Source organism: Peromyscus eremicus, chromosome 18, assembly GCF_949786415.1.
Source record: "Peromyscus eremicus chromosome 18, PerEre_H2_v1, whole genome shotgun sequence".
In the NCBI taxonomy this organism is placed as follows: Eukaryota; Metazoa; Chordata; class Mammalia; order Rodentia; family Cricetidae; genus Peromyscus; species Peromyscus eremicus.
Window position 1 is genome coordinate 43,090,846 of NC_081434.1, and position 72,089 is coordinate 43,162,934.

The 72,089-nt window shown below is 39.4% G+C and overlaps 1 protein-coding gene and 1 long non-coding RNA gene across 2 annotated transcripts; one reads left to right on the forward strand and one right to left on the reverse strand.

Annotated features, from left to right (window-relative positions):
* Positions 1 to 10,969: 10,969 nt before the first annotated feature.
* LOC131895176 (uncharacterized) lies at positions 10,970 to 20,897 on the forward strand. Its single transcript, XR_009375116.1, has 4 exons — positions 10,970 to 11,266; positions 13,876 to 14,038; positions 16,689 to 16,870; positions 20,376 to 20,897. It is a non-coding gene; the product is annotated as an uncharacterized LOC131895176 (long non-coding RNA).
* Positions 20,898 to 29,584: 8,687 nt separating this feature from the next.
* Positions 29,585 to 54,182, reverse strand: LOC131895025 (zinc finger protein 431-like). Its single transcript, XM_059245406.1, has 4 exons — positions 54,093 to 54,182; positions 32,463 to 32,589; positions 32,202 to 32,259; positions 29,585 to 31,067 (listed from the first exon to the last, which is right to left on the reverse strand). Exons 1-4 carry the CDS (start codon positions 54,180 to 54,182, stop codon positions 29,585 to 29,587), a joined length of 1,758 nt encoding a protein of 585 aa, XP_059101389.1.
* Positions 54,183 to 72,089: the final 17,907 nt, after the last annotated feature.

Here is a 72,089-nt window from a genome sequence, read left to right on the forward strand (position 1 = left end):
ATGTAAAACAAACTTTATTGTGTTATGTCTGGTTATTAAAATATCATACAGTAGTTAAAAGTAACAAACTGGTGTAAAACTGATGTTCTGGGTGTTTATTAACCATTCTTGGAGGCTATTCTAATGTGGTTAGATGGACAGAAAGGGAAAATATTTCTGCCCTTTCCATACAAGCTCAGCAAGTTCCCTGGGAACAAAAGCCATTGATCATTTGTTGTGTTGTTCGTGGAGTCCATGGAGACACCACTCCACGAATTTGAAACCTTATCAAGTCTACAAACAGAGGGTCAATGTGGGAAGGAGTTCCTCAAGGCTTCCAAGGAAGCCACAGTACATAAAGAAAACCCTTTGATTTATCCTCACATTGATGGACAACTGGTAAAAGACAGACTAGAAGACTCTGAGGATACTTTCACATCCAAGTGACCCCTGAGGACTAGTTGCTTAACTGGCTTTGATAGGACATAAAGAAAGACTAATTTTGGCCACCCACATGGTCTTCAGCACTAGGAAGAGAGATTAACCAAAGGTTAAAAAAATTGGTAACAACCCAAGAGATCACACTCCACAGCCATTAGATGTAAGTCCATATGAAATATTATTTAGACAACAAGCCTCACTAATATTTTCTTCTTGATAAATGATGTTGCCAAGATGTGACAGTTCAGACCTTGGCTCCCTGAGCACTGGCTCATATCAAGGAAGACAGGCTAATGATTATTTTAACTTACTAATTGATGCTAAATACATTTTCTCTCCCTATCCAGAAGCAACTGGGAAGGGCTTCTTTGTGACTTTTGGCTAATGAAACAGCTATGAAATGGTGTGAAAGCTGGTTGTGGGTTCATGACTCTGGAAACAAAACTGTAGAGTATAAAAGGAAATGTCTAATAGATGGAGGCTATTGCAAGCCCATCTAGAATGTCTTATACATTTTGGACATTTTAGTTCTTCCCAGACACCAGTAAAGCAATTCCTTTCCTGTCTACAATGGAGAGTTTTGTCTTGACAAGCGGCCCTCTGGAAGGGTATCCTAACACTTCCATCTGATAACTCAAATTCAGATGGAAGAAGACAGATCTGTCACTGCCCCCATCCCATAATGGCAGTTAGGGTTAAACCTTCAGATGGAGGAGGGATAAGAACTGGAGGTAGAAATCAACCAGAAAATTTAGGGTAAAAAGAAACCACAAAGAAAAGTAAGCAGTTGCTTTCTTAACTAACAGCCAGAAGTGTCACTGGGACTCTGAGAAGTTTCATCCTTGACAGAAGCCAAGTATGCCAAAAGCATTTTGGGAGCTCAAATCTCTGAGGACGAGTGATTCTTGGTGCCTTAGGAAGGAGGAAAGTTAAAAGTAGTTATGAAGGCCTGTTAAAAGGGCCCATGGACAGGAGAATAGAATCTCTGTTCTGGGTGTAGATGTAAGTTTGAATAGGGATAGGTCAATCACTTGGCCAAGGAACCTAGTCTCAGAGCCCAAGAAAAGGCCACTCAGGACATTTAACAATCACCTATAATTGATTAATTGATTGCACATTGGAAACCCAAACTGCAGAAAAAAAATGGAAAATTTTATGGCTCCTTCCCACCACTTCTTTTCTGTACTGTGACCATTACTGGTTGTAATAGGTGGACAATGAATTTCCATTCTTATACAAGTACCTCTACAACGCCACTCCACATTAAAAACCCTGCCCTGAACTAGAAAATTCATTGCCCTGTTTCTTTTGCCTTTTCACTGAGCAGGCAAGGTCCAGCCTGAAATGCATGACATACTTGTGCTTAGAGGCAGGAAATAAATGGTGGAGATGATGTAATGATAGTCCCCAAAATTACATTAAGAAATTAAAATAGCCTTTATGGCCATGTGCTCCAGAGACTAGAAATTTGTATTAGAGCACAAGGACTACTCACAGCTTTTCTCTCAGGCTAAACATCTTAAACTTGGAAATAACAGTCTTTTATTCAGGATCACACCATTATATTCAGATCTTCTATTTTGGTTCAACTAGAGTGAACTACAGTAATTTGGTTTCAAAAAGTTCAGTTATTTAACTAGATTCTTGATTGTTTGGTCTTGGGCAGTCAGTATGCTTAGTGATCATCTAACATTGATTACTTCAGTATTCATTGGTAATGTCATCTTCTGTCACAGCAAGAAAGGTTTCCCCAACTTTCTTGATCATCTCTTTCTTTACTGTGTCTAAACCTGATTGAAGTTGGTCTTTTAACTCGATTATTGAACAGTCCCTTTTCACTTGTAAGTTCCCAATAAATGCCAGAGAGTTTGGAGGTTACTCATTCACTGGTCTATTTTTCTTTATCACTGACCAGTTCAGACCCAGATTAGGAGTGACAGAGTGTCTTTCCAGCCCTCAACAGCACAGTCGCGATTAAATAATCAAAGCAATTCTCAATTACTTTGTGTGAAGAAAGCCTGAGCTATAGAAGGTTGTTCTCTAAATAGAAAAAAAAATAACCAACACCTGAGAAAAATGCAAAGAAATCCTTGATGTCTGGAAATACATGGAATAAAACAAATGAGATTAGAGCAGTCATACAATTAAAGAGAATCAAATTATAAAGTAAAACTAATAACACATTTTATATATATATATATATATATATATATATATATATATATATGTAATTGAAAAACACATAGCTATCCTGACTTTGAATAGGAGCAGGCCGTTCGCTGGTAGAGGACTGGCATTAAAAACAACTGTTAGACCTTGCCACTATGTCATATGTTAGCTGCTGAGCTTTGTAACCTGATACAAACATCTACAGTCAATGACCTGTGTCTGACTTAACAGTGCTAAACAGGATTAAATATATCTGCAAAGGAGAGCCCACTAGTTGGAAATTCAGTATTCATTGGATCAAAAGAACCTTCCCAAATTGTATTTCCACTAATCAGGCCTGCCTTCATTCACATGATATAAAATAATACATGATGGGAAACTACAAATCACTAACCCTGCCAAAATCAAGTCCTATTTCATAACGGTAAATCCAGCAGTTTATTACCTATCTTCTTTCCCCCTGCAGTGTGCATAAGAAACTATTCTTCCTATTCTGTTCTAAAGGCAGAAGCCATGCTTCACATATAAATCTTTTACCAGCTACTGCAATAGACAGTTGACTACATGACTCAAATGGGTAATTTTAAAACTCACTGGTGGTAGAGCCTTTTAAGAATTTAGTTTGTTTAATCTGGACAGTAAAGACATTGCCCTGAGAAGCAACAGACTGAGATCAAGGTCACCACAATTAACATAAGAGGACTTGTCTTAGAAACATTTTCTTAATGGCTGGAGATACACCCGTTCTACAATTAATGTCTTTCTAGAAATAAATCACTCCATATAGTTAATTGATTAATAAACAAAAATTTATTTACTAACAGCGTGCATCCATCTCAGGCTAATGCTACAAGAGGAGACAGACTAGAACACATTTTGCATTCTATATATGATATCATCCTTATATCTCTTTTAGGATCAGATCCCAAGTGATACTTTGAACAATTTAAATAGGGTCAGAAGACTGCAAGTGTAGCTACTTAGGCAAATGAAGATATATAAATATCTATCTTTTAGATAATAAATTATACTCTACATTTAAAATATGTATGTATCAATATATTAAAAAGATGTATCATTGTCTTTAATTTTCACACATACAAAGAGCAGAGAACACAAATACAAAAAAATCAAGGAAAAGTAAACTATCAGTACTGTGGATGCTCTTTTTAGATGAACTGTACTAGTGAGATATTCAAACCTTAGAATAAGACTTTTTGCTCTTAATATGCTGCCTCAGAGGGAGCACAGAGTTACTTCCATGCAGGAACAGAAGACATTAATTTTAACTAACCTTGACTGCTGTCTGTCTCAGGGCTGTGATATCACTGTAGAGAATTCTTTAATTTTAATTTTAATTTTATGAATATGGCTGTTTGACTGCAAGAGTCTGTGTGCAGTACCTTCAGGGGCCAAAAGAGGGCACCAGGGTCCTTGGAAGTGGTGTTACAAGAGATAGTTAGCTACTAGGTGTTTTCTTGGAATAGAACCTTTGTCCTCTGTAAAAGCACCCAGTGCTCTCAACTTGTAAGCCATCATTCTAGCTGCTTTTAAAAATATATATTTTCATACATTTTAATTAAAGTGTATTACATCATTTTTCTCACTTCCTTTGTCCTCTGTTTACTACTTCACAAATTCTTCCTTTCTAATTTCTTCCTTGTTAAGCATGTGTGATTAAGTAAGCACAAATATATGAATAAAACCTGCTGAGTCCATTTCTGCTGGTTGTGTGTATATGGTTTCAGAGCTGAATACACAGCATTGGATAAGCAGTTAGGGAGCTTATCCTTACCTGAGGTCAATTCTATCACCTGATGGAATATTCTCCTTTTTAATGAGCATCATAAATCTGCCCCAAGTGACCTAGGCTGCCTTAGTCAGGAAACTTTACCAAGAATAGAAAACCTGGGGTATCAATACTTCAGCTAACACTTATTGGAGCTATGGCCCTGTAGCTCTGGAGCTTCAGGGAAAATTATGGACATGACGATGAACCAGTCACAGACTCCTTTGGTACTAAGGGCCTTTCCCCAACCCAACTGACCATGTTCACCTTAGATGACTTTGAAATCATGAAATTTCTGCCTCCAATTTCTAAATACCACAATTAGAGGTCTATGCCACAAAACCTGTCCCAGGCAGCTTCAACTTCATTTCACGAGTCATTAGAATGACAGGAGGAGTGAGATGAGCAGTTATACTTAACCATATTCAAAATCAAATATTTCTTTGAACCTGGGTTTCATCATCTGAAAAGTAAGGACAGAACCCTATCCTACTCCCTTGATTAGTTATAACAGAATGAATGATAAATTAACACAATATTATTCATAGTTGGAAGAGTGGACTTTAAAGCAGGAGGGCCAAATTTGAAGGGAGACTACTTCTGCTACTGAAGTTAGGGCTAGAGCCTGTACCCTTGCTATGGTAACCAGCCAGGCTCAGCCACTCATCTTTATTAAGCCATATAAGGAAACCAAGTAATCCAATTGTGATGTGTCCACATATAATGTAGGCATTCTGGAAGCAAGCTGGGCAGATCTCTCTGATGTCCTAGGACAGTTAAATCTATACAGTGATTCCCAGAGGAGACAAGGGTTTATGCTAATACTATTCTTTAAAACAGAAAGAGGAAATAAAGAAAGAAAGAAAGAAAGGAAGGAAGGAAGAAAAAAGAATCAAAAAGAAAGATCACATTATTAATGAACAATGATAACATGATAGTTATTCAGTTTCACTAATTTGGCAATGAAGATTTAGGAAACAAATCCATGCTCGAGGTCTTAAATGGTTTAGATAGAAGACAAAAAATAAACAAAAAGGAGTAACCTAATGAAGTCATATAATGAATTTTCCCATCTCTAAAGACTTCCCCCAATTTCAGGTCCTGTCTCTGCAGCCATGTGGTCAGATAAGGAGTCAATAAATGTTTGTTCAGTAGAGACATTTTCATCCTGAGGATTCAGTCTTTTCCCATAATGAGATTCCCAGACAAATTAAAAGTTCATGGGGTTCACTGTTCTACTAGTTGTTAGTCAAAGAAAGTGATATAAATGACTCTTAAGAATGTGCTTATTCCTGCCATGCATATAGATTACAGGGATGTCAGGGTGGGAACTGAGGCACATTAAGGTCCAAGAAGGGATGCAAAGTGGGGGCTCCAGGGTATTGTCACGGGCAGGTACATGTAGTTGTAAAAAAAAAAGAAAGAATAGAAGATCTGGAGGTGGCTAACCCACCACAGATGTGTGGATAAAGACAGCACAGTAGGAGCCAACTTGTCCTCAGTTACACTGCATTGCCCTCTGAGCACTTGATCTTTTGGCTTTTACACCCAAACGTCCCTCCCTAACAATCTCTCCATACTTCACAGCTCTTTATAAATGCCTGAATGCCCTACTCTTAGAGTGACTTCTGTGTAGGTCTCAGGATCTCCTGACAACCTTGTTGTCATCTGAAGTCACAACAAAAAAAGGTTCCTAACTGAAGGTTTTGTGGACATCAGGGAAGCAGATTATGATGTCCTTCAGACAGATCAGTTTTCATGCCTGCAAGTTCTTTTTGTCTCCATACATGAGGTATAAAGTCCAGGAAGAGAACACATGACATATACCCTTGTCAGCTTGCATTGCTGCTCATTTCTGACATTGGCAATAAACTCAGTCTTATGGCTTTGGTCAAGTGTTCATCCACTTTTTAAAGACTGGTAATGTCAGTTCCACTCCTGATTATTTTGTACTCTTCCCTTATTTTGTGGATATTTAGTCTTGGAAAGTTACTTAAGCATGCAGTCTAGAGGAATTAATGATGCTATCAGCTTATGTCTCATCTGGATCATTAGGGCTGAGGTAAGGATGAATTCAAGATCATCCATTCACTTCTTACTGCTGTAATGAAATGTTCATGTGGCTGAATAGATCACTCAACACCAATGAGCATTGGCTGCTCATTCATAAGAGCCTGACTTTGATTCCCAACAACCAAGAGACAGCTCACAACTGACTGTAACTATAGGCACTGGGAAACTAAAACTCTTGTGAATGCTACTAGTACTTGACATGAAATTGATATACATACTGGCAAAACTTATCACTGAAATTAAATTTAATCCATTTTAAGGATAACATATACATGAAGAAAACATTTTTTAAAAATATGGACTCACATATATATCTGTCTTTTCAACATTTACATATCTGGATATCTAGAAGGCCAGAAGATTGCATTAGCTCTCCTGGACCTGGAAATACAAGTAGTTCTTAGTCATCTGATATAGGTGTTAGGAACCATACTTGGGAAGCTAAGAAAAACAGTAATATTGAGCAAACTCTCCAGTTCCCAAATATGTCATTAACATGCCAATGATGAAAATGCACCATTATTTCTTCTGTCTTCTATCACTTGAAGGTGATAAAAATCCCTACTAGATGTTTTCAAAGGATTCAATGGCTTTCTATATTTCTGTAAAGGGACTCTCCACATTGTGTCATATTTTCATTGTCAACAATGTTCCCTTAATATGAGTAAAAAAAGTTAACAAAAGTGTTGGTTGAAACCAATCAGAGTCTAGTCAGACTATATTAGGATAAGTTCCATAACTTGAGAATACTTTTTGTTTGTGGAATTTTTTGGAGATGTGATATCTCTACATATCCCTTGTTGTCCTGGAATTCACTATGTGGACCAAGCTGACCTCAAAATAAGAGAGTGGCATGCTACTATCTTCCAGATGCTGGGATTACAGGCATGCAAATCTAAGACCAACTGAGATTTGTTTTTAAAATGACCTATCTTTGAATCAGAGAATTAAATCTTAAATAAGATTAAAAATGGAATCAGTAATGCTTTGATGAACCATAATAATTCTTGAAATTCTATAATAATAATTTAAACTAGAAAATCATTTCATATGTCCTCAATAATTGGGTTAACTTCTTTGCTTTTTTGATTTCATCAATTTAAAAATGTTTGAACTGTGTTTATGTGTATATTCTTTTTCCATGATGTGTATGTGGCAGTGAGAGGACAGCTTATACATGTCTGTTATCTACTTATCCTGTGAAAGTTCTAGAGATGAAATCCAGGGAATGATTTGGATGCTAGTGACCTCAATGGCAATTGATTGGGTATTAAAATTATTTATGTATGTGCTGGTATGTGAGTGTGCATATGCCATACCACTAGTGTTGAAATAGGAGAAAAATTTGTAGTAGTGACATGGGTTTCCTAGAGATTGAACTCAGGACATCAGGATTAACAGCAACCATGTTTACTCACAAAAACTATTCTTTAACATTCATTTGTTGTTCTGAGAAAGTGTTATGAACAAATGTTAAGTCTTGATAATAAACTAACTCACTTCACCTGCAATAAAAACAAAAACAAAAACAAAGACAACAGTATATCATTTTCATATGCAAATAAGATTTATTATTCAATTTCTCCTATATTCTATTATATTTCAAAGAAAACCTATTTACAACATGAAAAGACAATATTTTACTGATTTAATGTATCAGCTGATCTTATTTGAGCATCAATGAGACTGTTCTGTTAGAAATGTCTGTGTTGTGCAAAGTTTTGACCTAATCTTGATCACCATATGAAGATGGACAAAAGTAGACCCCATAAAATTGTCTTCTATTCTCCACATTTCCAACATGGCTTACATTACACACACACACACACACACACACACACACACACACACACACACACACGCAAGCATGAACACACACCAGAAAAAATTTTAATGTAAATCTTACTGCTATTACATTATGTGGCATCACTGGATAATTCCCTTAGAAGACAATACTTCAAGATGAAGTGCCAAATGGATAAAAGATGAGGACATGAAGATGCATGCAACTTCAAATTATATATATTCAAAGTACATCAAATTATATTGTGAAATATATAGTTGATTTCTGATTAACTTAAATTATTACATCTGTTTCAAATTGATGAAAATGTTTCTTTGGATATGTACATGAAGTATTTAATGTTTTTTTATATTCTCTATTAAGTATTTTAACAATGTCATTAAAATGTTTTCACAAAAAAGTCATCATTGGAAGTATATCATCTACCCCGGGACTTGTACTCAGGAGATTGATATACAAGGATCATAAATTCAAATGTATCCATGATTAATTACTGACATTCAAGCAGGCTGGATAACAAACAACATTCTAAGTGCATTTGTGAAAAAAATATATGAAAAATAAAACCAGGAACAAAAATCCACCACCCTTTCACAGACTCACTTACTGGAAAAATATAATCACATACTGCCTGAGAGTTAAATAAAAATGGACCATTTATGTGATGACCATTCAGATAAATACCTCTCATTAAGTGAAAGCACAAAAGAAGATGAACAAACGCCACAGAAGGAATATAAGGACCACAAAATAAACATCACAAATTGGATTTGCCACACATATCCCACACTTCAATATCTACCTCAAATGTTGCAAATTAAAAGCCACAAAGTGGTCTTCACATTAGTCTTTAGTGAACTAAGTTAATAATTTACTTACTTCAGGGCTACAATAAAAAATTCTTGAATCAATTTTTCCTTGAAACTGAAAACAACTCTGATGAATAATGTGTTAGCCAAATTGTTTATATAAATAGGGTTTTTCTTTTGTATGATCTCCTCCCTATTTCCTGATGTAAATATATTTAAAAAGCTTTAGAATATTAACAGGGATAGAAACATGGCCAAGACTATCTCAACCTATTATTTCCAAAGCTAAAAATTTGTTTCAGATTTTTAATGCTATTGAACTGCAAACTTTTAAGTAATACAGTTTTAAAATTCTTTGAGAATTTTATACGTACATATTGTATTTTGATCATATTCCCCTTCATTTCTCCCAGATGGTTCCTGATCCACTCTCTCAATTCCAGCATTACTAAATCCATGCCTTTTGTTTTGTTTTAAATCATCTATCTGAGGCAACATTGCATGCCCATATGCTCATGTGTTACAGCCATCACTAATTTTGCTCAAACTACCTGGCATCAGCACTCTAAAGTAAACTGTCTCTTCCTCCTCCAAAAGCCACCAACTGCCACCAGCTTCTCAGTTAGGGGTTTGGGACAGTGAGCTCCTTTCTCTTCCATACTAGAATGTTGATGGCTTGACCTCAGAATTCATGAGTGCAGTAGGCCTATCATGCCCAGAAGGTACTGTTTTATTTCAAGCTTTGTACTATGCTAAAAGCATTTCAGAAATATTAAACTTGACATAAAATATGATTGTGTTGAGAGGAATTCTGAAGAAAATGTTAATGTTCTTAATTTGACTGATTATAGTCACACATGAGTTATAATTAAATGAATCAAGACAGTACTTTATCATGAATTTAACTGTTGTTTTGTATATTTGAAAATGTTTGAGGTAATTTCTTCTCTCTACATAATTTCTAAAATGCAGAGCAAGAAGCTGAATGTAAAAAAAGATCACTGGAAACTGAACTGAGCCTACATCCATACTCTTGATATTTTACAGAGGAACTTTGGGTGACTCTCCAGGCAGCCAGCTGTTTCTGTAATTCTAGATTTTTGGAAGTTGCTTACAATGCATTTCCTATTTACTTAGATAATATTGTATCCTTCTGAGGTCTTTGATGTAGTTGAAGACTAGATAGTTATAGTTATAATTTTTCTTGGTTATAATAAAAGATAAATTAGATATGAAACCTTAGACTCACAAATATAGGATAAGTAGAATATTTTCTTTGAATTTACCAAATATAGATTAGATATTGCAACTGTTATTCTTCCTTGATAATTGTTCTACTATATGTAATTTTACTATGTTAAAGTTAAAAATTTTCTTTTTATTTAGACAGAAAAGGGGAAAAGCTGTAGGATAATGCTTTTGTACACTAGTTTAATAAAACACTGATTGGTCATAGTCAGGCAGGAATTATAAGTGAGGCAACAAACTAAAGGAATTCTGGGAAAGGTCAGGAGTCACCAGCCACACAAAAGAAGCAAGATGTGAAGGTAGAACAGAGAAAAGTTACCAAGACATGTGACTGAAGATAAATAAAAATTATGGGTTGATTTAAGTGTAATAGCTAGTCAGTAATAAGTCTGACCTGATGGGCAAGCAGTTTTAATTAATATAAGCCTCTGTGCATTTACTTGGGTTTGAGCGGTTGCTGAACCTCCAGACCGTGGGAACCTGGTAGGACCAGGAAAATTTCACCTATACCTAAAGGCTTCCATTGTGACCCCAGAGGCTCCTGGAAATGTCAACTTGGTTTCAAGACACTTTTGGGTGAGGTATGAGACAGGGATGTAACAGCTATACCATGTGACATCAGCACATGAACATTCTACTGTATCCTGGAGAGCCCTGGCATTCTATGTGATGTCACCACTGTTGTGGCAACACCAACTGTCATTGGGGCTTTTGTGCAGTGTCTAGTACTTCAACTACAGACATGCTGACTAGACTGAACAGGATTCTTGGGAGACAGGATGGCGAGCACAGGGAGACCAAAGGGAGGCAGAAGGAAGATGGCCTTCAGTCTCCATGTCACACATCAAGAAATAAATGGTTCTGGGGAAAGCGCAGTGAGTCCTGGGAAAGGGATGAGGAGCTTCCTGAAGGAGGAAGGCTTCAGCTGATGCTTTCAGAAGTGGGGCTCAGAAGGTAAGAGTTTCTGAGAAGCAATGGGCCTATCCAGGTCCTCTGAGTTCTTCAAGAGCAGAACAGAGTTGAGGATTTTTCATGGCTAGTTTGGCAGGGAGCCAGGGATGGTCAAAGCTGCAGCTGCTCTGTTGAGGTGCCTCTGCAGCTAGAGAGTTTTCTCTCCGGGTCCCGGGAAGCCCCAGCAGTCCGACAGCCCACTTATAAAATAAACACACAGACGCTTATATTATTTAGACTGTTTGGCCTAATGGCTCAGACTTCTTGCTAGCTGTTCTTATATCTTAAATTAACCCATTTCTATTAGTCTATAATTTGCCATGTGGCTCGTGGCTTACTGGTACCTTACATCTCACTTGTCATGGCGGTTGCTGGCAGGTCTCTCCCCTCAGCCCTCTGCTTCAACCAATTCTCTTCCCTTTGTCCCGCCTATACTTCCTGACTGGATATTGGCCAATCAGTGTTTTATTTATTACCCAATCAAGTAACACACGTAACATACAGAGAATCCCACAGCACTTCCCCTTTTCTTTTTTTCTAAAAGGAAGGTTTTAACTTTTGCATAGTAAAGTTTTAACTTTTGCATAGTAAAATTACAGATAACAAAACAATTATCAAGCAAGAATTATAGTTATAATATCTAGTCTATTTATAATAACTAGTTTATTTGGCTAAATTAAAGAAGATATCCTATCTATCTTATATTTGTGAGTCTAAGGTTTATATCTAACTTATCTTTTATTATAACTAAGGAAAATTGTAACTACCTACCTTCAACTACATCAAAGACCTCAGAAGGATATAATATTACCTGAGAAATGAGAGAAGAATGCAAGCAACTTTCAGAAGTCTTGCAGGGTAGACAGAGACAGCTGGCAGCCTGGACAGTCACCTAATGTTCCTTTGTAAAGTTGGGCCATCTAACTTCAGCCCACAGGGCTAGACTCTCGGGTCATTTTTTTCAGTGTCCTGTAGAATATCTGGCAGTTTCCTCTGTGAGGCAGGAACCTGAAGGACCATTTTGCCAAGCAAAGTTCAGTGGTCACCTTTCTATGGGTCTTGCATGTCTAGTCGATCAAGCAGTCCAGGCAAGAACAGTTTCTTGCCCAAATGGCTATCACTCTTTCTGTATTTGTTCTTCATGTCTGAGGGCTCAACTGTGGATGTCCTGTCCTTAGGTATTTTCAGTCATGCCTTTCAATAGTTGATAACTCCTTTGCTAAAATCATGATAGATAGAATGTATTCTGCTGAAGCCTTTAGCAAAAGTTTCCTCATTACCTATGTGACTTATCATTGCTCTGACAGGACCAAAGTAATCCTCCACCATCCTCATACATTGTAACTGCCCCGTGGATCTTCTCTGATGTGCTCGTTCACCTTGTGGAACTGATCTTCCATCCCCATTATCCTTAGCCAATTTCTTAGCATCTTTTATTTCTCATCTTGTTAGTTAGCGATCTTCAGGATGGGAAGAGCCATTCCTGGGCAGTGTTTGGAAAATAGGTCTTTCCACACATGGTTAACTACTGAATTAAAATGCACTAGATTCTAATGAATCAGAGAGATACCTGGATTGGAAAGAGGAGATGCTGGAGACCTTCCCCTGTTTCTCAGGGAAGGCTCTTGGAAAGGGCAGCTTGGCTTTTAGTGAATTGGGGAAGAGTTGGTTATCAGATAGGTGACGACATTGACAGTGACCCTAACAATCTCTTCTTTGGAAATTCTATTGTATCCTGGGGAGCCCTTGACATCTTTTGTGAAATCACCAGTGTTGTGGCAATGCCAACTGCCCTTAAGGCATTCATTAAGTACTTATAGGGTTCACCAATCAGCATGTTGGCAAGACTGAGCACATTGATTGGCAGAGGTAGCCCAGGTTTCTAAAAAGGAGTTGAGTCTAGAACTGGAACTTCCAGTAATAGGGTTCAGTAGCTGTGATCATCTGAAGACATGGGCCTATGATGCTTATCTGGGTTCCTAAAGAGCAGATCCAAAATGGAGGATTTCTGATGGGTAGTTGGCAGAGGGCCAGGAATGGTCAAAGATGAAGCTGCTGTGCTGGGACCTTGATCAGTTCACTCTGAGTGGCAAAGAATGCCAAAGGGGGCACAGAATCACTAATAAGGTATCAGAGTAGGATATTGCTGCACTTCATTCTCAGTGGATTTCTGTAGGTTTCATGGATATCTGACATAAATACCAGGGAAGAAAACTTCCCATTCATGTACTCAGGTCTGAGACATTCAGTTGCTTTTAGTCCTGCACACAGGTTATCGGACTGAGAGATGAAAAGCACCAGACAGTCCAGGACTTTCTTGCAACAAATCAGGTATTGGCTGACCATTCAAAACCAACATGACTGGCCTTGCTTATGCCTTTCTAGGACAGTGGGGCTGCAGTAGGGCCTGAGGCATATATCTATCCTCAGAGATTGGAGACAGACACATGACTTATGGGACCCCAGTTTAAAGATAGATGCTCTGAATTTGGGGGCTTTGTTGGGTTCCATGCATTTCCTCTTCCTCAGGACTCCTCTTGGGACTCCACATGATCTCTCTTGGCCCTATGCCATTCATCTGTACAAGTTCACTTGTGTTTATGTACCTACAGGGACTACTATGAAGGCATCATCCACACCCTTCTTCCTCACTGAGCAGGATCAGCAGCTGAACCAGGTAGAAAAACTGACTCTTCAGCTACAGATTATGACCAATGAGAGGAATGAACTGCTTGAATTCCTGGCCCTTTATAACAACAATGAGTTGAACAACAGGTACTCATCATGCCCTTTTCTCTGGTGACTTCTTGGCCCTACTGTGTCCTGAGTGCATCTGAGAGACAGAACTGCAGCCTGTAGGAGTGAGATAGGACACAGGCTGTTCTGATTCCTCCAAATGAAAAGCAGAGCCTGTGGCCTGAATCACAATCTACAGAGAGGGGCAGTGCATTTCAAGAGGCCCTGATAGGCATTGGCTTTTATGAGATTCTCAGCAGCCTGAGTTGAGTGTTTATATTTGACTAGATATTTACTTTGCTTGTTGCTTTGGGAGCATCTGTGTGTCTGGAATGCCTGGAGTTCATCCCTGTTCCTCTCTGGTCTTGTTCCTTATACTATGAGTCAATGCCACTTACCTGCATTTCTCTGACATCCTGTGTGTGGGTTTATGTGTGTGAAGTACTCTCTAAGGGGCCCAAACATTACAAACATGGCAGTGGCAGGTTTTGCCCTTTTCACTTCCCTCTCCCTTGATAAACCATTAGATTACATTCCTAAATTTAGTCCCCAAAGTTCATTCCCTTTTGTGGACACTGACTCATTCTTGAAACTAAACACCAAAGTTCAACAATCAAAATTCATTACTTGGCGACATTGGCTAACCTGTCCAATCAGATCTCAACAACTGACCCTAGCACAGATTAACCTTTTCTACTTAAAAACCCACTGCTGTAAAAAGCCTGCTGCTTGCTGTCTGGCTTTGCCTGATCCAGAGACAGGTTCCCAATTCCATGCTTGCCCTGTGGGGTAATAAATCTCTTTGTGTTGAGGATTGGGTGTCTGAGTGTGTTCTGTACTGTCTCTGAGAGGCTCCCTTACACTCTCTCTGTGTGTGTGTGTGTGTGTGTGTGTGTGTGTGTGTGTGTGTGTGTGTCCTTCCAGATCCTGTGAGTCAGAGATTGATAGTAGGCCTGAGAATATGGGCTTCTCAAAGATTTCAGGTGATATAAGTGCTGAGGCCAGGGAGCCCCACATTGAGCATCACTGCTCTCAGCTTTGTGCTCACCCTGGTGCCTCATTGGAACTCTCTTGGGAGTTTATAAAGCCATCCTCATGAAGTGCCTCCTCCATAGAAATACTGATTATGAGTTCTGGATATCCTTGTAAGGATAAGAAACTCTGTTCTCAAGACAGTGGGAACGTCATCGCAGATTTCAGATAGACCTGGATCTGTGGCACAGACTCTTGGGACCTCCTTAGAGACAGCTAGTCTACCTGTCCAGGCATACTGAGGGAGATCATGTAACTCTGTCTTCCTCCCTATTGACACCCAGCCTTTACTGGCCCTGGGGCAATGAGGCAAGTCTAATGCACATCAAGAGTTCCAGTACATAGAATTCCTGGTGTGACATCCAGTGGGCTAGTGTAGTATAAAACAGAATCTTAATTCATGTGATCCCTGAGGCCTGTGTTTATGGGGTTTTTGTTCCTTGGGCCATGCCCTACAACAAGCTGAATTCTGAGCTGGAGATGTTGAAAACACAGCATAAGAAGGAGATGTCAGATGTGAAGAAATTCCCCAAGGAGATTAGCGAGGCCTCATACAAGTGCAAGGAGCTGAGTGAGAATACCCACTCCTACTGGTGAGTGCCTAATTGAGATGGGACCCCAGAACTTGTTAAGGACTGCTTCTGTTAGTCTGAAGTTTCTCCAGTCCTGCCTGACCCAGCCGTCAAGAGGAATCTGTCCCACCCACCTCCTGCAGTCAAATGGTCCCAAATAAACACACAGAGGCTTATAGTACTTACAAACTATATGGCCAATGGCTTAAGTTTCTTGCTAGCTAGCTCTATCACCTCAAATTAACACATTTCTATTAATCTATGTTTGCCACATGGCTGCTGCATGGCCAGGCTGTTGGCATGTTGCTCCATGGGTGGTAGCTGGCATCTCCTCCACATGTGACTTTCTTCTCTGTCTCTCCTGGATTTTTCTGCCTGGCTCCATCCTGCCTTGCTATAGGCCAAAGCAGCTTACTCATTAACCAATGGGAGCAACACATATTCACAGCATACAGAAAGACATTCCACAGTAGCTTCTCCCCTTCCTCACCTTTGAACAAAGTTGGGCTATGTTTCTAGACTGTTTACCTCTTAGCAAGCAGCCTGACTTATAGCTCTTGGACTTGTGCCTCCTAAACTGAGTTCTCCTAAGAGTGAAGAGTCTGAGAGCCCTTCCGAACATTTTCCTGTGAACTTCTGGAGCTTCTAGAGAGAAAACATGGTTTGCACCATGAATGTTTTCTGTAGCTCTGGCGGAAGCTTACAGAGCTGGTTTCTATGGGACACATAGATGGAATGTATTCCCATTGGGTCTTCTGTCCCCCTCAGAGTATGATTTCCCTCTACCTGTCCATGTTTTCCCAATTCTGTGAACGGTTAAGCACCAGGGTTTGTGTTGGGGATGTAGGGGATACAGTTTTCAGAGGTACATGGATCCTGTTTGCTGTCAGGGTATTCAGAAATAGTTTAAATCTTTCTGCAATTTGGCTATTCTCTGGTTTTAGCCTGCACCTGAGTGATGCAGGCATGGCAAATGTGGGTTTCACCCCAGGGCTCTTGGGGATGGGGACATGGGACCTTGCAGGAATGGTAGTATTAGGAGTGGCAGATGGAGGTGGAGCTCATCATTTTTGGTGATATTTCAGCACCCTCTACAGTCAGTTACTAAGGGAATGGACTCAGCTGAAGGAAAATGAGCATGTTGAACGAGGACAACAGAAAGCTGCAGGGGAAGCAGATTTTACTACAAGAGTCCTGCAAGGAGGCAAAGAGGCTCTGTGAGGAGGCCCATGGGAAGATATATGACCTCTGGACAAAGCAGCAGCAGGTAGGTTGAAGCAGCAGGACCAAGATGCCCACCTGTCTAACCATACACACACATATACACACACCCATGTAACCATCTACTCACTTATGAAACTGACACATCCCATGCAATAGTTCTTTCTGTGATCATTCACAAGTCATTCTGGGGAGTTAGCCTCTTGGAAGGCATTGCATGACTGGCAAGAAAACCCTACTGCTCTGCTAGAAGCTGCAGTCCATTGATGAAGACGAGTAAATCACATGTCACTCACCAATATGTTAGTATAAAAGGAGCGGTGTTACGATTTGAGCCACATAGGGAGTAGCACAGAGATCTGAGTGAGTGGGGTCAAGGGTCTGGGTCTCATTTGCTTGGCAGAGAGGTCATATGAGATCAGAGGCAGAAACAGCATGGAAAGAGCAATGTCCATTGTAAAAACCAAATGACAGGGTCTCATGGATATCTTTATAGGTGTTATATGGCATTTTACCCTCTTGTTCCCAGACTGCCATGGTGTTGTCTTTACCTGGCCAAGCTCTTTTTTAACGTAGACAGAACCCTAAGTAACATCTTGTCAATACTGTTGGCTGTGAGTGGCATTGGCCAGGTCACCCATCCTGGATATTACGCTCAGAAGCTCACTTGATGACTAGGGATGTTTCATGAGCTTATGACAGGAGATTGTCAGGGTGGCAGATTTGAGATTTTAAGAGAATAATTTTCTCCAACTGCATCAACATAGCCTGCAGAAGCACAGCATGCTTCCCAGGCATGTTTAGTCTCAAAATGATGGAAAGCAGATTTGTAGGTCTCACTTGAAACAGCTAGTGTGAGGAGTCTAAATTCAACTGGTAATGCCATCCTCATTCAGTTGATGTCCTCCTCATTGTGTTCTGTTTACTTATGATTTGAGGTGTGTGTGTGTGTGTGTGTGTGTGTGTGTGTGTGTGTGTGTGTGGTGTATGCATGCCTGAGGATGCATACATTTGTGTGTTTTTTGGAAGGCCAGATGTTGGCCTCAAGTGTCCTCTGTTGCTTTCTCCCTTATTCCCTTCAGCCCGGGTCTCTCACTGAACCTGAAAATTTTTGTTCTGTCTAAGCTGGATAGCCACAGATCTTTGGATCTCCTGTCTCCTCACGCTAAAGCTTCTTGTTTTTTTCTGTCTCATCTCCTTGCTATATGATTCATTTGGTCAGAAAGAAAATTTACTTGTTGGATTCTCTTAATTTTTGCACATTTTGATTACATTGGAATTAATGAGTTTTGTAATAAATAAGAAAAGTCACACACTGGAGCATTTAGAAATAAAAAGTACATTTCTTTCACAGCATAGAGGTAACTTCCCAGGAAATGTCTGGTTTGTCTTACTGGCTTCACAACAATCTTAGGACAGATTCCTCCTCATACTTGTATAAAGTTCTGCATTTCAGGAAAGTGCTGTGGGTGACCTAAGTTGCCTCCTAGTGACTGACCTGGGCCGTTTTCATATAATATGCCCTGTAGTCTGGTAAAAAGTTATTGGGTAATGACAATGGGTGAATACCATTCTCTGGTGCTATCAATGTCTCATGTGGAGGAGTCTGAGCAGGTTTAGTGAGGAGACTATGATGTGTCAACTTGGATCAACTGGGGCTTTAGGTCCAGCCCTCTTCCATGGGCACTTTGTCTTGTGTGGTCAAGCTCAGGTGTGCAGAGGGTGTTATTTATCTGTATGATCAATGAGTTGGGTGGTAAAAACTTCTTTGATTGGGGATCATCTTTAAGAATGATGGAGACAGATTTAAATGAGAAGATACTGTGCCTAATCTGGTTAGTAAAACCTTGCATCAGTCAAATAACAGATGGAGCTGCCCATCATTCTGCATGTCCATAAAGCTAACAATAACAAAAGACAGAAAATTGATGCATGGTAAAAGTTTTTCAGGTATTTGTAGAGGCAGAATTATTTATCTGCAAAAAAATACTTGGGAGAAAAATAAAGTAATGGGGTACATGAAGGTGAGAAAGAGGCTACTGAGAGGCAGGAAAGGCTGCCTGAGGGTTTGTGTCCTTCTCTGCTCTGGGTGAATGGTGGCTGACCACTGATGACTTCCCTGCATCCTGTTTTGTTCTTCTCCTCATCACCTGCTGCCATTTTCCTTTCACCTTTGCCTAACCTTGGTTCAGCTAACCTTGTCCTTGGAGCTTGGAATGGACTTTATTCCCTGAGGAATTCTGAACTGCAGAGGTGCTTGTGGCTGCATCTCAGCCCAGCAGAAGTCCCACAGCTATGCTGAGGTGTGAGAAGAGGCTGTCTTAACGCACCCCTTAGGCTCATCATACTCTAAAGCACCCTCTCCATGTTGTGTCTGCAGCATTCAGAAACTGCTTTTATTCCAAACTTCTTCATACTGAGTTAAAATCTGCCTGATGGGGGGTTGGCAGAAATGAGAATTCTCAGACATTGCCAGTAGTGTAAAATGGTGCAGCCCTGTGAGAAGCTATGTACAATTATTCAGAAAGTTGAACTGCAGACTCCAGGTGGACCATTGATTCAGAATGTAAATTAGGTGTCCACAGAGAATGTTGGGGACAACAGGGTTACAGCAGGACTCATCAGAACACCCCCAGGTAGAAACTATTCAGATGCCCAACATTGATGAGGGAAAATGTACAATGTGATCCATGGAATGTTGTGAAGCATGGAATATTATATGCAATTATTTGGCCGTGAGTTAGTCAACCTTCTGTCACTCAAAGTAAACCCTGACACAATTATCTTACTTGGAGGAAAGGTTAACATAGACTCCTGATTTTAGAGATTTTCTAGTTTTCTGATTATTTGCTTTAGGCCTAAATTGAGGCAACCTGTGGTTTAGAGAGCTTCTTTAGGAGGAAGCTGCCCTCCTTGGAGGAACTGAGAAGAATTGAGAGAGAGAGCAAGGGGCTGGTCCACTGCCATCCAGTGGTCCTGTGCTGGTAAACTAAGCCTTCAATGATCAGACTGGAGAACTTCCTAGGAGAGCTTGGATTACTGGTCAGGAACCCTGGGGTTCACCTGTCTGTGTACAGGTTTACAAGGCAAGCACTACATTGACTGATCTGCCCACTGAGTTCTTCTCCCAGGTCATCAGGCATGCATGTGTTATACAGACACGCAGGCAAGCAGAACATCTGTACATATAAAGTAAAAATTAAATGAAAAATTATCAAAACAGAGTAAAAGTACACAACCTTCTCCACATCCCTGTGTTCAGAGCATCCTGTGTTTTCCTGCCTCTGGGCTAGAATAAGGGTAGAGAAGGTGTGTGTTAATGAAAGATCACTTTCTTCTCCATGGTATCCCAGGTGATCTTGTCTTACAATAGTATTATCTGGGAAACTAAACACGTAGGCAATGTGTGTGCTTGTATGTGTGCATCCATGTACATGGGTGTTCAAGTTGTGTATGTGTATGTATATGTGTGTCTGTGTGTGTGTGCATGTGGCTATATGTACAGGAGTGCAGGAAACCCTCTCCTAAAAACACAATCTTCTAATGAACAGGATCATCAAAGACTTGAGGAAAATCTTCAGTCCCTGCTGAAGCAGAAGCTGCTTACCCGGCAAAGGGACTTGGCAGTAAAGCTGCAGCATCATTTCACTGTGTCCCAGATGAGGTAGGAATCTAGGATTCCAGAAGCAGATGGGTCCAAGTGAGTCAGCTGTACATGGATATCTGTTCTCTTTGAATTTCTGTTCAATTGGCAAAGCTTCCAGCCACAGCCAAGAAGAGAACACCTCAGGGTGTCATTCATTGCTGGCTCAGTCAATAGGAACTTATGTCCAGGAAGCAATATGCTTTCTCCTTGGTCTTATGGAGATTGTGTCCTCTTCTTCCATTCTGAGTCCTCTAGTATGATTTGAGTATCTCATCTCTTAGATTAGATCTCCCCACAAATATTCCCATAGTAGCCAGAAACCTAGAGGGGATCATCAACCATGAAGGAAAGTGTGTCCTCCTTCAACTTTATTTTCCATCATGAATGTTATGTTTAGGGATAAGTGTCTACCCTTTGGCAGATTTGCATATAGCAGCCTACTGCTGATGGCAGGCTCTCTGCAGTGTTTATCAGTTTCTCAAGAGAAGATTTACTCTGGTCATAAACAGTAGGAGTTGACAAGTTAATCCCATGTAGGGTTCTGAGATGTAGGAATAATTGGAGCCTTCTCTGCATTGCTGTGTAGGCTCCACTAGAGGGCAGGCATAGAGTTTTCCAGGAGGTTCACATTCACCTGGTATCTAATCAGGACAGCTACATCATTCCTGACCTGTGCCTCAGACTTTGTCATACTGATATTTCTCCAAATTGATGTCTTTGGACTGTTGGAGAAATATGCTGCTTTTTCTAATCCAGCACAGTGTGTATTTTCCAGTTCAATGTCTAGTAGTTTTTAAAAGATGAGAAAAAATTTCTGCCCAGTAGCTCTCTGACCCTTTTCCCTTGGGGAAGCAGGGAATGAACTCAGCTGAAAGGTACTGCTTGATTGTCTAGCTGAGTAGATCTGGTGGGGGCTCAAAAGCTGACATGGCAGGTCCCCACCAGGCTTGTCTCTCAGCTGCCTTCCTTCCCTAGGTTTGAAATCCGGCAGAAACTGGAGCAGACCACAGCCCAGGATGAGAGCCTCCTGCAGATGGAGCTGCTGAAGCAGAAACACTATGTCCCAGGCAAGTCAGCCACCATTGAGCCCCATCCCCAGCAGCAGGGTATTCATGGGGTGTGTTTCCTTCCTTAACTTTTGTTTATTAGGGATGAATAGGCCCTGATTTCCTTGCCATGTGCCTAGCAAAACTGTTTTTGAATCATATTTTCTTTGATGATTTTACCTGACAGCACCTGTTAAGAAGACTGAGAAGACTGGAAGAAGCCAGAAACACCTTGAAATCATGACATTCTACACTCTAGGTTCAAGGCCTCCTCAAAAAATGCCACCTCTTTTCACCTGTGAACTAGTGAGGCAAATATCAACCTACCATCAGGTGATACAGGCGCAATCTGATCCACATCTGTTGGCTCACTATCCTTGGAGAAAAGTTTGTGTCAGAAACAAGTTTAATATACAGAGAACACAACACAAATTACTAAGAACCCTGACTCCATATGTGATGGGAAATCTGACAAGGAAGACTGTGTTAATATCACACTGCCATCCAGACAGAACACACCAAAAACAAGATTCTCTCTAGTGCAGTGCAGAAGCTGATGCCATGTCATGGGTAAGTGTTGCTGAAGATAATTCACTACAGAGAATAAGCCAGTTCCTCACCTCTTTTGCTTTTCCATAATGAAATTCCAAAGCAAACTGAAATTTCCTTCATTTTTTTGTTTTATATCTTAGGATATTTATTCTTCATTATTTTCTTCATTTTTGTTTAAGGTTGGGTTAATTTTTGTTATACTTTTCTTCTTGTCATTATTGTAATAGTTTGCTAAGGCTGTACACTGTGTATAATGACTGCTGTTTTGAAAGCCCCCATTGAGTAAAATGAATATATTTTTATGAATAAAATAAATTTCAACTTTTCACTCTAAGACTCTTCTTTAGTACATGAGGTTTCACACTCCTGTAAACCCAGAAATCACAGGCTTGGATGTATCTCAGTAAGTTCCAGGAAGCTCAGGCTGCACAAGGATTTCCAAGCCATGGGCCTCAGGGCTACACAGGGGGTGGCAACTTGGATGTTGATGGTATAGCCTACCTCATGGATACCCACTACATAATAGAAAAACTAGACATATTGTATCCTTGAGGTCATATATTTAGCTACCAGTAAAATGTGGTACAGTGTATACACATGTTCACAAAATCATCATGTAGACCAAATTAAAGGGAAACACAAGTATATTGCTCCAGGCCTCTCAGGAAATGAGAACATTCATTAAACTTGTATAAAGGAAGCAAAAAGTAATCTGCCTCTGGTTTTTTTTTTTTTTGAAATACAACATGAGTGATAACTGAACAGCAGAGTTGATTTTCTGCAAGAGAATTTAGGATAACTTTGTGGTGCTTTTCTTTATACTTATAGGTGTTTTGCTACCACATACATGCAATTCCCATGAAAGCTAGGTGAGGACAGAGTCCACCTGGAATTTAAGTTAAAGAGGTTTGTTAGCTGTCCTGTCGGTCTTCTGGGACAGCAATAAATGCTCTTAATGGATGAGCCATCTCTCCAGTCCCTGAAATTGACCTTTGTCTTCCATGGCTTATGTGTGCTGTATTAGGTGGATTGGATCATTCCCAACCAAAGACTGAAGTTTCTTGGAACCTGTAGGGACAGGCATGCTAATTGTCTTAGGCTGCCACACATCCATTCAGGGCTCTCATAGGTTCAGGATCCTGCCCCAGTCTCACTGACTGTCAGAATGGAACTGTCTGTGTCTGAGTCTGTGTGTGTGTTTGTGTATGTGTGCCAGGTCTTGGCCCACAGAAGCTAAGACATCTTGTTTTTCATTCCTCACATAAGCTAGAACCTCTCCATCTCATATAATTACTCATTTAATTAGTAACTGTGTGTTCCTTTTGAGAAATTTCAGACTTGTGTTATTTTACTTTCTTGCCCAGAAGCTATAGAAACCTTGTAGGCCAGCATCAAAGCATCACCTAAAAAACAGGTTAAGGGAATGTGACCATGTGGAATTTATAACTGAGATATGGCTGTTGTGAGGTCCAAACTTCTCTAAAAGTCATATACCTCTTTGGTGCATTGGTTAGCGTTCTTTGGGGTAACAACTTATAGAATGAATTTCTACATATACTAGAGGCTACTTTTTAGAATGACTTACAGGCTGTAGTCTAGCTAATTGAACCTTGGCTGGCTATGATGACAAAGTCCAAGAATCCAGTAGTTGCACAGTCCACTACGCTTGAAGTCTCAGCCCATCAGTAGTATAGTCTGGAATCCCAAAGTAGTTGGCTCCAATGCCAGTGAAGGAATGGACTTGCTAGCAAGGTGAGAGCAAGCAGCTAAAGAGCAAAAGCTCCCTTCTTCCATTATGTATATGGGCTTCCAGCACAAGACCTGGCTGAGATTACAGCTGGAGTTTTGGGGCTCAAGATATCTGAGTTAAAGGTGTTTTTTTTCCCTCAATATCCAGATTAAAGAATGTTTTCCTAACGCAAACATCAGGATTACTCGTGGATCTTCTCCTTTTTTTATCTTTTTATTTTTATTTTTGTTTATTTAAGAGTTCTTTTTTCACATTAGATACCAACCACAATTCCCTCTCCCCCACCACCCCCCTCCCACTGCTCCCACCCACCCTCCATCTTTCCTCCACCCAGCCTCCTATCCAGTCCTCAGGGAGGGTAAGGCCTCCCATGAGGAGTCAAGGAAGTCCACCATATCAAGGTGAGGCAGGACCAAGCCCCTCTCTGCTGCATCAAGGCTGAGCAAGGCATCCCTCCATGGGGAATGGGCTCCAAAAAGCCAGTTCATGCATGAGGGATAAATTCTGGTGCCACTGCCAGTGGCCACATAAATTGTCCAAGTCACACAACTGTCACCCACATTCAGAGGGCCTAGTTCGGTCCCATGCAGGTTCCCCAGTTGTCAGTCCAGAGTCAGTGAACTCCCATTAGCTCAGGTCTCTGTGGGTTTCCCCATCATGATCTTGTCCCTTTGCTCATATAATCTCTCCTCCTTTGCTTCAACTGGACTCTGGGAGCTCCACAAAGTGCTTAGCTGTGGATCTCTGCATCTGCTTCCATTAGTACTGGATGAAGGTTATCAGTTCCCTTGATCCTTACACATGGGGACAGGGCAACCATGGACCTCCCAGCCAGGAAACATGGTGTCAATCATATAGCTTTGGGTCTCCATGTAAACACCGAGAGGAAGTGTAGAGATTTTGGGTATGGCCAAGGATATGATATAAATATTTACAAAAATACAAATGTAAATAAATATGGTGGCATTGATCAATCAGTAGATAAATGTTTTACTACAAATGCTACTACTACTGCTTGTAGATACTCTCGAAATCTATTAAAAGTTAACTGGCTTAAAGATGTATATAAACTTCATCCAAGTTCATTTAGGAAGTATAATTAATGGATTAAGGCCCAGTGCGGGTCAAGACCTTAATCTTATATCTCACTTGATTCTTAAGACACTATCATAACAATGTGAATCCTAAATAACAAATAGTTAAAGGAGAAATGTAGAAATCGTTTGAAACACTATCAATCTTTTTATTATCTTCTCTGCTGTGTAATCCCTGGATGGATGATGATTGCCACCTTGTTTCCTGGCTGGGAGGTCCACGGTTGTCCAGTCCTCATGTGTAAGGATCAAGGGAAGTGATCCTAGGGTCTTTGGAGCACAGTGACCATTGCTCATCCCTCAGAAGGAATGGTGTCAGTCTGCTTTAAACACTGGGCCACACCCAGGATCTTCTCTCTTAAAATTAAGGAAAAATACCTACAGGCATGCCCCACCAATCTTGAGTTTTAGTTAATTCCAGATGTATTCAATTTGGCAACCAAAAATAGCTATCACAACTGTACCCATTGTCAACTTGATACACAATTGTATCTTTTTATTGTTATTTTAATTTTATAATTGAATTTAATTTTACACATTAACCACGGATTCCCATCTTCCCTTCTCCCACCCCACCCCGCGCTCCCCCCAACTCACCCCCCATTCCCATCTCTTACAGGACAAGGACTCCCCTAGGGATTCATCTCAGCTTGGTAGATTCAGTCAAAGCAGGTCCAGTCCCCTCCTCCCTTCACTCAGGCTAAGCCCTAGGCTACAAAAAGCCAGCTCATGCACTAAGGCAGGTCCTGGTCCCATTGCCTGGGGGTCTCCCAAACACTCGACTGTCTCACTTATCCAGAGGGCCTGATCCAATTGGGGGCTCCTCAGCTATTAATTCATTGTTCATGTGTTTTCACTACTTTGGCTATTTGTCCCTGTGCTTTTTCCAATCATGGTCTCAACATCTCTCGCTCATACAATCCCTCCTCTTTCTTGCCGATTGGACTCCCGGAGCTCCACCTGGGGCCTGGCCATGCTTCCATTAGTCATTGGATGAGAGTTCTACCAAAACAGTTAGGGTGTTTGGCCATCTGAGAACCAGAGTAGGTCACTTTGGGCTTTCTCTCGACCATTGCCAGTAGTCTATTGTAGAGGTATCTTTGTGGATTTCTGGGGACATCTCTAGCACTTTGCTTGTTCCTATTCCCATGGGGTCTTCATCTATCACAGTCTCTCTTTCCTTGTTCTCCCTCTCTGGTTTTGATCCAGCTGGGATCTCCCGTTCCCCAAGTTCTCTTTCCCCCAAGCCTTGGCCTTCATTTCCCTCCCTCATGTCCAGTTTGCTCATGTAGATCTCATCCATTTCTCTGCCATTGGGTGATCTCTGTGTCTTTTTTAGGGTGCTCTTTACTAGGTAGCCTCCCTGGAGTTGTAAGTAGCAGTCTAGTCATCCTTTGCTTTACATCTAGTATCCACCTATGAGTGATTACATACCATGTTTTTCTTTCTGAGTCTGGGTTACATCACTCAGGATGATTTTTTCTAGATCCATCCATGCCTGCAAAGCTCATGATGTCATTTTTTTTCTGCTGAGTAGTACACCATTGCATATATGTACAATATTTTACTTACACATTCTTCAGTAGAAGGGCATCTAGGTTGTTTCCAGGTCCTGGCTATGACAAATAATGCTGCTATGAACATAGCTGAGCATGTGGTATGATTGAGCATTCCTTAGGTATATGCCCAAGAGTAGTATAGCTGGGTCTTTGGAGAGATTGATTCCCAATTTTCTAAAACAGCACAATATTGATTTCCAAAGTGGCTGTACAAGCTTGTATTCTCACCAACAGTGGAGGAGAGGTCTCCTTGCTCCACATCCTATCCAGCATAAGGTGTCTTCAGTGTTTCTGATCTCAGCCATTCTGACAGGTGTAACATGGTATCTCAGAGTCATTTGGATTTGCATTTCCCTGATGATTAGGGATGTTGAGCAATTCCTTAAATGTCTTTCAACCATTTGAGCGTCTTCTGTTGAGAATTCTCTGTTTAGCTCTGTAGATCATTTCTTAATTGGACTGTTGGGCATTTTGATGTCTAATTTCTTGAGTTCTTTATATATTCTGGATATCAGCCCTCTCTGAGATGTGGGGTTGGTGAAGACCTTTTCCCATTCTGTACGCTGTCACTTTGTCTTTTTGACTGTATCCCTTGCTCTACAAAAGCTTCTCAGTTTCAAAAGGTCCCATTGATTGTTTCTCTCAGTGTCTATGCTACTGGTGTTATATTTAAGAAGAGATCTCCTGTGCCAATGCATTCAAAACTACTTCCTACTTTCTCTTCTATCAGGTTTAGAGTAACTGGATTTATGTTGAGGTCTTAGATCCATTTGGACTTAAGTTTTGTACATGGTGAAAGATATGGATCTATTTGCAGCCTTTTACATGTTGACATCCAGTTATGCCAGCACCATTTGTTGAAGATGCTTTCTTTTTTCCATTGTACAGTTTTGGCTTCTTTGTTAAAAATTATATGTTCATAAGTGTACGGGTTAATGTCAGGGTCTTCAATTCCATTCCATTGATCCACATGTCTGTTTTTATACCAGTACCAATCTGTTTTTTATTACTATAGCTCTATAGCAGAGCGTGAGGTCAGGAACCGTGATGCCTCCAGAGGTTGTTTTATTGTATAGGATTCTTTTGGCTATCCTGGGTTTTTTGTTTTTCCATATGAAGTTGAGTATTGTTCTTTCCAGGTCTGTGTAGAATTGTGTTGGTATTTTGATGGGGATTGCATTGAAACTGTAGATTGCCTTTCGTAAGATTGCCATTTTTACTATGTTAATCCTGCTTATCCATAAGCATGGGAGATCTTTCCATTTTCTGACATCTTCAATTTCTTTTTTCAGGGACTTAAAGTTCTTGTCATATAGGTCCTTCACTTGCTTATTTAGAGTTACCCCAAGGTATTTTATATCATTTGTGGCTATTGTAAAGGGTGGTGTATCTCTGATTTCTTTCTCAGCCTGTTTGTCAAATGTATATAGGAGGACTACTGATTTTTTTGAGTTAATCTTGTATCATACTACATTGATGAAGGTGTTTATAAGCTGTATGAGTTCCTTGGTCGAATTTTTGGGGTCACTCATGTATACTATCATGTCATCTGCAAATAGGGAAAGCTTGACTTCTTCCTTTCCAATTTGTATCCCCTTAATCTCCATATATTGTCTTATTGCTCTGGCTAGAACTTGAAGTACTATATTGAATAAGTATGGGGAAAATGGACAGCCTTGCATTATTCCTGACTTTAGTGGAATTGCTTTGAGTTTCTCTCCATTTAATTTGATGTTGATATTGGCTTGCTGAAAATTGCCTTTATTATGTTTTGGTATGTTTCCTGTATTCCTGATCTCTCCAAGACCTTTATCATGAAGGGTGTTGTATTTTGTCAAAAGCCTTTTCAGCATCCATTGAGTGGGGTGTTGAAGTCTCCCACTATTAATGTGTGGGGTTTCATATGTGATTTAAGCTTTAGTAATGTTTCTTTTACAGTTGTGGGTGTCCTTGTGTTTGGAACATAAATGTTCAGAATTGAAATTTCATCTTGGTCTATTATCTTTCCTGTGATGAGTATGTAATGCCCTTCTTGATCTCTTTTCATTGATTTTAGTTTGAAGTCTATTTTGCTGGATATTAGGATGGCTGCACCTGCTTGCTTCTTAAGACCATTTGATTGGAAAGACTTTTCCCAGCCTTTTATTCTTAGATAGTGTCTATCTTTGAATTTGAGGTGTTTCTTGTATGCAGCAGAAAGATGGGTCCTGCTTTTGTATCGATTCTGTTAGCCTGTGTCTTTCTATAGGTGAATTAAGTCCATTGATATTAAGGAATATTAATGACCAGTGCTTGTTCATTCCTGTTATTTTTTTGGTGGTAGTGTGTGTGCTTCTTTTCTTTGGGGTTTACTGCTGTGGTGTTATCTATTGCCTGTGTTTTCATGGGTTTCTCTCCAGTTTGTATAATTGCATGCCTGTGAAGTGTCATACAAAGACTTTACCACATTGATTGCATTCATAGAGTTTCTCTCCAGTATGTGTTCTTTCATGTACTTGAAGATAACTGTCTTCAGCAAAGGTTTTCCCACACTGATTACATTCATAGGGTTTTTCTCCCGTATGTGTTCTTTTATGTCTTGAAGATAACTATGACATAAAAAGGCTTTACCACAATGATTACATTCATAGGGTTTCTCTCCAGTATGTGTTCTTTTATGACTTTGAAGATAACTGTGACATAAAAAAAAGCTTAACAACACTCATTACATTCATAGGGTTTCTCTACAGTATGTGTTCTGTTATGCCTTTGAAGATCATTGTGACATAAAAAGGCTTTGCCACACTGAGTACATTCATAGGGTTTCTCTCTAGTATGTGTTCTTTCATGACTTTGAAGATGACCATATTGTGCAAAGGCTCTACCACACTGATTACATTCATAGGGTTTTTCTCCAGTATGTGTTCTTTTATGAATTTGAAGATATCTCTGACATGAGAAGGCTTTACCACACTGATTACATTCATAGGGTTTCTCTCCAGTATGTGTTCTTTTGTGCCTTTGAAGATGACTATGACGCATAAAGGCTTTACCACACTGATTACATTCATAGGGTTTCTCTCCAGTATGTGTTCTTTTATGACTTTGAAGATAACTGTGACATAAAAAAAAGCTTAACAACACTCATTACATTCATAGGGTTTCTCTCCAGTATGTGTTCTGTTATGCCTTTGAAGATCATTGTGACATAAAAAGGCTTTGCCACACTGAGTACATTCATAGGGTTTCTCTCTAGTATGTGTTCTTTCATGACTTTGAAGATGACCATATTGTGCAAAGGCACTACCACACTGATTACATTCATAGGGTTTTTCTCCAGTATGTGTTCTTTTATGAATTTGAAGATATCTCTGACATGAGAAGGCTTTACCACACTGATTACATTCATAGGGTTTCTCTCCAGTATGTGTTCTTTTATGAATTTGAAGATATCTCTGACATGAAAAGGCTTTACCACACTGATTACATTCATAGGGTTTCTCTCCAATATGTGTTCTTATATGACTTTGAAGATGACTGTATTGTGCAAAGACTTTACCACACTGATTACATTCATAGGGTTTCTCTCCAGAATGTGTTCTTTTATGCCTTTGAAGATGACCTTGATATGAAAAGGCTTTACCACACTGATTACATTCATAGGGTTTCTCTCCAGTATGTGTTCTTTCATGACTTTGAAGATAACTCTGACAGACAAAGGCTTTACCACACTGATTACATTCATAGGGTTTCTCTCCAGTATGTGTTCTTATATGACTTTGAAGATAACTCTGAAATGAAAAGGCTTTACCACACTGTTTACATTCATAGGGTTTCTCTCCAGTATGTGTTCTTTTGTGCCTTTGAAGATGACTATGACGCATAAAGGCTTTACCACACTGATTACATTCATAGGGTTTCTCTCCAGTATGTGTTCTTTTATGACTTTGAAGATAACTCTGACAGAGAAAGGCTTTACCACACTGATTACATTCATAGGGTTTCTCTCCAGTATGTGTTCTTTTATGACTTTGAAGATATCTCTGACATGAAAAGGCTTTACCACACTGATTACATTCATAGGGTTTTTCTCCAGTATGTGTTCTTATATGACTTTGAAGATAACTCTGAAATGAAAAGGCTTTACCACACTGTTTACATTCATAGGGTTTCTCTCCAGTATGTGTTCTTTTGTGCCTTTGAAGATGACTATGACGCATAAAGGCTTTACCACACTGATTACATTCATAGGGTTTCTCTCCAGTATGTGTTCTTTCATGTACTTGACGATAACTGTCTTCTGCAAAGGCTTTACCACACTGATTACATTCATAGGGTTTTTCTCCAGTATGTGTTCTTTTATTCCATTTAAGATAACTATGACATAAAAAGGCTTTACCATACTCTTTACATTCATAGGGTTTCTCTCCAGTATGTCTTCTTAACTGCCTTTGCAGATGACTGGAACATTCAAAGGCTTTAACATATTGATTACATTCATATGGTGTATGTCCAGTATGTGTTCTTTCATGCTTTAGGAGAAGACTCTGACACTCAAAGGCTTTAACACAATGAGTATATTCAGAAGGTTTCTCTGTAGTATGACTTCTTTCATACCTGAATGGAAAATTAGTGTATGTAAAAGATTTACCACATTCATTGCAATGATGAGTCTGTATATCTATATGTATTTATTTTTCAATTTGGTCTAAATGTAAAGAGGAATAAGATCTTAAGATTTTAGCTCATTATATACACTTACGTTTATCCCCTTCATTAAGAATTGTTTTGCGTATTTGAAGATTTCTGTGATGGTAACATCCTTTATTACCTGGCTCATATTGATGGCATCTGTTTTCTCTATGAGATTTCACACCATTGAAGAGAAATGGATGAATTCAGACCTTTATCTCACTTCTTCCATTAACAAATTTTCCTAAACTGTGAGTCCTGCTATATTTCCAAAGTGACCCAGGACAAACACAAGCATTTACACAATCCTGGTACTCACTGCAGTGTGGTTGTTGCTGGATTACCAATGAAGCTGAAAAATCATTTTTTGTAAACTTGCATCACATTCAACAAGTCTACTCAACATGGGGATTATTACATATATTCTGATTGTTCTGAGATGGAGAAATGTATATTGCTTCTTTCTATGTCCCTATGTTCATATTTTCAAAGTGACATATGATATACCTATTAATGGAAGAATAAGAACTAAAAGATTTCCACATTTCACTTACAGTTGGACTTTCTGTTCTTCATCAACATGTGGTATGGTTATTAAGTTTCCTCCACAACAACCACCTCTTAATGCTTTACTCTAACTACTCTTCTCACTAAATTTAGCAAAGTCAGACCAAATATATGAGTAACCATATTTTACTATGAACTGTTTGCTTATTAGAAGGTTTTGAACATAATATTATTACATATTTAATGAGCATAACTTTTGTAATATAAATAGTAGGAAACTAAATGGATAGTCAGTTCTACATCATAGCTCTGGTGGAGCTATGATTCAAATGGTGATATCTGTTAAGGCATTGACTCCTTGTCTTCATTCTTGAAAGAATGACATGAAAACACAATTCACTTGTCATTGAGGTATATGGTATTGAAATCATTTAATGATCATCAATGTACTTTAAACTGTAATTATTTATACTGATGCTATTATTTAAAAGTTACAGATACATTAAAATATCTCCAGAGGAACATTTCTACCAGATTGTACATGAAAATTACCTTCCATGTCTTCTAAAACTTTGACAGTGCTCTTCAATATTATCTTCCCACTTGTAGCCTAGAATATTATACCAGGAAATATATTAAATATTATTGGAAATTGTGCAAAATTAAAGTAACTCCCTTCAATAATCCTTAAAACCATGCTTAATATCTTCACCTCATTCTTCCTCAGACTCAATCAAATTACAGAAGAGTATCTATAACCAGGAACTAGTTGTCCCCTTATTTTAAAATGTGAAGGAAAATTTATAGTATTACCTATAACAGTGAGGTTTCTGTAAGTTTCCACCATCAGATCTTTGTAGAGATTCTTCTGGGAAGGATCCAGCAAAGCCCACTCTTCCTGAGTGAAGTTGACATGCACATCATTATAGGTCACTACATCCTAAAATTTGCCATAAATAAATATGTCATGCATATGCATACAACAAGACACATGATACTGACATCATTGTAAATGCAGGCTTCTTTAACAATATAGTCATATAATTCTGGTGTTTCAAACACTTATTCTATGATACAGACATTATAATATAGTCATTTAGCCACTTTAGAAGGAAATTGAATAGGGCACTTATCTCTATCATTTCTGAATGCTCTGAATGCAATATCACCTTGCAAGAGAATACATATTAACAGATAGAGAGACAAGATAAATCATCATCAGTACTAATTACATGTTAGAGAAACTGTATGAATAGTTACTAACTACAAAAAAAGATGAGCAAGCTGGGTGTATTGATTCATGCCTTTAATCCTAGCATGAAGATAAAAGAGGTAGGTATATCTGCCTCTGAGTTGAAAGCTAGCCTATACTATGCAATCAGTTCTAGGAGAGCAAGAAGTAAAAATTAAGAACCTATCTCCTCTGCAAAAATCAATCAAATAAACAAAAATGATAGGAAGAACTCAAAGGTTTTTTTTAATGATGTTTCTACAAAGAGTTACATAATCACTTGAGTTCTGTATTCATTTTCTAGATACCTGAATTGCTTCAGTTTAAATAGTAACCTTAATAAATCTTACCAAAAGGAACTATGCATTTAAACAGCTACAAATAGACATATGATACCAATAGCAATATAAATTTTGAACATAAATAATCAACACAGTGCAAGAGAGACAGCTCAGAAGTTAAGAGCTCTTGTTGATCTTGCATATAAGTGGGCCCAATTGCCAGTACTTACGTGTAAGAGTCTGAGGCATGTAAATCTGGATGGATATATTTAACATTCTGCCTAAAGTCATCATTCCCTTGTCCTCTGCAGCAACAAAATCACTTTTGGTGTACTACATTATGTTCTAACTTGCTTGTTTCACATTGTGATTGAATTCTCTACCCAAAAAGCACCACAGGAAATGGAATGGGTTTATTTGGCTGATTCTGCCAGGTCACAATTCATCATTTTGGGAACTTAGAATAGAAGTTCAAGCTAGCAAATAAAGACAAAAATCATTTAACTAAACCTTTGTTTAGTACCTTTCTCTGTTACTTGGACATTGTCTCATGCTCAGCTAGCTCTCTTATCCAGCCCAGGTCAACTCTCATAGGGATATTGTACCCTCACTGGAAGGGCTTTCACACATCAATCAGCAATCAACAAAATCTCTCAAAGACATAGCAAACCGCCATTCTGATGGATCACATCCTCAACTGAGGTTGCCACAGATGACTGTAGGTTCTGTCATGTTGACAGCTGGAAGTAACTAGGACAAAGAGACAATAATATATGAATGTGGGAGCCCATTCTCGGGTTCCTCGTGGCTTTACCCAGCAGGTCCACATAGAGGATGATTAGACCACGGGCCTGAGTGCAGGTGTTTGAGATGGTCTGCACTTGGCTGTCCTGGGGGAGGAGGTCTTTTGCTCCACCCCTTGGCGTCTCTATAAAAACCCTGGGGCAGAGACAGTCGGGGCCCGTTGGAATAGGTTCCAGGCCCTCTCGAGGCTATCCTTTATTTTCTATCTGTTTCTCTCCGCGATATTCTCCGCAATAAATCCTTCTATCTAATATTTCCTGCTGCTCGCACTCAAGAAAACTCTGGGGAACTGTGGGGGTGGTTGGGTAAACGCCCCACAGAATGGCGCCATGAACAGGGACTAAAGAAAAAAGAAAAAAAAAACAGGGACTAAAGAAAAAAGGACAAAAAAAGGGGGGACTAAAAAAAGGGGGACTAAAGACAAATGAACAGGGACTAAAGACAAAGTAATAAGGACTAAAGATAAAGGAAAATAATAGTTTTACTATAGAGTTTTTGGCGAAAGTGCTGAGTTCAGCCCTGCCAGTGGATGAGGCATGCCGGTGTTATGGAAAATATATATTTTTTATATATATTGAGAGGCAGGGGTTTTATCCTCGAGAGAAAAGGAAAGCGGACTGGAAGGATGTCCGATGCTGCAGCAAAATTCTCTTCTGTCAAAATTTTCTATCTTCTATCCCTTTCTCAATTTCTATCTGTGAAAAATAAGTATAAGGCATAGGGTAGTAATATAGTTTAGGAAAAACTTAGAAGTGTAAGATTGTGTAGAAAAAATAAGGCAACTAGACAGAAAAACTCTTCAATTTTCTAATTTTGGGGGCTATGAATGCAAACTGGGGAAAAAAATCTTTCTTTGGGCTTTTTGGGTAGTAAAAAAGCTCTTCTTTGAGCTTTTGGAGAAGAAAAAGTTTCCTATGGAAGCTTTTGACCTGGGGACAGCTGAAATGCTAAGTCCAAGCTGCGGGAGAAAGTGATTTCTCCCTAAGGCAAAAATCGGGGTGTAAGAAGTCAGTTTAAAGTTGGGAAGTTTTGGGAAAAGTTGGTCTTTCTCTTGGGAAAAAAAATCTTAAACTATAAAGCTTTTCTTGGAAAATTTGGGGAAAAAATCTCTCTAAAAAGCCTTAATCTTAAACTTAAAAACTAAAGCCTTTAACTTTCTCTCAAAAGGACAAAAATTAGAATCACCTGAAGATATTAATATGGGGACCACCTGTGATTAGCTCAAAGGGAAAACAACAAACTTAAGACAGCAAAACCTCTAAGTTCTCTTTCAAGCTTTAAAAATCCTCCCTGCAATGCAGGAGGCAGGGACAAGTTCCTAAAAAACCTCTAAGCTCTGTCTCTTCAAGCCAGTAAAAGACAGTGGGTCAGAGTACCCTGAGGGAAACGCTTGGGAGAGTGTGGGTAAAGAGCTACAGAGAGCCCAAAAGGGCAAGAAACTTTACCTGAGAAAAGCCAAAAAGCCAAGTTTTTCAGTTACAGCTGAGCTGAGGCATCAAGGGTTTTGTTTGAGTGAGCATTTCAGAATGAAAAGGTCTCCTAATCGTCCTAATGCAAAGATCCCCTGAAGCATGCAAACTGTTAGCATTGTATCCTCGCTTCTGAGCAAAAACCCAGAGGCGACTGGCCAGCGTCTCTGAGTTGGGGTGCATTTCGGGGACACTAGGGTTCCTGCAGTTGTAAACTTTCTGGAGCACAGAGCTGAGGCGGGAAGGTGCAGGACCCAGGGGAAGATTGCCAATGAACAAAACTAAAGCCAGTGGGAACGGCACAGTTGTCCACTTTCCTACAAGTCCCGGGTTGATAGGTCCACAGCTGCAAAAAGAAATCTGAGAAAAAGCTTTTCTATCAAAGTAAGGACTTTTCTGGAAAAACAGTAAAGTTGAACTGTGTCTGAAGCAGTTGTGCTGCTGAGTCAGAACGCTGTCTGGGGAAAGAGCCCAGTCAGGGCAGAACAGAACTAGTAAAGCTTTTTCTGTCAGAGAAAACACCTCTTTGAGAAAAGCTGTGTTTCAACTGACTCCCCTGAGATGAGGGAGTGTAGCCCTGAGGGGTGATTGCCTCTGGAATAAGCTCTGTCCTTGAGCACCCAGACAAGCAAACGCAACCCACTGGGGGACTGGGCCAGGTGAAGGTCTGATAAGGCAAAACACCTGTCCTAATGGGAGTTTAGAAATGGCAAAAACCTCCCTTGTTAGATTTTCAGTCTGTATGCAAACCACACAGACCCTGAAAACAGAAACGGACAAAAAGCCCCTCCCTACCTTCAGTAGCAGGGAAAGCCGCCACTGTAGTATTGGAAACTGTTCCTGGGGTAGAGGGGATAAACTTGAGACCAAACTGGGAACTGTCTGGGAGAAAGACTCTGAAGAAACAGAAGGGACAGAATCCTCCCCAGAAAATGCATGACCTGTGAAAAGCTGCTAGAATTTGAGGCAGATTTTGGGGGGAAAAAGCCCCTACTTCCAAAGGCAGCTAGCAGAGGTACAGAGCCACAGACAGATACCTGAAGCTCTGCATCTGGGGGAGGGGGGGGGAAGGAACAAGCAAAATGAGATAAATCGGTGGGAGAAAATCTCTCCGAAAGAGCTATGGAAAAGCTGTAGTGCATGATCTTGTTTTTCACTGACTGGTTAAGACAAACACAAGCCCCGAGGAAAGTTGCTATCAGAAATTGCCCACCTCAATGCGCGCTAACGAGGCAAGTGCAGTTCTGATTTGGGGGCCAGTGTCAATTAAAGGAGAGACACCTGTTAAAGCCAGCTGAGGAGAGACCAGAAACCTCCCAATGTCCCATAATTGAAAATGTAAAATGCCTGTTCAAATCTCCCGTTGCAAAAGCAAAAAACTTTGTTCAAACCTCCCGGGCAAGAATTTGTAAGCAAGTCTGGTAAAAAAGAACTTAAAAGTTGACTCTCAGACCCAAAAAGAACTATGGGAAATGACTGATATAAGGGAAATGATATAAAGGACTGATTTAAGGGACTGATACTATTATGGACTGATATAAGGGAAATGCATTCTGGGAAAGGTAGTTTTTCTGCTAAAGATGGCGACATTGCCCTGAAACACTTTTGTCAGCTCGAAAATACGTTCATGGTAAACTTTAAAATACAGCTTTTAAAAGAATAAGGAGGAAAATCATCTAAGAGTTTTAAGTGTCAGTTCCAATGAAACATTGAAAGGATATGGAACTAGGCACTTCGCGGTTTCGGGGTTGGTAAAATGACTTATTTACCCTAATAGCTGTGCAAAGTTTTAACGGTAGTTGGATGACAGAAAGCTACCTATAAGATCAAACAAGCCACTTTAAAATCCTTACAAAAGCAAGAAAGCAGTTTATATACTGAACATTGTCTTAGATATGAAGGAAACTTATGCTATCTACAAAAGAAAGCTGCCATGCTTTGTGGGCCATATTAGAGTTCACTCCAATCTTCCTGGTCCTTTAGCTGAGGGTAATGCGAAATGGAAAGATCCCTGCTTGGGATTGTGGAAGGGTCCCGATCCTGTGTTAATATGGGGTCGAGGACATGTTTGTGTTTTTTCACAAGAGGAGAATGAAGCTCGGTGATTACCGGAGCGTTTCGTAAGGAGCTTGGAACTAAGAAAGGTCAGCTCCAATGACGTTTCTATAAAGAAACCAGAAGGAAAGTGGCTCGATCAGTGTTTCTGAGGTTTTGTCACTGGTTAATGCAAACAGTGAGGAAATAGAGTTCGGAGCTGTGCCGCTTTTGGCTTTACTAGCTCCTTTGGAAAAATACTTTATATCACCTAATAACTGTACGATATTTGGCAAAGAGCTTACAGCAGCTAAATACGGTAAGTTTTTCGGTAGAACAAACCAAGAGTACTGCTGTAATAGAAACATTTGTCTGAATTGAAGCACTTAGGGGAACTATTATGAATTTGGGTGAAGGGACAGCCTCTAGTTAAACACCGTCTACCGCTGACAGTGCATCTCTGCTGGGTCCGGAACGGCTGAGAGAACTGGCAACTTTGGAGTGTGGCGTCATCCCAAGAATGTTACAGTCCCCTAGCAACAACTATCACAATTCTATAACAACACTCACTAAATCCCAGTGTTTTATAACAAAGCTGACTATAAACTCTAAACGTTAGCAATGATGTACATACTTCCTGTCTAGATAAGAATCTTTCTAATAGAGATAGTGATAATAATTAAGAGTAAGAAATAGAAAAAGATGAAAATAAGATATGTGAGTTTGTAAAAATTCTCGTTAGATCTGTGTTAAGAAATCTTTAGGTGTTTGCTAAGTTAAATATATGGTAATGGTAGCCCTATATAAGTTTGTAAAATAGATCTATAGAGTTCCTTTAAGAATATATATAAGCTTGCAAGAAGTATCTAAGGTAGTCTTAAGACATGTGGTGATAAGCTTGTAAAAAGTAAAGATGTTAGCTGTAAATGTAAGTTTAAATAAGAATAAGATGGAATGAATATAAGAAATATATAAGTAATAAGAAATATATTTGCTAAAGTAGTTCTATAGTTTCCTTAAGGAGTATAAATAAGTAGATGTTAATACGTTATATGTGAGTTTGTAAAATGTAGATGTTGAATGTGAGTCTAAATGCTTTGCAAGACAAAAGGTTATATGTGAGTTTGTAAAGTGTAAATGTTAAGTGTGAGTCTATTCTTAATGTATATGGTGAAAGAACCTGAGACATACAGAAGTTAGTGTCTTAGCAGACTGCAAAGCAGGCAGTCTGAGCGGTTTTTCAAAAGCTCCAGAAGTCACTAAGAAGCTAAGAATGGCGGACGCCAGAACTAGCACAAGGCATCCGCAGCTGAGATTCATGGAAAATCAACGCAACACAGAAAAACCTGAGCTAACATCAAAAACGGTGCGGTTTAGAATACTACTGTACCTAAAAAGGTCTCTGTCTGTGAGAACAAAAGTTGCAGAGACGCTTGTTTGAATTGAAATTGTTAACTGCAAAAAGTTTTGGTTGAAAACCATCTCTTCATATTTGGAAGTGAAAGCCTGATACTAGAATTTATTTCTTGTTTGAACTTTTTGAACTTAAAATGAGATAAAACTACAAAGATTTTGGTTATGGATTTCTTCATATTTGGAAGGCTCGTACCAGAATTTATCATGTGAATTTTGGGACTTAAGAAATGAAATGAACAGTAGAGATTTCATTGCAATGGGACAATTTTGAGTTTATTCATAGTAATGACCTAGAACTGTTTGCTGGAATTGGGTTAAAAATGGAACTGTTTAAATGAAGAAATTTATTTCTACCTAGAATCAAGATGCAGTTTTGTGTATGCATATATGCTTTATTAACTGGTGATTCATGAATTGTTTTGTGGAACTGTTTATGTAAAATGGAATTACTTATGGAACTGGTTTGTGTTACAAACGGAACTGTTTAAACAGAAGTTTGGGTTTTCTAACTAGGCTTGAGATTTTGCTTAAATTATAAAGAAAGGGGGAAGAGCTAATATTCCTTAGTCTAATTTCAAAAGTTGTTTGAGGGATTAATGTTATGTTTTTGTTAGTAAGAAATGCAAATGGGGTATATTAAGAGACTACTTTTAAAGTGTAAAGAGTTTTATTAAGAAACTGCTTTTGGATGTTTTGCTAAGTTTTCAAAGTGTTAATGGTTAGATTGAGAAGATTGCTTTTCAATATGGGTTTGTAGGAATTGTATGAGTTTGGGTTCTTCTAACTAGGTTTTAGATTTTGTTTAAAAAATTATAAAGAAAAGGAGGAGTTATGAGGTTGAATTATGTTTGCAGAAATTATATTTACCCTATTGATATTAATGCACCCTGGTTTTGTGGAGTTAAGGAAATATTAAGTTTGATGTGAATACATCGAAGTTTTTCCTATGTTCTGTTAGCAAGAAAATTCAAATGATTGAGTTAAAGTTATAAGACGGAGAAAATTGTTAACTATATTTAGCACCATATATGCTAATTCAAATGGTTCTGTTAAGAGTTTGCTTTGAGTTGTAAGATTGAGAGAATTGTGACTATGTATAACAATATTTATGTTAACTTGTTAATGGTAATGATGAAGCTAAGGGATTCTTTAAGTTTGTAGCCGCCTTAAGAGTTTTTGGCTTAGAAAGGGTTTGAGGCAGCTAAGACTGCTGTAGTCACCTTGGACCTAATTCAAAAGAGAAATGCCATCTTTATCATCCTCTACTCCCATATTAGGAGGTGTAACAACTATGGAGATTGCTGTAAGCCATTAATAGTTATTTTTTATATATTAAGAAAGGGGGACCTGTGGGAGCCCGTTCTCGAGTTCCTCGTGGCTTTACCCAGCAGGTCCACATAGAGGATGATTAGACCACGGGCCTGAGTGCAGGTGTCTGAGATGGTCTGCACTTGGCTGTGCTGGGGGAGGAGGTCTTTTGCTCCACCCCTTGGCGTCTCTATAAAAACCCTGGGGCAGAGACAGTCGGGGCCCGTTGGAATAGGTTCCAGGCCCTCTCGAGGCTATCCTTTATTTTCTATCTGTTTCTCTCCGCGATATTCTCCGCAATAAATCCTTCTATCTAATATTTCCTGCTGCTCGCACTCAAGAAAACTCTGGGGAACTGTGGGGGTGGTTGGGTAAACGCCCCACATATGAAGAGGTTTAAAAAACCAAAAACCAATGTATCAACAATGGGAATAACTTAAACAGCAACAATGCAAACACTGATAATAGTAACAACTGGAAAACATATGTATGCCAAGAAATGAGGAGAAACAAGCTTCTAAGATAAAGAAGAGAAAACTAATTCTGTTTCTCCACAGAAAGTTTCCAAGCCAACAAACTCAAGGAACTCATAACATAATGCAGTAATTTTTCAGAAAATAAAAATAGGTGGAGGTCTATCATTTTGCAGAGAAAAATATAACCAAATTATAACTAATAAAAAATTGACAAAACCTAGATGGTGTGACTGATAAAAGGAGACACAAAGAGAGACCTACATAGTTAACATGGTCTCTTGAACAAGAACTGTAAGATTCTAATGAAAATCAAAATCAAAAAAATCACTGACCACCACTCACACTATGCACCCCAGTTCTCTTGTTAGCCAATAATAGAAAATAGGTTGAGTGATAAGGACTGTTCTAGAAAAATTGGATGGATTCACTTGAAGCCTGATATTTCTACATTGTAGAAAAAGGTTTTGCCTACTAAAATTACCACATTCTGTTTTGATAAAGAAAAGGATGTCTGTTAGGATCATTTCAAAACCCTTTGTTTCTATGATTGATGACTGGATGTAAGTCTGCATCAGAGTGAGGAAATGAAAAAAATTTCAAACAAAATGCTAGATAACAGATTTTTAAATCAATGTTGTATGATTTGTATTATATACCTAAAGCAACCTGTTTTCCTCTAATTGTTTTATAAGTCACAAGCATGTTTTTAAAATAAGTATATCCTCATTTTTATGTGTATGTTTGTTTGTATGTATGAGAGAAGTTTTCTATGCATATACAAGTGACACACCAAAGAGTGTATGGGATCCCTGGATCTGAAATAGCAGGTGGTTATGAGCCTCTCAACTTGAGGGTTGATTTCTGAACTAAGGTCATCCCCAAGAAGAATATTTGCTGAGAGTCGTGCATAGCCCACAGAGTACTTATCTAAAAAACTAAGTCTTTCACAGATTAATAACAGAAACCTACATAAAGAAAGAAGTAAATAAATGAACCCTGGGAACTTGATGAATCAGTATTAAGATGTTGGGTATGGGATCAGGTAGGGTGCCTACAGACCTTCCCCAATCTTGATTACCCAAATCCAGTACTCAGGGTTGCCTCTAGGGCTGTAACAGAACTTCAGCTGCAGCTTCTCTTCCACCTGTTCATAATTCCTGTGGATTTCAAAGACAATCCCCAGTTGCCCTGTCCTTCCTACCTCATATCTATGTCAAAGCACCCAACTAACTGGAGCAGCACCCCTAATCAACTAATTGTCACATCTTCCAGAAGACCATTTAGGCTATCCACAGATCTACTACATTATCTCTTATCCTAGACCTGATTTTAATAGTTGCCCCATCACTGCAGTAGATCACCGGAGGCAGCTTCCCCTCTCCACTCTCCATTTCTCCTGTAGATCCCTAAGGTTATATCCCCCTCATCTCCCCTTGATCCAGTTTCCAACACCAGTAAGCATTCTCCCTTGAACACACCAGCCAGTAAGACCAGGAAAAAAGGAAACACTCAGCCAACACACACTCTGAAACTCAAGAGAACAAACAGAAAATCAGGAACAAAACTCCCATCGAACAAAGATAAAGTCAGGAAACAGCACCTAGACCTATAATCACCCCACACCTGATGCCTAGCATAGGAACATAATTAATAACAGCCAGGATAATATGTCACCATCAGAGCCCAGCTATCCTACCACAGCAGGCCCTGAATAATCTAACATAGTTGAAATACAAGACAAAAAACCCTCAAAACCAAATATATGGAGAGGATAGAGGAACTTAAAAAAATCAATAAATACCTTAAATAAATTCACAAGAGCACAAACAAACAAACAATTGGAGGAAATCAATAAATTCCTCCAAGAAAGCTAGGAAAACACAAACTATTGAAGTAAACCAATAAACAACTTAAATAAAGCCAAGATAAAACAAACTAATCATTAAAGGAAAGAAATAAAATTGTTTAAGACCTGAAAATGGAAACTGAAGCAATAACAGAAAACAGAAACTGAGGGAATTCCAGAAATGAAAATTTTAGGACTACAAACAGGAAGTACAGTTGGCTATATCAGTCAAAGAAAATGTCAACTATAAAAATTTCTTGATGCAAAATTACCAGGAATTATTGGACATTATGCAAAGACCAAACCTATGAATGACAAGAATAAAAGAAATAGAAAAAACTAAGATCAAATGTCCAGAAAATATTTTCAATAAAATCACATAACAAATTATCCTGGGTTAATGTAGGTGCTGATAAAAGTACAAAGAAGCATGCAAAACACCCAGGAAATTGGGTCAGAAAAGAAAGTCCCCTTGTCACATAAAAACCAAATCACTAAACATTCAGAACAAAGAATATTAAAAGATGCAAAGACAAAAGACCAAGTAATATACAAAGGCAGATCTGTGAAAATTACACCTCACTTCTCAATGGAGATTCTGAAAGCCACAAGGGCCTGGGCACATGTGATGCAGGCTCTAAGAAACCACAGATGCCATCCCAGATTATTACATTCAGAAACTTTTCTTCACTATAAATGGAGAAAATAAGATACAATTTATACAATATCTATGTACAAATCCAGTCCTGCAGAAGGTACTAGAAGAAAAAATACAATCCAAGGAAGCTAACTACACATATGAAAACACAGTAGATAAATAAATAAATAATATTACAATATCAGCAAAACCAAAAGAAGAGAAACACACACACACTCACACAAACACAAACTAAGACACTCTCATACACATACCATCATCACCAACAATAACAACAACAAAATAACAGGTGTTAATAATCATTATTCCTGATATCTCTCAATATCAATGGCCTCAATTCCCCAATGAAGACACAAATTAACAGTATGGATTCAAAAACAATATCCACCCTTCCACTCCATAAAAGAAACACACTTCAACATCAAGGATAGAGGTTGCCTAAAGGTGAATGCTGGGAAAGACATATTTAAAGCAATTGGAACTGAAAAGCAGGCTTGAGTAGCTATTTTATTATCTGCCAAAATAGACTTCAAACAAAAATTAATCAAAAGCAATGGGGAAGAATACACCTTAGTCATCAAAGGTAAAACTCCACCAATATGACATTTCAATTATTAATATCTATGCCCCAAACACAAGGTCACTCACTTTTGTAAAAGAAACACTTCTACGGGTTAAATGACACACTGACTCTCACAGTGTTTGATAGTGGTAGATTTCAATACCCCACCCTCAACAATGGACAGGTCATCCAGACAGAAACCAAATGGAGAAATATTGGAGCTAATGGATTTTATAAATCACATGAACATAACACACTATAGAATATTCCACCCAAAGAAAAAGAATACACCTTTTCAGCACCATATGGAATTTTTTCCAAAGTAGATGACACACTGGGACATAATTCAAGTCTCAACAGATATAAAAAAATTGAAAGAACTCCTTGCATCCTATCTGACCACCATGCATTATAGCTGGTTATTAAAAAAAAAAAACAAAAACAAAAACAAAAAGCTTAAAAACTCATGAAAACTGAACAACACTCTACTAAAGAAAATGAGTCAAGACAGAAATAAAGAAGGAAATTAAAGAGTTTCTAGAATTTAATAAAAATGATTACACAAGATATTCAAACTTAGAGGACACAATGAAAGTGGTCATATGAGGAAACTGTGTAAAACTGAGTGTCTACATAAAAAAAGGAAAAGACTTCATATTTGCAATTTAACAGCACACATAAAAACACTAGAACAAAAACAATAGGTATCCGCAAGAGGTGTAGACAGGAATAAAGTATCCAATAAGGGCTAAAATTCATCAAATAGAAACAATGAAAAAGACAAGGAATCGATGAAACACAGAGTCAGTTCTTTGAGGAAATCAATTAGACAGACAAACCCTTATCCAAACTACCTAAAAGAAAATTAATCCTAATTAATTTTGGATTAATTAAGAAACAGCCACTTGGGACAATAAGAAATCACCTATACCTGATTCACTGATTTCATATTGGTAATCCCAAATGTAGACAAAACTGGAAAATTTTTGTTGTTGTTGGTGGTGGTGGTGGTTGTTTTTCGAGACAGGGTTTCTTTGTGTAGTTTTGGTGCCTGTCCTAGATATCTCTCTGTAAACCAGACTGACCTCAAACTCACAGAGATCTGCCTGGATCTGCCTCCTGAGTGCTAGGATTAAAGGCGTGTGTGACAACCACCACCACCACCACCACCACCACCACGCCCAACTCTGATTTGTATTGATTCATCCTGAAATTGTTTTCCAAAATGCACTGAAGTGCCCCAGTTTAACCTCTGCAGAGGAGGTTCAGGACAATATACCTTAAAGTCATTTTTGGTGTCAGTCACTGATCCATGTCAAATTATTCACAGAAATGAATATACCAAGTATGATAGCAGAGCCAGGCAGATCTCCTTGAATTTGGTCTTCATAGTGAATATGATAGAAAAACATATATTATTATTGAATACACACACACACTCATAAATAAAGTTGAATATAATTTTGCTCTGTTGTTTAAAACAAGATCTCATTACAAAGATCCAGCTAGCCTAAAACTCACACTGTATAGTTTAATGAATAATATATATTGAATATATGGAATAGATAAAACAAATATAAAATAATTTACATTGAATATATAAACAAATTCCAATAAATTTTCATTCTATACCATTGGCACATTACTGAAAACATGAGTTTTCTATACAAGAGGGAGTTTCAAAACAATTGTCTAATCCTGACTCATCTAATCAAAATCTATAGGAACAGCAGTAATTTATAATTTCAATAAGCTCCAAAATTCTGATAATAAAAAATATAACAAGATTTTTAAATACAAAATAACAAATGCCTCAAAACAACAGTTATGAGTTTGTTTGCCTTATAACATTTCCAGTTTTACCAAGGAGCTTACCTATGAGGATTACTCATGCTGTCTCAGGAACATTCAAGACTCTAGCAGTATCTGAAGTCTGAGAAGGCATTGTGGCCCCCATAGAATGCTCAGTAAAGCAGCTGGGCACCAGGACATAGAAAGAAGGAATCTGGACTCAAAGAAGGATCTGGAGAGTGGCACAGAGACTAAGGAATCAGAAGGCAACCTGGTGGCAGGAAAGTCCTTAAAAAGGGTAGGTGGATTGTTGTCTCACTTTCCCTGTATCAGGTTCTCATGTATATGACCATTGCAAGCTTTTCCTTGCATTGTTCCCAGCATCCTGCTATTCCTAACAACTACAACAGCAGCACTATGACCTCCAAGTATCTGGGTTAAATCATTAGCCTAAGTTGACTCCTTGTCCAGCTAGATCCAGGTCCTGGGGGTTTCCAGGGACTAGTTCCAGGGCTACAAGTGATCAGGCCAGGTGACTACAGGAAAAGCTCCTCCAGCTCCACAGTATTTGAGATAGGCAAGACAAGAGTTGGGTTGGTGCACAGGGCCTGTGATTTTGCAGCCCCACCTACCTGCCTCCCTGGGTCAAGCCTGCAAATCACCTACTAAACACACCCTCTCCCTGAGGCAAACTGAGCAGAAATTCCTCCAGTCCTCTCCTCACAAGCACAGCACTCTCCAGATGCACCCCCAGGAAAGACCCTCACAGACACACCCACACAAGATCAAAGATATTCTCCCTCCCTGGAAATACCCTTCCAGACATTATTTTTAGCCTGATTCAGAGGACCTTGGAATTCTGTGAGGACCTCAGTTTGGGGAAAAGTGTCAGAATGGGGAGAACTTGGCAGCTAAATTGTAGAGCTGGTTTAAGATCAGGGCCGATGGAGACAGCATGGCAGCCCATCCACTGTACACACAGGGCCCTGCAAGAGAAGAACTGGACCTCCAGAGCTGGAATCATACAGGAGCTGGGAACCCAGAGTCACAGCTGGCAAGGTAGGCAAACCCTAAGCCCTGCAAGAAGATCTCAGGTGAAGGAGAAAATATGGCCAGTACACATTCTAACTTACAAGGTTGAGGGGAAGGATCTAATGAGACCCTCTCCTTAGACAAAGTGCTACAGGAAACTAATAAATATTGAGAGGGAGAATTGTGAGTTATCCAAAACGAAGTGGCCTGCACTGAAATCATATAACTAGAAGAAACACCAAATGGACTCAGCAGCTCATATTCATTTCTGGGCATAGACAGATGAATAAGAAAAGTGAAAGAACCAGTTGGAGACAGAGTATTTGAGGGCATGGAGCAGGCTTCCTTTGGGGCCACCAATCAGCTCCCAAATCATGAAACAAAGACTTCTTAGTAGTTATGAATGCTTCCTGTCACATGGATTATGGCCCAAGATGTTGATTCTGCCCTATCCAACCACCCAACACCATGCACACCTGATAAACCTCTGCAGTTCAGAATCTCCTTTTGTCCCCTGGTATAAAATTTCACTAGAAAACACTATTGTAGTTGGTGGCAGCAGAATGTTAGAAGCACTTTAATCATGTATTGCTGAAAGATGATCTGCACCGCCATCTTTCTACCAGTTTCTAAATTATTTGTAGCATTTATAAGATAAACATGAAAGAGGAGGGTAATGTTCAGAACTTCTAGAAACCAGACCTTCAGTTTTCCAATCTGTCTTCTCACTGCACACCAAAAGCTTGCCTATGTGTGCACACTGAGCAGTGATACTACAAGCATCATATTCTCCCATGCCAGGGCTGCAGAGTTTTCACCTCCCAAGGAAATCCATCCACAGAGCTCAGAGGACAAGGACAACTGCCACAGTCACCATATGGACCAACAGAACCACAGTCTGGCTCATATTTTATCTAAATTCCAGAAGAAATAACAGATCAACAGACCTTCTCTGAACACCCTATACCTACCATGGCATAGCTGTGGTCTTCTTTACAACTCTCTACAACAGAAGTAGAAGAGATCCTGGAAAGAACCTGCAAGCTACCTGCCACTAGGACTCCTAATTGCTAAGCCTTCCCAGAGTCCCTCATTGTCTACAGCTATCCAACTGGGCCTCAGAATACTAACAGCTACCCTACTGGGTGATCAGAGATCAAATGACTCAGAAAGCACAGTGCTTCCAGCTCTGAAATTCCAGCAGAGCAGACAGGGTCCTAGTCAATAAACTTTGTATTTTAGTAGATATTCTTCCATCCTCCTAGAGCACATCTTGTTCCTCATCCAAAGTACAGGGTGCTTTTGTGCACTTTCTATTATCCAGACTTGGAAGATTTGCAGGACTGTGTACCTAGAACTGGGCAGCAGAGGCAGGATTAAGAATTCAAAGCAATTCTCAATAAAATTGCTTGATATAGTGATATTATAAGCTCATAGTCCCCCATGCCATGATGGCAGAGCCTCCCCTCCCTAGGGAATCTACATTCAACAAAGCTCAGAGAACAAGGGCCACTACCCAGGTTACCACAGGAGCAACAGAACCTCAGTCTGGCTCATGGTCCATCCCAGTCCAGGCAGCTCTGACACCTCAGCCAACCTGCTTTTCTTGGTCTGGGGACAGTGACCCTCACACTCACCATGTCATGGCTTGTGAACTTCTTTACCACTCCCTGCAACAGAACAAGAGGAGAATCCTGGAAGAATCTCTAAGCTACCTCCTATTGGTGCTCCTAATTGCTAAGCCTTCCCAGAGTCCCCAGTTAGCTAGATCTAGCCAGTTGCATTTCAGAACATTATAAGTTACCCTACTGTGTGAGCAGAGATAAAATGACTCAGAAAGCAACAACCTTCCCTGGTTTGTTCTTCCACACTATGGTCAGACAGGAATCTAATCCAGGATTTGGCAGTTTAGTAAAATTTTCCAATATCCCAGAGCACTTCCTATTTCTCTTCCAAGGCACAGGGTCCTATGTGCACACATTCCACTACACACTCAATGTCCAGTGCAGTCAACCCTTTTTATTTCATAGCTGGGAGGTCCTGCTGTCAAACACATCACATTCAAACAGTAACAGTTGTTAAACAAAGAGAAGCCATGGATGAGCACACAAAGAAAGGACTATGGGAGGGCTTGGAGGCAGGGAAGAGACAGTGGAAATAATGTAATTATAATCCCAAATAATTCTATGAAAAAGTTGAAACAGGCTTTATGGCCATGTGCTCCAGAGACTAGGGATTTGTATTAGGGCACACCAAGTGCTTCTCACATCATTTCTCTTGGGGTATACATCTTAAACCTGGAAAACACAGTCATATATTAGACATGGTCTTATCAATTTATCCAGTTCTGCTCTTTAGGTTGAACTGGTGTAACTATAGTAATTTGGTTTCACAAACATTCAGTTCATTATCCACATTCTTGATTGATTGGTCTGAGGATCCAAGAACTGGCCATTCATCACATTTATTGATCATCTAGAATTGATTACCTCACCAACATCATCTACTGTCACAGCAGGAATGCTTTCAACCTCCTTCTTGCCCATCCCTTTCTATCCTGTGACTACACCTATTTTATAGCTGGTAAGTTGTGGTGACACTGTGTCCCTCAATATATTGTGCACTTTAATAAACTTATCTGGGGTCAGAGACCAGAACAACCACTAGATAGACATAGAGGCCAGAAAATGGTAGCACACACACCTTTAATCCTAGCAATCTGCAGGCAGAGATCCATCCAGATCTCTGTGAGTTCAAAGCCACACTGGAAACAGCCAGGCATGGTGGCACACGCCTTTAATCCCAGGAAGTGATGGCAGGAAGCAGAAAGGTATATAAGGTATGAGGACCAGGAACTAGAGCCTGTTAAGCTTTTAGGCTTTTGAGCAGCAGTTCAGCTGAGATCCCTTAAGATGAGGACACAGAGGCTTCCAGATTGAAGAAACAAGATCAGGTGAGGAATTGGCGAGGTGAGGTAGCTGTGGCTGGTTCTGTTTCTCTGATCTTTCAGTGTTCACCCCAATACCTGGCTCCAGGTTTGTTTTCATTAATAAGACCTTTTAAGATTCATGCTACAATCAGTGAACACAGTTCTTATGAAGGTCCCACTTTATCTGTAGATTTACAATAAAATCTTGAGAAGTTGAAGGATATTCACTCACTAATCTATTTTTCCTTCCCACAGATCAGACAAGGCTCCGTTCTGGAAGGAGTTTCAAAACTGTCTTCCCAGCACTGGGCAGCAGAGGCAGGATTGATTGTTCAAAGTAATTCTCAATTTTATGGTGTGAGACAAGCCTGAGCTACAAGAGACATTGATCTAAACCAGTGATTCTTAACCTTCCAAATGCTGTGTGACTCTTTAATACAGTTCCTCATGATGCAGTGATGCCCACAACTCTAAAAATTTTTCACTACCTCTTTATAACTATATTTTTGCTACTGGTATGAATAATCATATAGATATCTGTTGTTTCCAATCATCTTAGGCCAGTATTGTGATATAGTCATTTGATCCCCCACATGGAGGCATGATCAAGGTTGAGAATCACTCTTCTAAACTGATATAAATAAACAGATAAATAAACAACACTTAAGAAAAAATGGAATAAAATTCTTAAACTGAGAAACATTGAAAAATAGAAAAAAGCAGCAATGTATTTAAAGAAATTAATTTTTAAAATAATATCAATAATTGATATTTTAAAATGATAAAAATAATTGGAAGAAACTTTAGCTATACTGACTTTGAAATGGAGTAGGCACCTCCCTAGTAAAGTGAATACCATTAATAAGAGATTGTATGACTTTGTCCCATGTAAAATGTTAGTCACTGAGTGTTGTAAGATGACACACAGAGTTACAGCCATTGGCTTTTATCCCAAATTTCTGAGCTGACTTAACTGTGTCAACCAGGATTGCACATATATCTGCACAGGAGAGTTTGCTAATTGGAAACTAAATATTTAGTAGTTCAAGCTATTCTCCCTAAACTGTACACCCACCAATTCTGTCTGTTTTCATTCACATGGAAGGAATTAATACATACAGGAAAATTACAGAGAAAGCCGCTCACCCTGCCCCATCAGTCCTTCTTTGTAATGGATAACCCTGAAGCTCACTGCCTTCAAGTTCAGTCATGATCTAGCTATTGTCTAGTCTGTTTCATCCTGCAGTGTACACAGTATACTGTTCCTCCTCTTCTGGTCTGAAGGGAGAAACCATGCTCCACACACAAATCCTTTCGCTGTTCTGCAATGCACAGCCCACTGTGTGACTCAAACGGGTAATTTTAGAACTCTGGGGTGCCACAGATGTGTCATCCAGGAATTTAGGGTGGTTAGTCAGGAGGATAACAATGGCAATGCCCTGTGGGGCTACAGACAGTGTGCAAGTCCATCTCAATCAACATAGAAGGCCTTGACTCAAAAACACTTTTCGGGCAGTAGTGGCACATGCCTTTAATCCCAGCACTCAGGAGGTAGAGGCAGGGGGATCTCTGTGAGTTTGAGGCCAGCCTGGTCTACAGAGCAAGATCCAAGACAGGCACCAAAGCTACACAGAGAAACCTTGTCTTGAAAAAAAAAACCCAACAAACAAACAAACAAAAACTTTTCAAAAAGACTGGAGATGCCCCTGTTCTAGAATTAGTATAACTTCATGGCACACCATGACTTAATGTTGGTTCTGACCCTGTAATGATTCCTTGAACAGCATTTAGAGGCTGTTTTTTTAATGGAAGGATGGGCCTTTCTGCTTGTTGTAAATCAGGGTTGTCTCCTTGTTATGGGAATGTAGCTGGTTAATCATATGAAACAAATATTTACATCTTATCATACTAATCTCTAACAGGCATGGTTAGCATGTACTTATCTTTGGGATATTTGTGATGCAGCCCCTCCTTTCCTAAATTCTACTTTGTAAATTAATGTCTCCTAACATCTGGTAAGCCCTTATACCATCAATTTTACTACCATCAATTCTACTTTTCTCCATCACAGTATAGCGGAGGAGTGCTACTTTACACAGAAAATACTGTTTACAATCTCCACAGAATTAACTCCAGATGGATCCCAAGCCTAAGTGTGAAAAGTTCAAAGTGCAGTACTTCTGGGAGATATATTAGATACAGGACCAGGTCTCTCTGAGTTCAGCAAATTTGTGTTCCATAGCGAAAATGCTTATGCACTAATGGTGCCGGCATTTCACAGTGATGTCAACAAGGTTATTTCAAAGCTCAGTCCTACTCCCAATGATCTGCATATAAGCAGCCTAGGGAGTGAAGTGACACAGGCTGCCAGCCAGCCCAGGAATTGCAAAGACAGTGCAGGACCACACAGAAACACACTGGAGCATGCAGGACAAGCAGAACCACGCTAAACCCACCAAACTGGCTCCCATGACTGAAATCACCACTCCTCCTACTCTGGGGACAGCAGCCCTTCACTCACCATGTTGTGGTTTTCCAGATTGCCCAACCTACAGCAGCACACACAGCACAGCACACAAAACCAGACAAGCCTGAAGCTTGTGACAGGAAGGACCCTGCACCACTTTTGACTGGCTGCTTGCCTGGAGGGCCTGATTGGCTAGTGAGGCCTGAGTGACAAGAGCACCTCCTATAGGGTAACACTGTCCTTAAAGACACAGCACAATGGTCCTGACCTTGCCTTCCACCTCAGACAAAGACCTTTTCAGAACTGGGAGAGATTTACATTTCAATAGCACCTGTCCCTGGCTCTAATAGCAGACCCTGCTATCTTCCTGTCCTCCATAGGCACTTCTCCTTCCTCTTCTGGACACAATGTGGCTGGCTAGCTTGTACAGCCCACTCTGCTATGAGGGGTGGAGTGATTCCCTGTCACACATGTGGAAGGATGCCCAGAATATTAACAACTTAAGAGAAATTTAAGCACACAAAAGGAGATGTTAGGTGGCTTCACACTGAGGTCAGGTGAATTGAATGAACTTTTTACCTGCTTTTCATTGGCATTTCAGACAACCAGGAAAGAAAGGCAGGAACTAGACACACACAAAATAACAGATCTTTTTCCCATCAGAAAGCTGGGTGACGGCTCCATTGTTTCAGGAGTTTAATTTCTGAAATCCAGAGCAAACTGTAGGCAAATTAAATAATAATACAGAGTAGTCTTCATGGAAAATTGAAAACTTGGAGAATAATGGAGTTAGGAAGAATGTGGTTATGAGCACCATTGTCAACCAGCACATCTTACTCAGTGGGCAGGTGAAAAAAGATGCAACTGTATTATTCAGTGTTCTCTACATGATCAGGACTGGTAGAATGAATCTCTCCATGAAAGTTGATTTCATAGAATGTCTTACAAGCTGTGTTCCAGGTAGTCTAACAATGGCTGCCTACCAATGGATATTTGAAGAATCCAGTAGTTGTTCAGTTCATGAGGCTGGATATCTCACCTGGTCTTCAGTATATCACCAAAATTCTAAGGAAATGGGCTCTAATGCTAGTAAAGGAATAAACTTGGTAGCCAGAGCTAGCAGAAGCAGACAAAGAGAGAGCTTCCTCCTTCAATATCCTTTATGTATGTAGGCTGCCACCAAGAGTTACTATCCAGATTAAAGGTGGATCTTATTTTTTGTTTATTGTTTTGGGGTTTTTTTGGTATTTTCTTTTCTTTCTTTCTTTTTTTTTTTTGTGGTTTTTTTTTTTTTTTTTCCGAGACAGGGTTTCTCTGTGTAGCTTTGTGCCTTTCCTGAAATCACTTTGGAGACCAGGCTGGCCTTGAACTCACAGAGATCCACCTGGCTTTTTTTTGGTATTTTCAAGACAGGGTTTATCTGTGTATCCTTGGAACTCATTCCATAGATGAACCTGGCCTCAAATTCAGAAATCCAACTGGCTCATCTTCCTGAGTGCTGAGGTTAAAGGTGTGCACTGCCACCAAGCGACTAAAGGTAAATCTCATCACCTCAAATGATTCAGATTAAAGATGGGTCTTTAAGGTGGCACATGCCTTTAATCCCAGCACTCCCGAGGCAGAGCCAGGTGGATCTCTGTAAGTGTGAGGCCAGCTGGGTCTACAGAGTGAGATCCAGGACAGGGACCAAAGCTACACAGAGAAACCCTGTCTCAAAGAAAAAACAAAAACAACAACAACAACAACAAAACCAAAAAAAAAAAAACAAAAACAAAAAACAAAGATGGGTCTTTAACTTCAAAACCTTTGAGAAAAATCCCTCACAGGTGTACCCAAATCTTGAGGTTTTAATTAATTACAGAGGTAGTCAGTTTGACTATTAAGGATATCCACTGGGAGCAGCTTAGTTCTATCAGTGTTGGTGGGTTCTGTCTCAGGGAGCAGTTGTTCCCAATTGGTGCAGAGTGGGCTTAAGGCTCCAGTGGTTGTTTGGTTCACAGGGGCTGGTTTTTTGTTTTTTTGTTTTTTTTTTTTTTAGGTGAGGGAGCCTGGGAAGGTAGCTGTCTGGTCCCTGGGGCTCTCATGGCTGGGGCCCAGGGGCAAGAGACCTGGTCTGCCAGTCCAGAGATGTGGCTTTACCTGTTCCCAGTCAGTGGAGGGTGGGCTTATGATTCTGGTGAACTGGTTGGGTGGCTGGTCGGCCCCTTCTCTTGCAATCTCAGTTCGCATTTTGCTTGCTTGCCAACTCCTCAGCTGATCTTGTTTTCTCAGACTGAAGGCTGAGGGCTTCTGAAACCTCTCCTGAATGGGTCTCAGCAGAACAGGTTGATCAGTAAGGCAATCTCACCAACACCTCCAAGTTGTTGGGCTTCACAGGGTTGGCCTCGGGCAGAATGTTCAGGTCTGTTCTGGTCATGTCCCACAGAGACAGCTCCTTCCCCAAGGGCTGGGCTTTGTTTTGTTTTGTTTTTTTGAGACAGAGTTTCTCTGTGTAGCTTTAGAGTCTGTCCTGGAACTCGCTCTGTAGACCAGGCTGGCCTCTAATTTACAGAGATCCACCAGTACTTCTTCTATGATATCTCCATGCAACCCTCTATCATTGAGTGGTTGGAGACGAAGCTCCATTGATAGAGTGCTAGCCTAAGCATACAGGAAGCCCAGGTTTGTGTTCGTTAGGACAAGATCTCATGAAGTATGAAGCTTTGCTTCCACACCCCTCTCCCAGAATGCTCTGCCTCATCAAGAAACAATAGAGCTGGCCGCCTATGGACTGGAACCTCAGAAAACTGGGAGCCAAACATAAATCTCCGCCCTCTGAAGTTGGTTGTTGGGTCTTTGTCACAGTGATGACTGGCTAATGGCCAGAGCTTGGAGGATCTTCAGTTTTACCCAATCACTGGGCAAGCTTTAGTGAAACATTTCATTATTAGGATAAGAATTTATCCTATAATTGTATCAAGCTGATGAAAGAAAATGCTGGCCATACTTTCAGGAGAGGAGGTTAAAAATCTTTTTAGATTATGGATTAGCCTATAGAAAAATGTCTGTCGTAGATCAAACAGTGAAAGGGGAAGATGAGGGAATGTCACATATACAACTTAAGTAAAACATAGCTCTCTGAACAGATTAAGATAGGTCTCTTCTGTATTCCAGAATCTAATCAATATTTATATGTATAATTCAGCTACCATTGGGCTTAAAAGGGCTTATTAGGAAATGTTATCATTTATACTGTTTTCTACAGAGAAAATATTTTACTGTTTAAAGTAACCCTGGACTTTTAAATTATAACCTGTTTTTATGTTCAGGCTATCTGAGTACTATTTCTCCTGCAGTTGTACATAAAATGTTTTTATATTCAAAAAAGGGACAAATACTATAGAATTGTATTACATGAAATATACAGAATATATAAATTCATAGAAACAGAAAGATTAGATGTTATCTCAAGACAGAGAAGAAAGGAATATAGAGCAATGATTTCCTAAGTACAGAATCTGTTTTATGTGATGGAAAAATCCCACAAATGGACAGTAGTATCAGGACATAATATCATGAATGTAATAAATCAATATAATTAATGTAATTAATGAATATCATAAATATGATTATTGAATGAATACTTCAAATGTAATCAATGAATACCACAAATGTAATTAATTTCATGAGTGTAATTAATGAACATCATGAGTATAATTTAAAAATAAATTTAAAAATAAACAAATAAATAAATAAAACAATAAAAAAACGAATATCCATCACAACAGACAGGACAGATGAAAGGAGAAAGTTTTCTTACCTACAGGAGGCAAAAAGAGCATGGGAGTTATTTCTCAAACAATACTTTTCCTAAACAAAGGAAGGATGTAGATTTTCCTGAGGAAGTCTGGACATGTTCATGTAGAGTTCTCTATCTTCCTAGGCATGCTCAGTTAACAAATCCATTTCTAAACATGATCACAATGTAAAAGCAGAGACATCAGGGGACATTCTTGCCTGAAAGTTATACAGAAACATATATAAATTATAAAAACAATAGAAAGATATTCCTCTGGCATGTTCATCTTGCACCACAAGGTCTTACCTGAAAGTCAAGGAAATGACACTGTGAAAGTAGATTGATTTGGAGACTATGCTACCTACCAATCTTGATGTTTGATCTAAAAGATAACTGTACCAATGTGACAATTCTCACAGATACAAAAGATGGAGAATACAAATACAGAAAACATCAAGGGAAAGTCACCTAACAGCACTGTATGCTCTGCTCCTTGATGAATGTTTATGATGATCTCTATTAACCTCAGAACAAAGCTGCTTTTGCCTCTCAGAAGGCTGGCTCTGTAGAAGGCCACAGCTGCTTTCATGCAAGACCAGAAGATTTCATTTTAACTGGCCCTGACTGCTGTCTGTCTCATGGCTGTGGCATCACTGTAGAGAATTCCACTCTTTCATTTTTCTAACTTTAAAAAAAAAAATTTAGTTATACAGTGTTTTGCCTGTATATGTCTGTGGACAGTACCTACAGAGGCCAGAAGAAGTCAGGAGATGTCTGTGACTAAAGTTACAGCAAGGGTTAGCTACCATGTGGATCCTGGGAATGGAACATGTGTCCTCTGTAAAAGACTCAGTGCTCTTAGTTGCTGAGCCATCTATCTAGTCCCTCTTTTTATATAAAATTTATTTCTTTTGTTTGTTTGTTTGTTTGTTTGTTTGTTTTCAAGACAGGGTTTATCTTTGGTGCCTGTCCTGGATCTCTCTCTGTAGCACAGGCTGGCTTCAAACTCACAGAGGTCCACCTGGCTCTGCCTCTCGAGTGCTGGGATTAAAGGCATGTGCTAGGAGTTGGGATTTAGCTCAGCGGTAGAGCACTTGCCTAGCAAGTGCAAGGCCCTGGGTTCGGTCCTCAGCTCAAGAAAAAATAAAAAAATAAAGAAAGAAAGAAAAAAAAATGAAGACATGTGTGCCACCACTACCTGGCTAAAATTTATTTCTATAAATTGTTAATTAAAAGATATTACATCACATTCCCTTTTTATCTCATCATTCCACACCTTCCCAAACCCCTTCCAACTTCTTCCTTGTTAGCTATGGGTGAAAAAGTATGCTGAAATATATGAATATAATCTGCTATATCCAGTTTTGCTGGAGATTATATATATATATATATATATATATATATATATATATATATATATATATATATATATATATATAATATGCTGACCACATTGCACTGGATAACAATAAGGTAACTTATCCCTGCCTGAGGTTAATTCCCTCAAGTGGAGGAGAATTCTACATTCTAATAAGCATCAGCCTATCTAGGCTGCCTTGAACAGGAAACATAATCAAGAACAGAAAACTTAGAATGAAAAAATACCTTAGTAGTTAAGAGTGCTGAAGATTCTTTCAGAGCAACCAGATTCCATTTTCAGTTCATATAGAAGCTCACTAATATCTGTAACTCCAATATCAGGGGTTCTCACACCATCCCCTGGCCTCCCTGGCCATGATAAGAAGAGGAGACTTAGACCATAAAAATTAATTTTCAAGCTGTTGTGGTAGCACATTCTTTTAGTACCAGCACTCCAGACACAAGGTAAGATCACTGTGAGTTTCAAACACTGTGCTATATAGTCCACACACTCTCTCTCTCTCTCACACACACACACCACAAACACACACACACACATACACACATATACACATACACATATACAGTAGAAAAGAACAAAACTAAATAACTACAAGAAAAGGCTCATTGGATAATTGGGACAATACTATAGCTCTTAAAGAGATTTCAGGTCTCTGCCATTGGTGCCCATAGAGTCATTTTCAAAAATGAACATGTCCAAGCATATGAGCACATGCCATTAATCCCAGCCACTGGAAGAAACTGAACATTTGACAGTGGGCTACCATCTTACCATGCAACTTGAACTGCCCATCATGACCAGGGTGTTACCATGCACAGCAAGACATAAGCAGGCCATGCACAGCAGCAACCTTTCATCAAATGGAAGTATATCAGTGATTGGGCCCAAAAAGGTACTGAAGGCATGAGTAACCTACAAGAAGAAGTTGATCAAATGTGTTTGGTTTCTACTCCTGTTACAATACCTTCTTCTGCCAAACATGCAGGTAGAGCCTCACGGGGTGTGCTCTATGATTAGTTAACTGAAAAAGAGAAGACTAGGGCCTGGTTTACTGATGGATCTGCACATCAATGAGGCTCCACCCAGAAGTAGACAGCTGCAGTATTACAACTCTATTCTTTTTTAAAAATTTTAAACAGTAAAATATTTTCTCTGTAGAAAATAGTATAAATGATAACATTTTCTAGTAAGCCCTTTTAAATCAAATGATAGCTGAATTATACATATAAATATTGATTAGATTCTGGGATACAGAAGAGACCTATCTTAATCTGTTCAGAGAGCTATGTTTTACATAAGTTTGTGTATGTGAGATTCCTCTTCATCTTCCCCTTCACTGTTTGATCTACGACAGACATTTTTCCATAGGCTAATTCATAATCTAAAAAGATTTTAGCCTCCCCTCCTGAAAGTATGGCCAGCATTTTCATTCACCAGCTTGATTCAGTATAAATTCTTATCCTAATAATGAAATGTTTCACTAAAGCTTGCCCAGTTATTGGGTAAAACCAAAGCTTACTATAAGCCACAGTCATCCTAGGGCCCCCCTGCTAGGTAGCCTCCCTGGATCTGTGGGTTGCAGTCTGATTGTCCTTTGTTTTATATCTAGTATCCACTTATGAGTGAGTACCTACCATGTTTGTCCTTCTGAGTCTGGGTTATCTCACTCAGGACGATATTTTCTAGTTCCATCCATTTTCCTGCAAATGTCATGCTGTCATTGTTTTTCTCTTCTGAGTAGTACTCCATTGTGTATATGTACCATATTTTCTTACTCCATTCTTCAGTTGATGAGCATCTAGGTTGTTTCCAGGTTCTGGCTATTATGAATAGTGCTGCTATGAACATAGTTGAGCATGTATCTTTGTGGTATTATTGAGCATTCCTTGGGTACATGCCCAAGAGTGGTATGGCTGGGTCTTGCGGTAGATCGATTTCCAGTTTTCTGAGAAAATGCCATACTGATTTCCACAGTGGTTGTACAAGTTTGCACTCCCACCAACAGTAGAGGAGTGTTCCCTTTGACAGCTTGAACAATTATCTTGAACAACCCTAAAAGATACTGTTGAAGAGAAATCTTTACACTGGGCAGAAGTTCAGGCAGTAAATAAGGCCATACAATTTGTTTGGAAGGAGAAATGCCGAATGTGCAACTATTCTCTGATTGATGGCTGCAGCCAATGGACTGGGTGGATGGTCAGGGACTTGGAAAGAGCATGATTGGAAAATTGGTGAGAAATACATGTGGGGAAGAAGTGTGTAGATAGATTTCTTGAAATGGGCAAAGGGTATGAAGATAATTGTATCCCATGTAAATGTTTACCAAATGTGGCTTCACCTGAGGCAGATTTCAATAATCAGATAGATGGGATGACTCTTTCCATGGACAGTCAGCCTCTTTCCCAGCCATCTCTGTCATTGCCCAATGGGCCCATGAACAAAGTGTCCATGGTGGCAGAGATGGGCGCTATGCATGGGCTCAACAACATGAACTTGCACCCACTATGGCTGATCTGCCTACTGCTACTGCTGAATGCCAGATGAGCCAAAAACAGAGACCAACACTGAACCTCAGATATGGCACCATTCCCCGGGGTGACCAGCCAGCAACATAATGACAGGTTGACTACATTTGACCAGTTCCTATGTAGAAAGGAGATTCTGTCCTTACTGGAGTAGATTCTTATTCTGATTATAGAATTGCCTTTCCTACATGTAATGCTTCTGCCAAAACTACCATCAGTGGACTTATCCACCAACATGTTATTGCACACATTACTGCTTCTGATCAGAGAACTCACTTCACAGCCAAAGAAGCATGACAGTGGACCCACAATCATGGAATCCACTGGTCTGTCCATGTTTCCCAGCATCCTAAAGAAGCTCAAATGATAGAAAGATGGAATGGCCTTTGGTGTTTTGAACACACAGAGCATCAATTAGGTGGCAGCATGTTGAGGGCTGGGGTAAGGTTCTTCAGAAGGCAGTATATGCTTTGAATCAGCATCCAATATATGGTATGTTTTCTCCTCTAGCCAGGATCCATGGGTCCAGGAATCAGGGGTAGAAAAAGGAATAGTTTCACTCACAGTCATGCCTAGTGACTGACTAGGAAAGGTTTTGCTTCCTGCTCTCACAACACTAAATTCTGTTGAGCTACAAGATTTGGGTCCAGAGCAAGGAGTGCTCCTACCAGGAACCACAACACATTCCACTGAAATGGAAACTCAGACTTCCTCCAGTCATTTCAGTCTTCAAATGTCCTTAAACCAACAGACTAAGAAAGAAAAAACACCATTAGGAGGGTTGATATATCCAGATTACCATGGGGAAATTGGACTGTCTTTCCATAATAGAGGAAAGAAGGATTATGTCCAGAGTGCAAGAGATCCTTTAGGGCATCTCTTGGTGCTACTGTACCCTGTGATTAAAGTTCGTGGGAAACTACAACCATCTAATCCAGGAAGGATGTCAAAGGTCACAGACCCATCAGAAATGAAGGTATGAGTCACTCCTCCAGGAAAAGACTCAAGATCTGCTGAAGTGCTTGCAGAGGGTGGAAGGAATACAGAATTGGTTGTAGAGGAAGGTGTTTCTAAATACCATCTAAGGCCATGTGACCAGTTGCAGAAAGCAGGACTATAACTTACATGAGTTCTTCTGCTGTGTTTTGTTAATAATCTACTTGTACAGATACTTGTATGTTCTTTCAATTTCTTTATTATATGTTGCAACATCAATTAAAAGAATATTATTTGTTATTAGATATAAGTTTGAAATACTGAAAAGATATCCCTCAAGGGACATTGCCTCTATGCTAAATATATAATGTGTTTGCCATTTTATGTGGGATAGTTATGTTATGTTTAGGCATAACTATGACCTGGCTATTGTTTTTCATTTGGAAATTAATCATGACATAAGGACAACTGATTGTGTGTCAAGTTGACAAGGGGTGGATTGTCATGGCTATTCTTGGTTGTCAACTTGACTATATCTGGAATAAACTATAATTCAGAAATGGAGAGCAAAATTGTGATTTAGACCTTGAGGCAAGAAGACAACTTGCCTTTGATCGAGATCCTGAGACTGGATGACACATGCCTTTAATCCAGACCTTAAGGTTAGAAGGCACACTATTAATCTGGGTTACACCTTCTGCTGGAATGACAATGGAAAAAAAAAGGAGGTGTGTTAGTTCTTTGTCTGATTTCCTTCACCTTGTCAGCACAATTACTCCTTCACTGGCATTGAAGCCTACTTTTTGGGGATTCCAGCATATACAAAGAAAATAGCTGAGACATGCAGACTCATGAGACTGAGCAGCTACTAGATTCTTGGACTTTCCATTCATAGCTAGCCATTGTTGGACTGTAGCATATAAGCCATTCCAATAAATTCCATATATATATATGTGTGTGTGTGTGTGTGTGTACGTATTGATAGATTGATACATAGATAAGTAGATAGATAGATAGATAGATAGATAGATAGATAGATAGATAGATAGATAGATAGATATTCATTCCATAAGTTCTGTGACTCTGGAGAATCCTGACTAATTAACTGGGATTCCCAGTCCATTTCTATACTTTTAAGTTCTAATTTTGGATTCATACTCTAAATCCACATCTGCAATACTCTTAGCAAATACTTTACTACTAGATTATATTCATTTGCACAAAATACCTTTCCTATCATATAAAGCTAAAGAATATGGGAAAGAGTGAAGTGTAGGGTTGGGTGTTATTTCTCCTAAAAAAAATTTATAAAATAGTATTAGCTACTAGATACATGGTAAAATTAGGTTATTTGTTTTTAACAAGTTGATAGGTACTTGTTACTTAGTGGAAAGCTGCTTATTTATTAATTTAATCAAGTAGGTATTCATTCATTAATCTATTAAAATTCAAATATTAAGTAAATTGATGCTTAAAAGGGAAACACAAACATCACCAAGGAAAAAGAAGTAAAATCTGTCTCCAGTTCTAAAGCTATTATTTAGAATTGTAGCTAATGAACTGAATGATGGAGCTGGGGATATTGCTCAGTGGTTAAGAACACTGACTGCTCTTCTAGAAGACCTGGATTCAATTCTCAGCACCCTCATTGTGACTCACAACTGTCTGTAGCTCCAATTCTAGGAGACCTGACACCCTCACACAGACATCGGGCAATCTTGATCTTATCTATTCTTTTTTTGTTTGTTTGTTTGTTTGTTTGTTTGTTTGTTGAGACAGGGTTTCTCTGTGTAGCTTTGGAGCCTGTCCTGGATCTCGCTCTGTACACCAGGCTGGCCTTGAACTCACAGAGATCTGCCTGGCTTTGCCTCCTAAATTCTGGGATTAAAGACGTGTGCCCAGCTATCTTATCTATTCTTATGTAATGGTTAGAATGTTTGGAATGTCAGGTACTTTCCCTTAGTTGCTGGCCCATCCTTGGCTGGATCCCTGGGTGGTGTCAGTTTATGGATCCAGGTGTGGCCTACCAGTAAGCCCATCATGGCAGCTGTGTCTGGGTCCCTAAGCCTGTCATAGCAGCTGCGTGGTCAAACTGTTTTGGGCCCCCTACACCCTTCACCAATATCTTTCAGGCTTGTCCCAAAATGGGGTTGCAACTCTGCCTCTCTCCACTTCTGGGTGATGTCTGCATGATGTACAAAACCAGCAACTGACCCTAGTCTTCTCTTACTCAATAAACCAATCATAGGGAACACCCCATGAGCCTGGTGCATGTTTGGCAGCAGAAGGCATTGTAACAGGAATAGAAACCATAGGCATTTGGGAAACTTTTTCATGTAGCTTGCTTGTGCCTTCAGGACCTGCTTGGGCCCTGTGAGACCAAAATGAGCCATCTTAGAAATAAGACCAAAATGCTTTCACCCTAAAACTAAGGCCTGAGATTTCTCCTTTTAGGTACAGGCCATGAGTTACTAGAATAGGCTATGAGTTACTAAAACCAGTCAGTTCAGATTCCAGAAACCAGGAAGTGTAAAAGTACAGAGTCACAAGGTAGTCATGAGGTAATGACTGCCAGACTATGGAATGTCCTCTCCCTGGTTTCCAGGGTAACTCACCACAGAAATGTCCCCACCTGAGGGCAGCCAGTGAGAAATGGTTGCGAGTAACCACTCCCTTAGAAGTAAGATTAAGCCATGATTTTTAGAAAGTCCCTAGAAGCAAGCCAATCAGAATTGTACCCATACTAGCACCCCTAAATGATGTAACCTTGTGGTTTTTGCCTTTAAAAACTGAGCTTGCAGAGAGGTGGGCACTTCCTCCAGCCCCACTGTGTTGGATCTGTTGGACTAAGTCCCTGCCTAGGCTTGTATATCCTGAATTAAACCTTGCTTTTGCATTCTGGCATGCTCATCTTCAGTGGTCTTTCTGGGGGTCGTGATCTGGGCACAACAGGCCCAATCACTTGTATACCACTTCTATTTGATAACAGATTGCTGTGCATGTTCTACTTTATGACTTGGTGGGTGGAATAACACCCAGTTCTTGATGGGCAGTTCAGATCACATGGTAAGGTGGTGGCCCACCATCAAATGTTTAGTTTCTCTCAGTGGCTGGGATTGGTAGCATGTGCTTGCATGCTTGGCCATAGTTATTTTGAAATGGTTCTATGGGAACCAATGGCAGACAGTTGAAATGACTTTAATAGGTATTGCATTGTCCCAATTCTCTAGTATTTCTATTCTTATATCTTATTGTTTAATTCTTTTACTGTATGTGTGTGTGTGTGTGTGCACATGCTCATGCATATGTGTGTGTAGACTATGTAGCACAGGCTATAAAACTCACAGTGATATTTCTGCCTCTGTGTCCAGATTGCTAGTACTAAAGGAATGTATTACCACAGAGCTTGAAATATAGTTTATGTGGTCTACATCTCCTCTTTCTATAGTGACCAGGGAGGCCAGGAAATGGTGTCAGAACCCCTGATACTGGAGTTACAGATAGTAGTGAGCTTCTATATGCACTAGGAATGGAAGCTGAATGCTCTGAAACAAACTTCAGTGCTCTCAACTGCTAAGGTATTTTCTACCCTAAGTTTTCTATTCTTGATTATGTTTCCTGTTCAAGGCAACCTAGTCAGGCTGATGCTGATTAAAAAGTGGAATTAATGAATTAATGAAAGAAAATGCTGGCCATACTTTCAGGAGGGGAGGCTAAAATCTTTTTAGATTATGGATTAGCCTATAGAAAAATGTCTGCCATAGATCAAACAATGAAGGGGAAGATGAGGGAATGTCACATACACAACTTAAGTAAAATATAGCTCTCTGAACAGATTAAGATAGGTCTCTTCTATATCCCAGAATCTAATCAATATTTATATGTATGATTCAGCTATCATTTGGCTTAAAAGTGATTATTGGAAAAGGTTATTGAAGAACCAAAGCACCCCTATTTCAAGTAAGCCCCTCACCCCAGCTTGAAACAGTTTCAAAATTCTCAGAGCTGCTGACATAGGTCTCAGGACAAAGTCAGGATGTTTGAAGAGCCATCTGGTAGCAACTGATTAACCATAGAATGCCCCAATGCCAGAGATGGTCAAAAGTACAAAGTCAGGATGTTTGAAGGACTATCTGGTAGCAGTTGATTAACCACAGTGCCGGAGGTAGTTTATAAAGTTTGACAAACAGTTAAAACTACAAAGTAAGATAACACAGAAATTCTGGAGAGCCCCTAAAACTTGAGCCAATCAGAATTATACCCATACTGGCACCCCTAAATGATGTAACCCTTATGGTTTTTGCCTTTAAAAACTGAGCTTACAGAGGGGCAGGCACCTCCTCCAGCCTCTGCTATGTTGGATGGCTTGATGAGGGCCCTGACATGCCTTGAATTTCTTCAATAAACCTTGGTTTTGCATTTCGGTGTGTTCGTGTCTCTGGTGGTCTCTTTGGGAATCTCACGCCCAGGGCACAACAGAGGAATTTGTCTTAGTAGTTCAGATCATGTAGAGAACCTTGAATAATGCCGTTGTTGTTTTTTTCACCTGCTCACTGAAGAATATGGGCTGACTAACAATAGTACTCATAAATACATTTCTCCTAGCTCCATTATTCTCTAAATATTTGATTTTCCATGAAAACTACTCTGTATTATTATTCATTTGCCAACAGTTTGCTCTGAATTTCAGGAATAAAACTCCTAAAGAAATGAACTTATTATCTTGTTGAAATCTAGTTACTGTTTTCCTTTGCTGGTTGTCTGAAGTCCCTGTGACAACCAGGTAAAAAATACCTCCAGTTCACCTGATGTCAGTGTTAAGTCACATAACAAATACTCTCCTTGTGTGTTTAAATTTCTCTTAATTGTTATATTCCAGATACCCATCTACCTGTGTGACAGGGAATCACTCTACCCCACATAGTATAGCTGAGTAGGCTTCCCAGAACTACAAAGCCAAAGGCCAACTGAATCACCCCAGGGAGCAGAGAACCAGCCAACCGAGCCCTGTCCTGATTTTCAACCCATAGAACAAAATAAAATAAAATGGCCGTGAGTTAGACCACAAAGATTTGGAGACATCGGTGATACTGTCATGAGGTAACAAACACAGGCAATGGAAGAAGCGAGATCCTCAGAGGTCTTGACTGTGGTTGTGATGTGACTATTTGAAGTCCCTGCCTTGACTTCCCCACAATGATGGACCGTAACCTGCTGTGGGATGTTCTGTATGGCAAATGTGTTGCTCTGATTGGTGAATAAATAAAACACTGATTGGCCAATGGCTAGGCAGGAAGTATAGGTGGGACTAACAGAGAGGAGAAAAGAAAGAACAGGAAGGCAGAAGGAGTCACTGCCAGCCGCCACCAGGACAAGCAGCATGTGAAGAAGCCACGAGACATGTAGCAAGGTATAGATTTATAAAAATGGATTAATTTAAGATATAAGAACAGTTAGCAGGAAGCCTGCCATGGCCATACAGTTTGTAAGCAATATAAGTCTCTGTGTTTCCTTGGTCGGGTCTGAGTGGCTGTGGGACTGGTGGGTGACAAAGATTTGTCCTGACTGTGGGCAAGGCAGGAAACCTCTAGCTACAGTTCTGTTTTTTTCTTTTAAAGGTATCATGAAGAAACAATCTTTTAAATTGATAACTATAAGAGGCATCTTTTCGTTAATAAAGAAGGCAGAGGAATTCCAGACTGTAGAGAGCCCATTGGCTGAACCACCTTATTAACAGCTCTTAGATCTTTTACCATTCTCCAGATTTCTTTTTATTAACAAATACAGGAGAATTCCAAGAGCCAGTTCATTTTTCGATATTCTGAGCATTAGCTGCTCCTGTACCAACTGTTCTAAGGCCTGCAGTTTCTCTGATGTTAAAGATCATTGCTCAACCTATACAGGTTTGTCCATTAACCATTTTAAAGGTAGGGCTGTTGGTGCCTTTGAAAAATGAGCAGCTATTGTGCCTTGTTCTTGTACAACCAGAATGGTCAGTTACTGCTCTTTATAATGCCTTCTAATATTTTTCCCAGAAACATACGTTAATTTATCATTTGTTTATGAGATTGGAAGAATGTTAATCTGGGTATTCCACTGCTGTAACAAATCATGTTCCCATAAATTCATTGCTATGTTAGGCACATGTGGCTTTAATTTTCCTCTCTGTCCTTCTGGCCCCATACATTCAACCCATTTCGCTCTCTCTTTTACCTGAGACAATGTTCCAATCCCTAAAAGCTGAACATTTACCTCATGAGGAGGCCAATTTGGATTCCAAGATTCTGTAGATTGCTTTTGGTAAGATTGCCATTTTTACTATGTTAATCCTACCTATCCATGAGCATGGGAGATCCTTCCATTTTCTGATATCTTCTTCAATTTCTTTCTTTAGAGATTTAAAGTTCTTATCAAAAAGGTCCTTCACTTGTTTAGTTAGTGTTATCCCAAGGTATTTTATATTATTTGTGGCTATTGTAAAGGATGATGTTTCTCTGACTTCTTTCTCAGCCCTTTTATTATTTGTGTATGTGTATAGGAGGGCTACTGATTTTTTTGAGTTGATCTTGTATCCTGCCACTTTACTGAAGGAGTTTTTCAACTGTGGGAGTTCCCTGGTAGAATTTTTGGGGTCACATATGTATACTATCATATCATCTGCAAATAGTGAAAGTTTGACTTCTTTTCCAATTTGTATCCCTTTGATCTCCTTTTGTTGTCTTATTGCTCTAGCTAGAACTTCAAATACTGTATTGAATAAATATGGGGAGAGTGGACAGCCTTGTCTTGTTCCTGATTTTAGTGAAATCACTTTGAGTTTTTCTCCATTTAATTTGATGGTGGCTGTCAGCCAAATTGCCTTTATTTTATTTTATTTATTTAATTATTTTTTGGTTTTTTGAGACAGGGTTTCTCTGCCTAGGTTTGTGCCTTTCCTGGATCTCACTCTGTGGACCAGGCTGGCCTCACAGAGATCCACCTGCCTCTGCCTCCCGAGTTCTGGGATTAAAGGCATGCACCACCACCGCCCTGTGTAAATTGCCTTTTTTATGTTTAGGAGTGTTCCTTGTATTCCTGATCTCTCTAAGACATTTATCACATTATCATGAAGGGGTGTTGTATTTTGTCAAAGGCTTTTTCAGCATCTAATGAGATGATCATGTGGTTTTTTTTCTTTCAGTTTGTTTATATGGTGTGTTGCATTGACAGATTTTCATATGTTGAACCATCCTTGCATCCGTGGGATGAAACCTCCTTGGTCATCGTGGATAATTTTTTTGATGTATTCTTGGATTCGGTTTGCCAATATTTTGTTGAGTATTTTTGTATCAATGTTCATGAGGGAGATTGGTCTGTAATTATCTTTCTTTGTTGCATCTTTGTATGGTTTGGGTATCAAGGTAATTGTAGCTTCATAAAAAGAGTTTGGTAATGTTCCTTCTGTTTCTATGGTATGGAACAATTTGAAGAGTATTGGTGTTAGTTCTTCTTTGAAAGTCTGGTAGAATTCTGCACTGAAACCATCTGGTCCTGGGCTTTTTTTTGGTTGGGAGACTTTTGATGATTGTTTCTATTTCTTTAAGGGTTATTGGTCTATTTAAATGGTTTATCTGGTCTTGATTTAATTTTCGTATGTGGTATCTATCCAGAAAATTGTCCATTTCTTCCAGATTTTCCATTTTTGTGGAGTACAAGTTTTTGAAGTATGATCTGATGATTCTCTGGATTTCCAAGTTGTCTGTTGTTATGTCTCCCTTTTCATTCCTAATTTTGTTAATTTGGGTGCTCTCTCTTTGCCTTTTCGTTAATTTGGCTAGGGGGTTGTCTATCTTGTTGATTTTTTTCAAAGATCCAACTCTTTGTTTCATTGATTTTTTTGTATTGTTCTCTTGGTTTCTATTTCATTGATTTTAGCCCTCAATTTGATTATTTCCTGGCGTCTATTTCTCCTGGGTGAGTTTGTTTCTTTTTGTTCCAGAGCTTTCAGTTGTGCTGTTAATTCATTGGTATGGGATTTCTCCATCTTCTTTATGTGTGCATTTAGAGCCATGAATTTTCCTCTTAGCACTGCTTTCATAGTGTCCCATAAGTTTGGTTATGTTGTACTTTCATTTTCATTGAATTCTAGGAAATATTTAATTTCTTTTTTTTAATTTTATTTTACAATATAATTTAATTCTACATATCAACCATGGATTCCCTTGTTCTCCCCCTCCTGCCCTCCTCCCCTTTTCCCCAGCCCACCCCCCATTCCCATCTCCTCCAGGGCAAAGACTCCCCCAAGGATTGAGATCTACCAGGTTGATCTTAATTTCTTTATTTCTTCCTTGACTCATTGATGTTTCAGGTGGGCATTGTTCAGTTTCTATGAGACTGGAGGCTTTCTTTTTTGTTGTTGTTGATGAAGTCTAACTTTAAGGCATGGTGGTCCAATAAGATACAGGAGGTTATTCCATTTTTTTTGTATCTGTTGAGATTTGTTTTGTGACCAAGCATGTGGTTGATTTTGGAGATGGTTCCATGGGGTGCTGAGAAGAAGGTATATTCTTTTGTGTTAGGATGTTACGTTCTGTAGATATCTATTAAGTCCATTTGAGTCATAACATCTGTTAGGTCCTTTATTTCTTTGTTAAGTTTCAGTCTGGTAGACCTGTCTTTTGGTGACAGTGGTGTGTTGAAGTCTCCCACTACTAATGTGTGGATTGATGTGTGTTTTAACCTTAGTAGTGTTTCTTTTATGAATGTGGGTGCCTTTATATTTGGGGCATAAATGTTCAGAATTGAGATTTCAGCTTGGTGGATTTTTCCTGTGATAAATATGTAATATCCATCCTGATCTCTTTCGATTGAAGTCTATTTTATTAGATATTAGGATAGCTACACCAGCTTGCTCCTTAGGTCCATTTGCTTGGAAATCCTTTTCCCAGCCCTTTACTCTGAGGTAGTGTTTGTCTTTGAAGTTAAGGTCTGTTTCTTGTATGCAGCAGAAGGATGGATCCTGTTTTCTTATCCATTCTGTTAGTGTGTGTCTTTTTATAGGTGAATTGAGACCATTGATATTGATGGATATTAATGACCAGTGATTGTTAATTCCTGTTATTTTTTGTGGCCGTGTTGCATTTTCCTTCTTTGTTGTTTGTTGGTGTGGGATTATCTATTGCCTGAATTTTCATGGGTGTGTTTAACTTCTTTAGGTTGGATTTTTCCTTCTAGTGCTTTCTGTAGGGCTGGATTTATGGATAGGTATTGTTTAAATCTGGTTTTATCGTGGAATATTTTGTTTACTTCATCTATGGTTATTGAGAGTTTTGCTGGGTATAAAATAGCCTGGGTTGATATCCGTGGTCTCTTAGTGTCTACATAACATTTGTCCAAGACCTTCTAGCTTTCATAGTCTCTATTGAGAAGTCTGGTGTTATTCTGGTGGGTCTGCCTTTATATGTTACTTGGTCTTTTTCCTTTGCAGCTCTTAATATTTTTTTCTTTGTTCCTATGTTTAATGTTTTGATTATTATGTATCAAGGGAACTTTTTTTTTGGATCCAGCCTATTCAGTGTTCTGTAAGCTCCGTGTATCTTCATAGGTATTTCTTTCCTTAGGTTACGAAAGTTTTCTTCTATGATTTTGTTGAATATATTTTCTGTGCCTTTGAGTTGGTGTTCTTCTCCTTCTTCTATCCCTATTTTTCTTAAGTTTGGTCTTTTCATGGTGTCTCAAATTTCTTGGACATTTTGTGTTATGACTTTTTGTCTTTAGTGTTTTCTTTGGCTGACGAATCTATTTTCTCTATTGTGTCTTCAGTGTCAGAGATTCTCTGTTCCATCTCTTGAATTCAGTTGATTATGCTTGCTTCTATAGTTCCTGTTCATTTAGTCAGGATTTCTATTTCCAGCATTTCCTCAGTTTGTGTTTTCTTTATTGTCTCAGTTTCAATTTTCAAATCTTGAATTGTTTCCTTCATCTGTTTAATTACTTTTTCTTGGCTTTCTTTGATTTCTTCCAATTTTTTTGTTTGTTTTTTTCTTCCATTTCTTTAAGGGAATTTTTAATTTCCTCTTTAATGGAGTTTTTCATTTCCTCTTTAAGGATCTCTATTATCTTCTTAAAGTCATTTTAGGATTGATTTCTTCTCTTTCTTCTGCCTTGGTATGTTCAGGTCTTGCAGGTGTAGAATCGCTAGGTTCTGATGTTGTCATATAGGTCTTTATGTTGTTGCCTTATTTTTGTACTGGCATCTACTCATCTCTTCTTTTGCTTGGTATGTGTGGTGTCTGTGTCTGAAGGTGCCTCTCTTGTTCTAATTGTTAGTCTTGGTCCACTAGGAGTTCTTGGTTAAATCGGTGCTGTTGGGCTCTGTTTCTTCGGGAGCAGCTGTTCCCAGTCGGTGTAGTGTAGGCTTAGGATTCTAGTGATCTGGTTCAGTGGCTGGGCGATGCCTTCTTTTGTGTTCTCAGGTCACGTTTTGCTCATTTGTCAACTCCTCAGCTGATTTTGTTTCCTCAGATTGCAGACTGTAGGATTCTGAATCCTCTCCCGAATGTATCTCAACTGAGTAGATTATTTAGTAAGGAATCTCACCAACACTTCCAAGTTGTTGGGTTTCACAGGATCAGCAGCTGAGCCCTGGGTTGGCCTCAGACTGAGTGCTCATATCTGTTCTGGTCACGTCTCACAGAGCTGGCTCCTTCCCTAGGTGCTGGGTTTAAAGGCTTCCCTGTTCCAGGTTCTTATTCTCCTTGTTTTCACTAACTCCTCAGCGTGTAATAACTCAGTTTCTGGTCTTTATTAAGACTGTGTCTCTGCCACCACTCAGCCTGCCTCTGCCGCAGCTCCGCCTACCTCTGCCACTGCTCCGTCTGCCTCTGCCTCATGTTTTATTTTTGTCTTCTATTTATATTATGAGCTTGTCTTTGGTTTCTTAACATATATGTAATTTTTAAAAGATATATTTATTATGTATACAGTGTTCTGTCTGCACATATCCCTGCAAGCCAGAAGAGGGCACCAGATCTCATTACAGATGGCTGTGAGACACCATGTGGTTGCTGGGAATTGAACTCAGGACCTTTGGAAAAGCAAGCAGTGCTCTTAACCTCTGAGCCATCTCTCCAGCCCCCATATATAAAATTTTTGAACAAGGTCTCACTGTCTTCCTTGGCTGACCTGGAACTCCATATGTAGACCAGGTTGGCCTTAAACTTGCAGAGATCTTTCTGCCTCTTCTGAATGCTGGCATTAAAGGTGTGTGTCATCATGCCTGGATCTTAAATATATATATATTGGTTTTTTGAGACAGGGTTTCTCTGTATAGCTTTGGAGCCTGTCCCGGATCTCACACTGTAGACCAGGCTGGCCTCGAACTCACAAAGATCCACCTGGCTCTGCCTCCTGAGTGCTAGAATTAAAGGCGTGTGCCACCACGGCCTGGCTTAAATAAATTTGTTTTTGTTTTTGTTTTTGTTTTTGTTTTTCAAGACAGGGTTTCTCTGTGTAGCTTTGTGCCTTTCCTGGAACTC

What these genes read in the sequence shown, in the direction of transcription:
- LOC131895025 (XM_059245406.1), bottom strand. Translation starts at nt 54,182, where the DNA reads ATGCGAACTGAGATTGCAAGAGAAGGGGCCGACCAGCCACCCAACCAG. An exon ending in CCTCCACTGACTGGGAACAG is followed by an intron (nt 32,590 to 54,092) that starts GTAAAGCCACAT and finishes GGCAAATTTTAG; the next exon opens with GATGTAGTGACCTATAATGA. An exon ending in CAGAAACCTCACTGTTATAG is followed by an intron (nt 32,260 to 32,462) that starts GTAATACTATAA and finishes ATAATATTCTAG; the next exon opens with GCTACAAGTGGGAAGATAAT.